General features: G+C 42.6%; 1 protein-coding gene across 1 annotated transcript; it reads right to left on the minus strand.

Moving 5' to 3' along the window:
• Nucleotides 1–14033: 14033 nt before the first annotated feature.
• On the minus strand, nucleotides 14034–53977 carry LOC149289315 (bifunctional 3'-phosphoadenosine 5'-phosphosulfate synthase 1-like). Its single transcript, XM_089490769.1, has 12 exons — nucleotides 53918–53977; nucleotides 46827–46941; nucleotides 45921–46156; nucleotides 45250–45388; nucleotides 43542–43660; nucleotides 36496–36609; nucleotides 35748–35859; nucleotides 31008–31213; nucleotides 24510–24645; nucleotides 21284–21552; nucleotides 19999–20228; nucleotides 14034–14172 (listed from the first exon to the last, which is right to left on the minus strand). Exons 1-12 carry the CDS (start codon nucleotides 53975–53977, stop codon nucleotides 14034–14036), a joined length of 1875 nt encoding a protein of 624 aa, XP_089346895.1.
• Between the last annotated feature and the right edge of the window lie 18112 nt (nucleotides 53978–72089).

Here is a 72089-nt window from a genome sequence, read left to right on the forward strand (position 1 = left end):
GCTTTTCACTGGAGGTATTCATAAATATTTATGTGATATTTAAGTCGTAGGAGGTGGCAAAGAAAATTGAGGGTAAGTGAGGGAGTATTTTGAATGTATGTTAGAATGAGAATGTCTGTGTAAGTGCATGTGAACATGAATGTGTATGTGTACTTGTGTAGGCGTTTAAGTGTGTGAGTATGGATATGTAAGCATTTGGAGGGCAAAGTTGGCGCAGGCATGCTGTTTGGGGGACAATTTGTTTGGGAGCACTGACAAGATGTTTGGGGACAAAGATGACAGAAAAGCTGTTTGGGGCACTGACAAGCTGTTTGATGCAAAGATGGCACAGATAGACTGTTTTGGAGCTATAATTGCACAGGCAGGGTCTTTGGGAGCAAGGGTGGCACATACAAGCTGTTTGGGGTAAATATGGCACAGACAGGCTCTTTGGAGGCAAAGATGGCACAGGCAGGCTATTTGGGAGCAAGGATGGCAAAGGCAAGCTGTTTGTGGACAAATATGCCACATGCAAGCTGTTTTGGGACAAATATGGCACAGACAAGCTGTTTTCAGGACACATTTGGCACACACAATTGCTTGGGGACAAAGGTGACAGTGTGGGGATTTCCACACCTGGGCCTTTTGTGTTTGGGAAATAAAAGAGATGGGTATAGAGATGATGAGACATTATGTTAGGGAGCATGAAGATGGAGAAGGATGATTGTTGTGCAATATGGGTTGATAATGGTAGGGGATGAAAATAATGGTGGGGAGGAATATAATGATGGGGTATATATATGTTGGTTGGGGGCTGATTGTGATTTGATATGAAAAATAATTAAGATGTTGGGGGTATAATGATACACACATACATGCACACATGAACACACCCTCTGACACCGTGCACTTAAACATACATGCACTCTTACATTTATTTAAATTTGAAAACGGTTAATGTCATATGTTCTTTTCGCATTATATGAACTATACCAGTGTATAGTTCACAGTTGGTCCCAGACCATCATTACATGATGTCATGGGCCACAGTGAAATTAAGAACTATGTGTTTTCATATGTATCTTATTTAAGACGAATGTGATTTTCAAATATACTGTAAAATACAGGGTTTGTTGCTATCCTAAACAACAAACGAGGCCAGAACCTGACATGTGCAGTATGCCCTAAAATATGGGGCTAGTATTCAATTATTTCCAAAGCTGGTTGTAATTTCCAATCAGGCCCTGCCTTAAGTTCTACCTTTCACCTCGTACATCAATGTGCAGGTATTTAGATGCAACTTTGGATTGCATCACATTACGTAGTAATACAATTGAGATAGTGTTGTACATTGCAGATTCCTTAAAAAAAAAAAAAATTTCAAAGGAACACGTAATATACTGTCTGGATTCTGCCTGCACTGTTGAGCAGTCTGCACATGATTCTCTAGCTCTAGAGATGATTTACAGCTGCCCAAGTCATGTAATTGTAATTAATATCTTAGTTAGCGGTAGCAGCTACATTTGGCACAACATACTGTATATGCTTGAATATAAGAAAATGTTCTGAAAAATACCCCTCGTCTTATAGTCGAGGCCGTTTTATAGTCCAACCTCAAATATAGGTCTGACTATAAGTGCTGTAGGGAACCTGGATCCTCCTCTCTGGCAGCAGAGCACCAGTGTGACACGACCTTCCGTCGTCCAGCGGCTGCCCCCACTAGACACCAGGGAGTCTGGAGCACGAGGTGTAAGTTGTGGGATCAGAGTGGCAATTATTATTATTTTTATTATCTTTTATTTATATAGGGCCAACAATTTACGCAACGCTTAATACAATACATATATTCAAGGGGTACAACAAGATGAGAATTGACAGACTAAGACAAACCTCTACATTAGGTAGAGTGAGCCCTGCTCGCAAGCTTACAATCTTGAGGGAATGGGGTGAGGAAAAACATAAGGAACAGAGAAAGGAGAGAGGTAGTATGGGGTTGTATCAGTGACAGGGAAGTTCTAGCAGCTAAGATGGTGCGGCTTCTCTGAAGAAGTGGGTTTTGAGATGTTTCTTGAATGTTGCGTGGGTGAATGCTGAAAGTTCGATGGAAGCAGACTCCAGAGACACGGAGCAGCCAGAGTGAAATCTTGTAGACGGGAAAAGGAAGAGGTTATAAAAGAGGAGGAGAGCCTTAGCCCATGGGAAGAACGTATGGATCGAGTAGGGGAGTGAAATGTATGGAGAAGCAGTGATATGGAGGACCTTATATGTTAGTAGCAGGATTTTACATTTAATTATAAAGGTAATAGGGAACCAGTGAAAGATTGCACAGAGTGGGGAAGCAGAAGAGGAGCGGCGCGCAACGAAGATAAGCCAAGCAACAGCATTTAGGACAGACTGCACAGGAGAGAGTCGAGACAATGGAATGCCAACCAGAAGTGTTGCAGTGGTCAAGACGAATGAGTGACTTAACAAGAGTTTTTGTGGATTCTTGGTTAAGGAATAGGCAGATGCAAGAGATTTTTTTAATGTGCAAGCGGCAGGATCTGGCGAGGGACTGAATGTGAGGGATGAAGGAGAGGTTTGAGTCAAGGATCACCCCAAGACATTGGGCCTGGTTAGTAGGAGAGATAGTCGTGTTGTTAATGGTAATAGGGAATTCAGCCTTGTGACATCCATGAAGAAATAGCAGACAAGCAGTTGGTAATATGGGCCATGAGAGACGGAGAGAGAGAGAGATCAGGAGAAGATAGGATAGAGGATACTGGAGGCCAAATGCTGTTCAAAAGAGAGAACAGCAGAGGGCCAAAGACTGAACCTTGGGGGATGCAAACCAATATTGGAAGGGGTGATGATGTCTTGCCAGAGAAGCTGACAGAGATGGAACGGTTAGACAAATAGGAGATCCGGGAGAGAGCTGTATCTTGAATGCCTGTAGAAGCAAGTGAGTCAAGAAGAAGGTAGTGATCAACAGCATCAGAAGCAGCAGAGAGATCCAAGAGTATTAGAATAGAGAAGTGACATTTTGCTTTGGCAGAGAGCAAGTCATTGGAGGCTTTTGTTGGAGACGTTTCAGTAGAGTGAAAGGGTTTAAAACCAGACTGTAGAGGGTCAAGAAGGGAATTAAAGGAGTGGAAATTAGTAAGGCGATTGTACACAATCTGTTCAAGCAACTTATAAGTAAAAGGAAGCAGAGACATAGGGCGGTAGTTAGTCAGTCGGATCTAAGGAAGGATTTTTTTTAGAATGGGTGTGATTAGCGCATGCTTGAAGGCTGCTGGTACCGTTCCAAATTAAAGAAAAAGATTGAATAGGTTGGTAAGTAATGGACCAAGGGATGGACATAGAGACTTTGTGAGGTGTGATGGGATGGGGTCAAGAGGACAGGTTGTTGGCTGAGAAGAATGGCAATTTGTAGGGAAAAGGCAGTTAGTATGGGGGTTATAGAGCATTTAGGGGGTATAAAGTATATCTGTGGGGCAGAGTGGAAAGCCTGGGATTAGATGTGTATAACTGGGGGGCAGGTTGGCAAATAAAAGGAATGCATTTTTCTCACTCAGTCCCCCTCTAAATATTCAAATTTTGGGGGTCGTTTTATAAGCCAGTTTCGGATCAGGACCAGATAAATTACCATTTTGCTATGTTTGTCTTCAAACAGCAAGGCTTACCCCTGACAATAAGTTCCCTCTTTTTTATTTAATTAACCAATACATTTCATGTGTTAAATTTTTTATTACTTTTTGGGTCAAATATATTTTTGAGTTTTACATAGCAAGTAACATGACAAGTAATTCTTCATTAATAAAATGCGCTTGACAGATACAATAAAAGTACAAGGAAACAATTGCACTAATTACAGTTCTGCAAAAATGTTGTACAATTCTTCCTGCTGTCACTGTTTTTATCTCAATGAAAGTATTTCTGCTTGTCAATGCCCAGGAGGCACATTATTCCCAACAAGTAGTACATCAGTCATTCTGCATAACTGTGCAATATTGCTGATCCGACTTGAAATTCCCCCAGTGGAACCAAATACTAGTATGTTGACCTCTGCCCCGAGAGACTCCCTCCACCATATTGTGGATATTGTCAACTGCGAATTGAGGGGGTACTTGTTGTTTTCCAATGCAGTATTATCATGGCCATTGGATGCCAAGAGCATTATTTTTAATTAATGAATAGTACCTTTTGGTTGCTGGCAACAGCAACTAATTTCATACTTGTACTGGAAGTGATAACTGGTGATGTACTGGAAGGTAACTGGTAAATAAGTAGCAAAGGGATTCATGTATCAGACTATTAAGCTTCACGGGGGTTCCTGCACCCTCCTGCACATATTTAAAAAAATCACCCCTGGGGGCGGGGCGAGCCACGACCCAAGATGGACGCGTAGAGCTTTTGCTCCTCCACTCAGCCCTAACAAATGCTGTAAATTGGCGCACATCCTCACCCTACATCGCCCCTTTGCAGCTGTCTGTGACGGGAGAATGTCCGGGAGGCCCCGCAAGTCCTCCAAGCAGAAGTCAGTACAGGATTTGTTTCCCAAAAAGCCCACGACTCCTGAACCTCCCGTGTCTCCTCAAGAAGACGACCCGAGGCCTCTACCCAATATGGCGACGCAGGCCTGCACTAAGCAGGACATTGCCGACATCAAAGACCTTGTGCGCTCGGTAAAGAGGGATCTGATGGACCACATTCACGCTGAACTCGGCGACCTGAAGCGCGACATCCAGGACATCGGCGCTCGCACTGACACGCTGGAGCGGTCCCACGCCACCCTACAGCGCGACAAACGCAAGATGGCTGGCGACATCGACTCCCTGCAGCAAGAGGTTCTTGCACTCCAGGACGCTCAGGAGGATCTGGAGAATAGATCACGGCGCTCCAACTTTCGGCTGCGGGGGATACCTGAGACCTACCTGGATCTGAACGAGGTGCTCCGTTTGCTGCTCCGCCAACTCCTTCCGCAGTCTGCCCAGGAGGTGTTCCTGGTGGACAGGATCCATAGGGCCTTGCGCCCTCGACCAGGCCCTGCTGAAAAACCCAGGGATGTTATCGTGAGGCTGCACGACTACAACATCAAGGAAGAAGTTATGAAGGCGGCGAGATCGACTACGCTCACGCTCGACAATTTTGAGATCCAGGTGTATGCTGACCTCTCTCCCAGGACCCTGCAGCGCCGCAAGCTTCTCAAACCCCTCACGGATCATCTTCGGGCGCATTCCGTTGCGTATCGCTGGAGGTTCCCGTTCGCCTTACAAGTCCACGCTGGGGACAGGCAAGGATCTTTGCGGTCCCTTTCGGAGGCCGAGGACTTTCTCAAGGCCCTGGCTCTACCTCCGTTATGTTTGGGCCGGAAACGCAGCAGACGGAGCCCGGATGCCCCCGACCCGGGGGATTGGCAGGAGGTTCCAGCGGGTACCCCTCCGTGAGGACTCTCTTCATTTGACGCCACCGTGAGATGTCTCGTCTCAGACTTTTTATTTCTCCTGTTCTGATTTATTTTGCCTGTTTTTACCCTGCCTGTTGCCCGTTAGGCCGTGCCTCTGGTACCCGTACTGCGAGGTTTACGGTGGATGTGGTGTGATATTATTGTTATTTTTTTTATTTTTTTATTTTTTTTTTGTTGTTTTTTTACTTTTTTCTTTTTCTCCCCCACTTCCGGGCCCTGTCAGCCGGGGGACGCCATCTCGCGCCAGGCCGTCCCTGCTGGGCCTGAGCTGCTAAGCGGGCAGTCTACTTGCCCTTTCCTCATGGCACACGCACACTACACAAGCGCCCTCTTTTCCGGCAGCCTATTGCACGATGGGGGTGTCATTTTTGGTTTATTTATTTGCTTCTCTTATTTGCCCTTCTCTATCCGTTCTCACACACACGGCCCCCCCACTCTGCCCACCACTGGGCACCGGTACGCGGCGCTGTCTGCCGCCTGGGCCTCGTCTGCTCTCCTGCGCCTTCTGTGCCCTTCCCATGGCTCATATACGCCACATACATGGCCGTCTCACGCTGCACACGCACCCTCTTATTAGTAGGCGGCCTACTGCAAGCTGGGGGTGTCATTACTTATTTATTTGTTTTCTTATTTGCCCCTTTCTGTCCCGCACACACGGCTCCCCTACTATGCCCACCGCTGCACACGGCGATGCTTGCCGCCTGGGCCTCGTCTGCTCTTCTGAGCCGTCTATGCCCATCCCGTGGCTTTTTTTTCACCCAGTCCACTGGGGGGCTCCTGTACACCACACACATAGCTTTTTTCCCCTTTTTTTAAATTTTTTTTTATTTTTTTTAATTTATTTTTTTTTTTATTTCCCCCCACTTCCGTGCCCTGCCAGCCGGGGGCCGCCGGCTCGTTCCGGGCCGTCTCACGCTGCACAAGTGCCCTCTTATCCGGCAGCCCATTGCAAGCTGGGGGTGTCGTTATTTATTTATTTATTTGTTTTCTTATTTGCCCTCTCCGTCCGTTCCCGCACACTCGGCTCCCCCACTCTGCCCACGGCGAGGCTTGCCGCCTGGGCCCCGTCTGCTCTCCCAAGCCTTCTATGCCCATCCCATGGCATTTTTCACCCAGTCCACTGGGGAGCTCCTGTACACCACACACATAGGCTTTTTTTTTTTTTTTTTTCTGCGTTCCACTTGGTGCCTGGGCAGCAGGCTGTTTACACTTGTATTATTGTTTTATCTGTTGATAGTTTCTGTTTTAGCATATATGGGTGAATGTCCACCGCTGGGGCGGAGTATCCACCTTGATGGTAGTGCTATCTTCTACCCCCGTGCGACCGTTACTGGTCGAGTTACAGCCTGATGGCTCTTCCCCCGGGAAGTTCCTGGTGGGAGGTTTAGGCAGGGTTCAGAGCTGTAGTTTCCATGGACCTTGTGTCCATAATGTGATCATCTATCTCACTCGTGCCTTATTTTGTACGTTTCTATGCCTATGCTGTTACGCGTCTGTGTATCATTACATGATTTTGGCATATTTCCTTGGTGTTTTTCCCTTTGTCCTTCTGTCCGTCCCTCCCCTTTCTTTTTTTTCTTTTTTTTTTGTGTTCCCTTGGACACTCGTCGCCTTCGCTTTCCGGTCCCGACTGCTTTTTTCTGTGAGTGCCCATGCCGCCGGATCAACTTAAGATAATTACCCACAATGTACGGGGCCTCAACTCCCCTCAGAAGCGGCGACAAGCTATGCGATACTATCAGAAGCTGCATGCCGATGTTGTCCTGCTACAGGAGACGCATCTTCGTAAGGCCTCCTTGCCCACATACTGGAACAGATCCTTTGGTGTCCACTACCATGCTACACATCCTACTAAGCGTAAAAACGGCGTTAGTACATTCCTGAGAACCTCACTGGGTTTCCACTGTGAGGACGTTTTGCGTGACAAGTGGGGTCGTTACCTCCTTTTGTCGGGACTTTTACATACTACACCTGCAGTCATTCTCAATGTTTACGCCCCGTCGACTCAGTCAGCCTCCTTTTTTCATCGGCTCTCGGATCTACTCCTCCCGTTTCGTAACCACATGATTATAGTAGGGGGCGATTTTAACACTTATTGGGATGCCTTCGTTGACCGGAAAGGTCCGACTTTGCGGCAGAGCTCTTCTCCGGCCTCCAAACAACTCAGAGACTTTGCTAAAACAGCGGCGATCGTGGATATTTGGCGGCTTCATCACCCCAAGGCTCTGGACTTCACCTTCTTCTCTCACCCTCACAACTCCTACTCGAGGATAGATTACATTTTCCTGGGTCAGACCCTGGCCCCAGCGGCACATGCTTCGCGGATTCACCCTATCTCCTGGTCCGATCACGGCGCGGTGGAGTGTTCCTTCTGCCCTAGGGACTGGACGCCGGGCACGCGCACCTGGCGTCTCGACGAATTCCTGCTTACGGACCCGGGGGTGCTGGCCGAGGTTGTCTCCGACATCACTGAGTTTCATCGCTTCAATGACATTCCGGGCACCGACCCGCAGCTCCTTTGGGTTACCCATAAGGCCTTTGTTCGTGGCTCGTTCCTCCGAATTGCGGCTAGAAAGAAGAAGTTGCGACGCCAAGCCATAGACTCCCTCACCGCTAAACTCTCCTCACTAGAACAGGTCCACAAGCGGACGCTAGACCCCAGTGTTCTCCGGGAAATTGTCCAACTGCGGGGCGAGCTAAATGTCCTTTTTAGCAATGACGTTCTACACTCCTTGAACCATACCAAGCAAAAATTCTTTGAGTCCGCTAATAAGCCCGATGCCATGTTGGCGCGCCGGGTTACGTGCCCAAAGGGAGTCGCAGAATATCCATAGGATCATTGACTCTAGCAACACTCCGTGGGTGTCTCCTAAAGACATTGCTCAACAATTTGCTCTATTTTACGGCACTCTGTATGACGGCAACAAGGCCCCCAGAAACCGCTCCGGGAGCGCTTCCATTCGCCGATTCCTTGACTCGCTGCCCGCCACGAAACTCTCTGACCAGCAAGTTGACTTTTTGAATCAAGAGATCTCGGAGGATGAGCTGCTCGCTGCCATCTCAAGTGTCAAGCCGGCCAAGGCGCCAGGGCCGGATGGACTCCCGGGCTCCTACTATAAGAAGTTTAAAGATCAACTTCTGCCGCAGCTGCTACGACTCTTCAATTCCTTCCTGGGGGGCTCTGTTCCCAAGCCTGAACTGTTGCAAGCTAAAATTATTGTTATCCACAAAGATGGAAAAGACCCCTCTAGCTGCGGTAGTTACAGGCCCATCTCGCTCATTAACGCGGATATCAAGCTCTACGCTAAGGTTCTGGCCACTCGCCTGGGCAAAGTCATCGCCTCCATCGTCCACCCTGACCAAGTCGGCTTTATTCCACACCGGGAAGCACCTGATAATATCCGGCGCACGGTCGACCTGATTGAACTGGCAACGCTCACCCACCAACCGGCCATGCTGTTGGCCCTCGACGCCGAAAAGGCGTTCGACAGAATAGACTGGGCTTACATGTGGGAGACCCTGAGCTGGTTCGGCTTCCGCGGTAATATTTTGCAAGGTATCCGTGCTCTCTATGCTGGTCCGACGGCCTCGGTTGCGCTGATGGGCTGTGAATCTCGAACTTTCGACATACTCAATGGCACGAGACAGGGGTGCCCACTTTCTCCCCTCTTGTTCGCCCTCTGCTTGGAGCCTTTGGCGTTGGCTATCCGCCAGCACCCCGATATCACCGGTGTTGAGGTTCATGGTCAGCAATATAAACTGGGACTCTTCGCGGATGATATACTCCTGACCCTATCTCGTCCACTTGTCTCTCTGCCAAACCTGTACTCGGTCTTGACCGAGTTCTCTCAGATTTCGGGTTACAAGATCAACGCTGCAAAATGTGAGGCCTTAAACATCAATTTAGCTGCTGAGACACAACTGACTATTGCCGCAACCTTCCCGTTCCAGTGGCAACCGTCGTCGCTTAAATATTTGGGCATTCACCTTACCAACAGCCCCCAGACGCTATACGCTGCGAACTACCCTCCGCTCCTGTCGCTGCTACGCCAGGACCTTCGGCAGTGGTCGCAGTACCGCATTTCCTGGCTGGGCCGGATCTATGCGGTCAAAATGAATGCACTGCCACGTCTATTGTATTTATTTCGCGCCCTGCCGATTGCTGTCAACACCAGCGACATTGACTCGTTCCAGTCGTGCATCTTCCAGTACATTTGGAATGGCAGGCGGGCTAGGATCAACCGGCACACGATGTACCTACCTAAGGAGCGGGGCGGTTTGGCAGTTCCATGCCTTCACCTTTATTATCTGTCCGCCAGACTCTCGCAGCTGGAATCCTGGTCTTTTCCGGCTGGCACGCTGCCCTGGATTGACATCGAACGCGCCTGCCTACCTGACCGTCAGCTCCAGTTATGCCTATGGCTTGACCATGATCGGTTGCCGGGCTCTCCGCTTCTTTCTACTATGCAGACGTCCTACTCTCTCTGGAGGAAGGCTAGATTTAAATATCAGCTGCGGGGCCGTGTATCCCAACTGACCCCTCTGTTCTTTAACCCCCTCTTCCCGGAGGGTGTGGATACACGACGATTTCGGTGGTGGATTGAGGTGGGCCTGTGTAGGTTGGGGGCCTTGGTGCGACGGGGGCGCATGCTTTCGTTTGAGGAGCTGCTCAACCACAACCGCATCCCCCAATCCGAGAGGTTTCGATACCTACAACTCAGACATTTTGTGCTCACTCTCCTGCGTGACGCCGGGGTCTCCGAGCTGACCCCCTTTGAACAAAGATTTCTCACCCGCCGCAGACTACGGGGCTCTGTCTCCTTTCATTACTCCTGCCTCCTGACCAGGACATACGCTCATCCCCCGTCGTATCAGGCACGCTGGCATGAGGCCCTGCAACAAACCTTTGAGGACGATGATTGGTGTAGAGCGGCGACTAACACACATCGCATTACTGTTAACACCGTTATCCGGGAGCGGTCATATAAGGTTATTGCTCACTGGTATCTCTCACCGGTGCGGCTTTCCAAGCTCTGCCCTGCATCTGACGCCAACTGTTTTCGCCACTGTGGAGAGGTGGGCACCTATCTTCACGCCTGGTGGTCCTGTCCGCTTGTCCTGTCTATCTGGTCTAGGTTTTTCCGGGATATCTCGACGGCATTGGGCACTCCGGTGACTGCTTCCCCCCAGACGGCTCTGCTGAACATGGATGTGTCGACACGGCAGCTGTCTGTACCTGGGCGTAAACTGGTTCATCGGATCTGTGCCGCTATTAAACAAGCCGTGGCCAGGAGGTGGAAGGGAGTCCCTCCAACAGATGCTGAAATTCATTCCAATATTTGGCATATCATCTCTATGGAAAGGATTACGGCTAAACTTCATGATGAGATGCAGAGCTTCTCCGATATCTGGGACCCCTGGATTGCTGCCTTCTCCCAGGGGAGCTCTGTTTTGCCGCTGGTGTGCGGTCTGTCCTGTTGGGAACTTTATTTTTTTTTTTTTCTCTTTTCTTCTTCCCTGCTCCCTCCCGGTCTTTGGCCCTCCTTCCCCTCCCCCTCCCTGTGGCTGCTATTTGCTGATTATACAGTGCCTATGCCATCGCATTCGCTGTCTTTCGGCGCCGCTTGACAGCTCTGACGTTGCTCACTGGTATCTCTCACCGGTGCGGCTTTCCAAGCTCTGCCCTGCATCTGACGCCAACTGTTTTCGCCACTGTGGAGAGGTGGGCACCTATCTTCACGCCTGGTGGTCCTGTCCGCTTGTCCTGTCTATCTGGTCTAGGTTTTTCCGGGATATCTCGACGGCATTGGGCACTCCGGTGACTGCTTCCCCCCAGACGGCTCTGCTGAACATGGATGTGTCGACACGGCAGCTGTCTGTACCTGGGCGTAAACTGGTTCATCGGATCTGTGCCGCTATTAAACAAGCCGTGGCCAGGAGGTGGAAGGGAGTCCCTCCAACAGATGCTGAAATTCATTCCAATATTTGGCATATCATCTCTATGGAAAGGATTACGGCTAAACTTCATGATGAGATGCAGAGCTTCTCCGATATCTGGGACCCCTGGATTGCTGCCTTCTCCCAGGGGAGCTCTGTTTTGCCGCTGGTGTGCGGTCTGTCCTGTTGGGAACTTTTTTTTTTTTTTTTCTCTTTTCTTCTTCCCTGCTCCCTCCCGGTCTTTGGCCCTCCTTCCCCTCCCCCTCCCTGTGGCTTCTATTTGCTGATTATACAGTGCCTATGCCATCGCATTCGCTGTCTTTCGGCGCCGCTTGACAGCTCTGACGTTCTGCACGAGCGCTCACCGGATCACCAACAACCAAAAATCCGGAAAATACTGTCAACTATTGTTTATTCCGTTTTCTTTATGTTTTAGTGCTGTATACATGTTTGCCGTGCCAGTCGTATTTGTATGTACCATCTCTTAATGCTGTATCAGGAGGGCTTTCACCCTTTTTGCTGTCTTTTGTATTCTCGTATGGACCATGATGGCTATTTCATGACTGGCTGTTTGTTTCTCTTTTACGCCATTCGCTGTATTGCTGTCGACTTCAATAAACATGTTTAAAAAAAAAATAAAAAAATCACCCCTGATGGCGGAGGTAAACTGCCATTTTTTAAACATTGGTGAGGGAAATGCTGGGGAGATGACTGGCACATTCTGGCCCACCAGCTACAACTAATGTAGGCACTGGCACACATTTACACTTACACAAAGATACACTCATGCTAACACACACTAACAATAACACAAACATTCACTCACACACTAACATACTCCAACATGCACACTCATGCTTATACATGCAATCAAACATACATATTCATTCAGGTACCTGCGAGATGTACAAGTGAAGCATCCAAGCTCATCCTACACACAGTGTAACATACTTTTACACATGCAGGAACATATTTTCACATACACATGTAGTAACACCCTTACTTTTACACACGAACATACTTATTTACATATATACACACAGGAAGGAGTGGATCGATAAACGCTATTCTGCTCTCTCGCAGTCCTCAAATGCTACCGATGTCTGAGCACCGGGTGTTCGGACTCAGCGTGCTGAGCTTCAGGGACTTAATGTGGCTTAACGGTATGTCTGGCACAGGGTGGGGGTTCAGAGGAGCTGGTGTTGGGAAGCGCCCCCACTGGACCGGGGACCTCTGTTCCGCCAGTCGGTGTAAGTATTAGGCTGATGCACAATCTGGAATGTTACTACTCTCTTTATGTTTTATATACATTATGCCCAGCTAATCCAATGTTTTCTCCATCAGGGTTGAAACTTTGACTTTCAATAAGTAAAGTGGTCAGTAAAGAGCATTAATCCTTTAAGAATACAGAAACAGGCAAGGGGCACAGAAAGTACCAGAGTAGAAGAAATATGTACATTTTATTAATAGAAATATGCAACATGGGAAAAATCAAAAGCTCACAAAATATAATCATACAGGTCTACTTTAGTAGCTTACATTAATGGATATATAAAAAAAAAAAGAGAAAGAATTAAAGTAAATGTAAAGAAACTTATTTTGCACTAGCTAGCCCATAGAAGTAGAATAACGACAGGATTTTTCAGATAATTTAAAACAATAAAACATGGGGTTGCAGCACACCTTTATGTGCAAAGTTAAAAGCACCCTTAAAATTGCATGATGTATAGTTTAAATATGACCTAAAAGAAGAGGCTTTTAAAAATGTGGACCAGCAGTGGTACACAACGGAGATTATGTATAAAAGTGGTGGATGGAAGAAAAAAAGAAAAGAAAAGAAAAAAAAAAAAAAAAAGGAAAATACAGATAGTCTTCTGACAAATTGGTGTGCCATTTTCAGAATTTTGGTGAGGGACATTTTGGGTAAATAAGCAGTGATGATTCTACCCAACGTGTTGCCTTTATTGGGCCTCCAAATCACCTTTTACATTGGGAACACAAGCCAGTGAGTATTATAAAAAAAATGGAAACAAGCATTCAAATACAAGTACCTCACTACTTGACTGTAAGTTGTAGATCAGTTTAAAAGAATACAGTAAACGGGCAAAACATACTGTAAGAAAATGTAACATTTAAAAACCTTCAGCAAGTTCTCAGCGACCAGTGGTATGTAAGCCACAAAAAACAAATTCACCATCACTTATTTAACTTGTTACCCTATGTACCCATGTACACAAAAAAACCAACACATGCACACATAAAGCCCCCTTTTAAAGCAGTTATTGGAATGAATAAGGACACATTTTTTTTTCTTTGTTGTTTTCGCTTTTTTTTTTTTTCCTTCTTTTTGTACAAGCAGTATGTAGGTAGCTACCAGATTTTAACATATTAGTCGCCAGCGACACATAGCTATGCAAGAGAACTTGTGCTGTTAGAATACAAAGAGCAGAGGCAATAGTCGGCATTGAGAATGGAGGGGAACTTGTGTTAAAACCATAAAGGTTTTGATAGGGAAGCTCAATTTAAAAAAGGCAAGCATTGATTAGAGACATATTGCTGGTATTTAGAAACACACCCTGGTGGGACCCACAACCACATAAGCACAAAGAATTCTTGTGGTCCTATCAAGAGATGTCAAGAAGATTTTAAAAAAAAAAAGCATAATGAGTTAGGCGGTCTCCAAGGCTTTATAATATTCCTTCAGTACATTCCACGCTGTTGGAGCCATGAAGCCATCAGGAGGATTTTGTCCCTCTCGGGCAAGTTTGCGCATCCGAGTTCCTGAAATAAATTCATAATCTTCAGGGCTAAAAAAAAAAAAAAAAAAAAAAAAAAAATCAAACAAGGGGGAACAAAAGTTACAATTTAAATAATTCTGCTAATATTTGTCCAAACCAGAAAATCAACATTTCCAAAAGAAAACTATAAACGTTTTAAAACAAAGCTTCAAGTGCCACTTTCCTAAATCCTAGGTTTTTTAGCTTCGTTACACTAAATATATTTTCTGTAGGTCATGGTTTTGTTTCCTCATTCCCTTTTGTTAAATTGTTGCTTGCATCCGGTGGAAGCTAATCAGTGATGTAGAGTGTGGAGAACGGATAATCCATTAACTCTTTAAACCAAACTTAACCTAAACAATTAGCCACAAAAAGCTCACTCCATGATTGATGACCATATCAATTACAACATCAACTCCAGGATTATTAATACTTAGAAATCACCAATATGTTCCAAATCCTTGTACAATTTTAGGTGGCCGACATCAAGTGACTCATAAAAAGGTAGATGCTAGTAAATACGCATATTGGTATCTAGCCACGTGGGAGGGTCTTGATCTCAAGATGCCACAATGTAAAGAATAAAGGCTAATTTGAAAAATCCTATCATTGTCAGAATTACTGTCCCAAGCGACATTCCTATTCTATACTATAAACCAATTCCATAGAGCAGGGGCGTCCAACATGCGGCCCGCGCACCTGAAGCCCTGCTACTTACTTGTGGGAGGGTCTTCTGGACTGCACAGAGGAAGCGGAGTTCACGTGACATCCTACTTCCTCTGTGCTTTAGCAGAGAAGGCAGAGGGAGGCCGCGCCCCCTGCTGAAGTCTGTGAGCGGCATCGAGGAGCTGCAGTGCAGGTAAGGGGGTGGGGAGGGTGTTTGAATGGGTGTGTGTGATTGAGGGAATGAATCTGTGAATGAATGATTATGAGTGTGTGTGTGTGTGATGTGTGTGTGTTAGCATGGATGTGTAAGTGCTGGAACCTAGGCATGATGGGACTGTGATTGCTGTTAGCAATCACACTCCTATCATGACAAGTCAGCCAGTACATGCTGAAACCTGGCCAGCTGCCCCCCTTGTGTAGTGATGCTGCCAGCAGTATGGGGTCTGCACTTACAGCCACCCTGTACCAGCATGTACTGGCTGACTTGGCATGATAGGAGTGTGATTGCTGGCTGACTTGGCATGATAGGAGTGTGATTGCTAACAGCAATCACAGTCCCATAATGCCTAGGTTCCAGGATTTACTGGATGGATGTGTAAGTGCTGGAACCTAGGCATGATGGGACTGTGATTGCTGTTAGCAATCACACTCCTATCATGCCAAGTCAGCCAGTACATGCTGAAACCTGGCTAGCTGCCCCCCTTGTGTATTGATGCTGCCAGCAGTATGGGGTCTGCACATCACTTACAGCCACCCTGTACCAGCATGTACTGGCTGACTTGGCATGATAGGAGTGTGATTGCTAACAGCGAGCACAGTCCCATCATGCCTAGGTACCAGCATTTACTGGTTGCCTGGGTATGATAGGAGTGTGATTGCTGTTAGCAATCACACTCCTATCATGCCAAGTCATATTGCTAATTTTGTCCAATTGTGTGTTACCTACTTTTATTAAACATGTGAGTTTTTATTATTATTTTTAAAGGTGGGGGTCATTTTCGGTTTTGGTTAAGTGAACCCTGAATGTTTTGGTCCAGAATTTTCATTTTAGTTCATCCCTAGAATAAATCTAGGGAATCCTGAATTTGTAGTCGCAAAACTTTCAAGGCCCAGAAATCAGTGAGAGGAAGAGTAAAGGTTTTGTGTCATTTTACTTTATTTTAATCTGCATATTTTATTAAAGGCCAGATTTTTTTTGTCACAGTGAAAAATGAGTGCGGCCCGCGCACGTATACAATTCTGATGAAGTGGCCCACTGCAGAAAAAACTTGGACACCCCTGCCATAGAGTATATTACATTCTACCCTCCCCTCTTTTTCAGTTTTGGTCTACCAATCCCCTATATCAGACTTAAGAACTTTTGCATTTCCTTGTGAATATAAAAATTGGTTGAAGATTTAGCTTCCCTACTGAACTGAATTCTTTGTTAAAAAAAATTTAAAAAGCGCCCTGAATGCCTGCATTTAGCAAGGCATATCATTTCAATTTTTTCTCTTCATGCACTAAAAGCAGGTAGCATATTAAACTACTCAAACTTAGAGTTACCAAGAATTAAAAATCAAATCTATAGATGCATAAATAGCAGAAGGAGCTTAGACCCTTTGGGCAAAGCACCGATGTTAGTGCATGAAGTGCATGAATTTAGATTAAGAACAACAATATAAAAATAGATGTTTTTGCCCTTTTATGTGCTCAACATCTACACATGTGCCTGCATATAAAACACATGCTGTGCAGAAGATACAAGCATCCTTCTAATCATTTTAATCAGACATGGGGAATGATTCGGAGTAGGGGGTGGGGTACGGTTAAAGGCAATATAAAAAGATAACATCTGATCATTTGCAAGTAAAATATAGGTCAGATTACAAATGTAAATGGCCTCATATTTTCGTATTTGCTCGATTATGAACCTTTTTTTTTTTTTTTTTTAAAGGAAAAATAATCTTGAAAAAAAAATGCGACAGCGTGCTCCACATGGACAGCCACAAGAGTGGTTTTGATGATTTTTTCCCCAATGGGGTCATCTTATATTCATGCTTTTTCTTTCTTTCTTACATCAGACCACACATGGAATACTGTGTACAGTACTGGGCACCAGTGTACAAGAAAGATATAGTGGAGCTGGAGAGGGTTCAAAGACGGGCAACCAGAGTAATAAGAGGAATGGGAGGACTACAGTACCCAGAAAGATTATCAGAATTAGGGTTATTTAGTTTGGAAAAGACGGTTTAGGGGGGATTTAATAACTATGTATAAATATATAAGGGGACAGTACAGTGATCACTCCCAGGACCTATTTATACCCAGGACTGTATCTATAACAAGGGGACATCCTCTACGGCTGGAGGAAAGAAGGTTTCTACACCAGCACAGACGGGGGTTCTTTACAGTAAGAGCGGTGAGATTATGGAACTCTCTGCCAGAGGAAGTGGTAATGGTAAACTCAATAAAAGAGTTCAAAAGGAGCCTGGACGTGTTTCTTGAAAGCAGTAATATTACAAGTTATGGATATTAGATTAATAGGGACAGAACGTTGATCCAGGGATTTATTCTGATATATTTGGAGTCGGGAAGGAATTTCCCCCCTGGTATGGGGCAATTGGCATCTGCTTCATAAGGGTTTGTTTTGCCTTCCTCTGGATCAACACAGTAGGGACACAATATGAATACGTTGAACTTGATGGACTTTGGTGTTTTTTCAACCTTATGAACTATGTTACTATGTTACTAAGATCCAAAGTTTGGGGGTTGTATTATAACCTAGCAAATACAGTATATACATGAAACACAAATCAATTTTGTAGAAAAATCTGACTTGGGCAAAATGATGTAATTGACACTTCAATGTTCTCTAAAAAATAAAAAAGCTGAGTTTTTGATTAACAAAACATCCATGTGGAAATGAATTATTGTGCAAAAGTTTTTTAAGAAAAAAATAATCAATGAGGGTTAGAAGAATCGGGGACACTGTTTTCTGGTTACAGCCACCATAATTAAAAAGATAGAAACTAGCTGCCCATTTTTACCTAAACAGAGAAAGGGAAACACAAATAGAGTGTACATAAAATATTTACTATACGACGTGTGTCATACTTGGCTTTCATGTGCTAGCATCAGCCCACATTTATTCACTTACCTAGATTTTGTGATCAATGGTCAATCCATTCTCAAATAATAGAAGATCACAAAAAAAAAAAAATAATCGAAAGAAAAACTACTACTACATTAATGCTTTCTCTGGAGCCCAACAGATTAAAAAGGTACCTGTTGTACGGGAGAGCTGAAAATTCCAGACACAGAACCAGTTCAAATTGAAATAAACAAGGAAAGTAACATGGAAGATTCCCCTCCAAACCTCACTAGTGGTGGTCTGACCACATGAACTGAAAAAGTGCAGTATACCACATGAAAGGCTGTGTGGCTGGATGACTCTGCAGAGACTTTAGATTAATGAAAATAAAAGCCAGATCAGTTACTTCCTTACCTCATTCCGCCCTGCAATAATGAGTCTGTCACCACGCTACATGTTTGAAATGTCTTCTCTAACTGTAGACCATATTCTAAGAGATGGATGTGGGATGGTTTCCACGCTACTCAATTTGCTCATATTAATTCCTTATTCTCAAGGAATATGGCAAGGTGGAAAAGCGGTTCATCTGGGTCAGAAAATGTAAACCATACATTTAAACTGGTTACATATTCCTCTGTTTTGAAAATATATCAATGTATTAACAGAAGATGAAAAAGATGGTTGGAACAGGATGACTCAACCAAGAGGTCATCTACCAACACAATGTTATGACTCGGACAACGTCTTTATAGAACAGGTGGTGAATGCGTGGAGATGCTTGCTTGAGCAAAAGACAAGCTGGGTATCACTCAATCCTGAGCATAATCTACAAGCAAACTTTTACTCCTCAATGCCCATGGCCTATTCTGTGTGGAACTACACCTCTAGAGTACTTTTTGGGGGGCAACAGATACATAAGTACACAATGCCCCTCACATGAAACTGGCCTGAGCTATAATGCTACTTTACACCCGAATGTTACACATTTTGCTATATTTTGTACATACATAAAATACGCAAACTCTGAGTCACCACATAAAAAAACTGACATTGTATGCGAAATTTTAGTTTAAATTAAAATTCCGATTATGTCCTATTTTGAGGTTTTTGTTTTTGTTTTGTTTTTTATTTAGAGAGGGAATTGGATACACTTTCATTTGCTTTTAAACTCTAGGTATCTAAGATGTAAGTATGTAGTACATGAACCATACTAAGTGGAATGCTACATCTGGATCTACAATTCTATTGGCTGTAACTTTTTTGCACACTATTGGCTGCTTAGGCATTTATAAAAGCGGTTTAGGGATAGGCAACATCCGACTCTTTTGCTGCAGTATGCCATAGTACCCACTTTGTGTACTTTTGTAGGAATGCTTGTGTTACGCACTACAAAATCTCAGGAAAAATAACCCTAAATACGTGCTACTTAAAAGATGCACAAATGAGTGGAATTATGAGGTCATCTAACACCGTATGGTGCATATTTTGCTTTGCAGAGATACACTCCATAAAAAAATAACATTTGGTTCAGAACAACTAGTTTGATCTCCCAGTATGATGTATTTGTATTGAATGGAAATTTGGCATTGCCACAATACTTTTGATGAGAAAGAATAACACAATACTAGACGAACAAAGTACGAGAATCATTTTAATGTTGTGAGAGGCCATTTGGTTTTGGCTACAATAATTATGGACTTTCATTGCCTGACAATACTAAGAATTCAACGATTTTCCTAATAAAATATTTTTTGCGTATCAAAACCAGATCCATATAATCACAAATGACATCTGTTTTCATATGTGCTCATAGTGTTCTGATGAAGTGTCACCACACACCTCACCCCCTCGCCTACATGATCAATACATAAACGTTTAGCTGCATTGTAGCCAAACCTGGTTAAAATTAACTAAAAAATCAATAGAGGACGTCAAAGACATCCAATGTGAAATCATCTTTGATATCATGAATTAGATGCCATTAGTTATGTCGGAGCTGCAGGTAAGCTCTCCTGTATTTTGTCTAGTTTTAATCCTAAAGTGCAGTTTCAATACTGTTAATATATATATTATACACCAACAATTTTACTATGGATTTATGATTTTAGCAAACTTACTGTGCGGAGTCAAAATAATCCATGCATTGCTTTTTCTTGTTATAGGCAGCCACCCGGAATGGAACAATTTCTAGTGAAATAAGACCAGGAGCCATGGTGAGCACTTTGGCCCCATGTGTGGGTTCATACAGATCTTTCCCAGTAGCTGGGTGCGGCATTCCTGCAGGATCTCGCCCCACAATGTAGAAGTTGGCCCCAGCCACCATGCGAGCCCTGCAGTGCCACTGGACCTGTGGGGTATAAAGAGCAATTAAATAGGGTTCACACAAAAAGGTAAAAACTCATAAAAAGGGAGAAAAAAGGGTTACATTTTTGCTATTCATTTTTCTAGAACATTAGCGAAGAACAAAAAATACAATAAAAATCAAACCTACAATTTTTTATTGAAATACAGAACACCATTTTTAAAGTTAGATAGCAACATGTATATCCAATTAATATCCATATACATCTTTGATCCCAAAAATGTACGGGAAGCGAACAGAATATAACAGAACGCTAGGTAAGCAGAACAGATGGAACAACTAGCTGAACGCTGATCTGTAAATAATTTCCTTTATAGAAAAACAGTATAACATTATCATTGACCCAAAGAAAATGATTAAAGCATGGGATGAATTTTCTATTATTGTTATTATTTGGCAAAAAAAGGCATCGTTGGCAGGTCACATCTGAAGTCAATGAAAAAAAAAACAGCTTGCATTGAAAGATACAGTTTATCATTACTTTTTTCCCCCCCAATAGATAATGTAGAGGCGCTAACAATTCTTAGTATTTTAGATTCACTTTTAATGGGTTTACTAGATCAAAATTTAAAAGGTTGTATGCTATACACATAGATGCAATCATTATACCGGTATATTAGTCTCACATATCTAGACAAACATTTTCAATGGGGACTGAACTCACATTTGGAAGGAAATGTGACACCCAAAAGTAGCCGAGAAAAACACTACATGCATTCTAAAGGGACAAGGGTCTGAGCTGCCTAAAGACCCTTTCCACTTTCCCTTTACCAAAAAAGAACTGCCAAAAAGACCCTTTAAAGCTCCCACGCTGTAGATCATGCCTTTTACAAAACTGGCTGAAGTTCAAATGGGGAGTGGGTGTATAATATGTGCAGTCTTCATACAAATATTATGATCACGGTCCAGGAGGTACGCTGTCAGATATATTTTGTCAGTTGCCGAGTTCTAGATACTGTATTAATGACACAACCTCAAAATGCTAAGGTTCAAATGTGCATTTAATTGTACTAGACTGCTGCCCTTTGGACTGTATCTACCTCAGTTGGGCCAGCATACATCATGGGTGATGGGAAGATGGCAACCACAGTTGTCTCTGGATCAAGCACCCCCTCTTCTAGCACCGCTGCATGCTGTTTCATGCGCCACATCAGGGGGACATCGTCGTCCTTTGTCCAGCCGCCCAGCGGGTGGAGGAGCAGCACCGGACGTCGGTAGCCTCTCTCCAGCAGCTGTTTGTGTGTGTCCTGCATCAAGAGGGCATGGCCATTGTGTACCGGGTTGCGTAGCTGAAATGCGAAAACAGCATCTGGTGACAGAAAACCAAGAGTCAAATGTCAAACAGGTCACAAGTAGGTTCAGTCTCCCTTTATATTTAAGATACTGTGTGTTACAGGGTCACCGTACCCAAGGCTGGGTACCCCTGTTTGAGGGCTGAGGAATCACCAGTCAGTCCCTCATACGGATAGCACTCAGCTATCCACGGATCATCCAGACCACCATTCGTAGTAAACCAAGAAGAACTTCTTTATTACAAAAACACAGAACTTATATACAAGCTCAATGCAATGTGTACCGAACCCAACCCCCAATCCCATCAACCACATCCCATCACAAATCCCATCAGTATACAGGGGATGTATCAGGTGAGGGGATTAAGGGATACAATGGGTTCCCCCACCTGTGTTATCCCCCCTGTAGTGCGGGTGCCGTCTGGGCAGATAGGGCTGTGCTGGCTGATTAAGAGCCCCAGCCAGATTATAGGATCGTCTCTTTGAAGGCTGGGGCTGAATCCACATCAGTCTCTGGGCCGGTTACACAATAAACACAATATAATATATTACCGGGTCACGGTATACAGAACCGGACACAAAAGTGCTCCGTGACCCGGCTAAACTTCATATGACACATGAGCCAGCTAGCCTGGCCCTGTCACAGATCTCCCCCTTGACCAACGGTCCGGCAGACCAGGCAGATCCACACGGGTCTGCTGCAGGCTGTCCGAGTGGACAAAGTTCAAAGGTGCAGGCCTTAGTTCATGGCCCCCTTTGTCAGAAGCATCCATTGAAGGTGGGCCAGGGCCCTGGTCGCCCAAAAGGATAGTCAATAGTCCTCTGTGAATTGGAGGACGGTCCCAGCTCAGCCGGGGACCCCTGTTTGAGGGCTGAGGAATCACCAGTCAGTCCCTCATACGGATAGCACTCACCTATCCACGGATCATCCAGACCACCATTCGTAGTAAACCAAGAAGAACTTCTTTATTACAAAAACACAGAACTTATATACAAGCTCAATGCAATGTGTACCGAACCCAACCCCCAATCCCATCAGCCACATCCCATCACAAATCCCATCAGTATACAGGGGATGTATCAAGTGAGGGGATTAAGGGATACAATGGGTTCCCCCACCTGTGTTATCCCCCCTGTAGTGCGGGTGCCGTCTGGGCAGATAGGGCTGTGCTGGCTGATTAAGAGCCCCAGCCAGATTATAGGATCGTCTCTTTGAAGGCTGGGGCTGAATCCACATCAGTCTCTGGGCCGGTTACACAATAAACACAATATAATATATTACCGGGTCACGGTATACAGAACCGGACACAAAAGTGCTCCGTGACCCGGCTAAACTTCATATGACACATGAGCCAGCTAGCCTGGCCCTGTCACACTGTGCTTCACGATTAACCAGATCTTTCACTTGTAACCATATCAAATGCTTACCAGAATCGTCCCAGAAGGCATTCCCCCACCCCCACTCTCTGTCTCTCTCTCTTTTTCGGCTATTGGGCTGCTCAAGCACGCAAAAGGGCACAAAAAGCTACGGCGGACATACAGATAAACAGCCAACTTTATATTTAAATATCATAACTCTGGGGATACTCCGCATTTGTAAGAAAGATACCAACACAAAATATTTTAAAAAAAACATTTTATAGACTATTAATGTACCTGTAATTCAAAAAAGATGCCTTGTCCATACTCCAAGGAATCTTGTACTAAACTCCAGCTTTTTTATTCAATTTAAAATAATTGTATTGTGGCGTAACTTCACAACCTCAAGTCTTTCTTGGAACAGCAGTATTTTGTTGATGACAAACAATACAATTTTTATCCATCAAATATATCCCCTGCTCTCCATCAAAGGCATAAAGGGTTGCTAAAGTGTTCACCAGAGTGCATAACCCATGTACATTGTGCCATTTATAAACAAGCAGGACTACTCCAAAAAGCTGTCCCGCGCTGACCACTGTGGTCGTCAAATCATCCTAGGTTAGCTGGACTGTAGAGCATAAAAGCCTTGTGTATGAAAGCCAAAAACCTTCAGGCACTCCTGAACAGGAAAATCCAATGCATTATTGTAGGCCATCCAAATCCTCACCCTAGAGGATGCTCGCTTTTGTTTTGCAAACCATTATGTGCTCACGCGGATTGCCAAACTGCAATTCACTGAAATAGGGCGGATTATTTACTCATGTGAAAAGCTTTGATATGCTGTGACTCATGTCCAAGAGACATGAGAAAAATATGTTTCTTTGCACTGTATTTTGACTGTCAGCCAACATTAAAGATCACCAGAACCATGTAAGAGCAACCCAACTTTTCTTTTCTCTTGATGCTGAACAGGTAAAGAAAACAAAAACAAAAAAAAAACCCTTTTAGTCTTAATTTCCTGAACAAATACTACATAATTCAAGTTTTGAAACCTTTCTGTAGTGTGTGCTTTTTCTGCAACCAGTGTAATTGTTACGGCATTCTAAAAGTAAGGGACTAATTTACCCAAGAGAAGCTTAAACATGTGCCAAAAACTGTCAAAGCTAGCAAAATGAGTTTTGTAGTCTTAAATCCCCTTTTATTTGTTCTCTTCTCACCTCTACAAAGTTGATGAATAATTAGGATAATTTGTAGAATGAGAAGAACACTGTGACAAACCAGATTTTCAGTGGATTAATGCCATATTTTATAAACATCATATAAATTAATGACTGAAGAGAAGCTACTACAACAGAAGGTGGGTATTCAAAGTGAACAAAATTCCTCAACTTGAGAATGGCACATACAACACAACAGGCTGTGACATTTGGGGGAAAACAAATGACTGGAAAAGGGATAAATCATGTTTGTGGAGGGAGAATCAAAAGTGGTAGAATGGAAGGACATGTTAATCTTATTTTTATTAACTATTAATTAGGATGAGGGAAGCAATCTTAACACAAAGAAGAACTTTTGGATGGCAGATTTACTTAAAAAAACTAGAGTGACTGCTCACCAGCATTCAAGTCTTTGAATTTTTGCTTCAGTTCTGCTGGTGTCAGCCTATACTGGTCAAGTCCATCACGCCAGTAAATGCGATCAAGCACTTGCAGATCTCCACCGACCAGCCATTCTCCACTCTCCATCACCATCTGCAGCAATGAAAAGTAGCAATCGGTAACGATATTTGATATTTACTTGGATATATTGGAAATGTGTGAGATATACATTTGAATAATTGCATATTAACCAGGAATATGGTTCTATGAATTTTATAGCGTGACAGGAGGCTCATATTTTGCATATCTTCCTTTACTTAGACCTCACAGCAGCAAAGGAGAAAAAACAATGTAAACAAATAACCAATCAGAGACAGTCCTAGCATATATAAGTCCCATTCAGCAAGACTGCCTCCTCTTCCTTTGCTGCTCCTCACGCAGGTCAGTCACATTTCTTTTATTTGTCTAGTGGGTGATCTTTGTGTGCTGTTTTGTCTTCTGAGACATTTGCTACCCACTTTTTCATGCACTGCTATTTAAATTTTATTACCAAATTATTGTTATTTATAGATATACATCTGTGCCTAAACATATGTTTTATTTAGAACTTTCTCCCTCCCCCTGGTAGTTTTTTTCCCCTAGTTTACCTTCATTTTTTTTTTTTTTCCCTCTGACTTCCCTGCTTCTGTCCAGGGCTCTCACCTCCATCTCTGTGTTCTTTAACAGTCATTTTCTCTGTCTCTGGTCTCCATCTTGGATCTCGCGGCCGCCATCTTTAATCTCGCGATATTTCGGCGGCCATCTTGGATGCCCTGAGTTGTAAAAAACGGACCTTTTGGTCCGTTTTTTACAGGTTTTCAATTTAGTTTTTTTTTTTTTTTTCGTTTTTAGTATAGCGTTTGGGGTTGGGAGAGCACTAGCTTTCTCATCATGTTAATGGTTTCCACCTAGCTTGTTCCTTTGTTAATTTCGGAACTTGCGGCGGCCATCTTGGTGGGGGCATAGTGCCTTTTATATAATACGTTTTTCCTTCCCGCGTTTTTCTGTGGTGTTTTAGTGTTGGTGGTATTATAGCTACATTCAGTCTCTATTTCAGGTGAGCCCTGAGATTAATCTGTGCCATTAATTCCTATAATCCTTCTCCTGTGAGTGAGCCTCACAACTTTAACCCCTGCTTTCAGATTTGGGAATTTAGATAATTATCCCTAACACATTTATTCTTGCCTCTATATTATATTTGAGAAATCAAAAAAAAACATCATGGCTGATACAGCTTCTGGCTCTAATGCTCCCCCTGCTGATATCCAAGCCTGGATTCAGGTGGCAATTAAAGAGGCTCTGGCCAATTTAACCCCGGCCCTGCCGGCATCCACCATTCCTCAGGTCTCCTTGTCTCAACCCTCAGGCTCTGATTCAGAGAGCTCTGCAGGGTCCCCACCTCCCAAAAGACCTTGGAAAGGATCTAGCGCTCATGCCAATAAAGGCAAAGGTCCGGCTAAACGTGCCAAACGCCGCGCAGATCATGCTTCGGCAGGACCTTCCACATTAGCAAACCCTTCAGGGGATGCACCTGATTATACACCTCCCTCGGGAGATGCCTGTGATTATTCCTCTGACGAGGATTCAAATTTTCTGTTGACCCAGGAACTTGGTTCAGGTGAGCCCTTAACCAGTTCAGAGGCTGCATTACAATGCGCAGATCCTTCGGAAGCAGACCTAGTTTACACCCCTCAGGGTGAAACCCTATTTGACCCCCGTTTTATTCGCCACCCTAGGTCGGCTGAGTGGACACCTCCAGACCATATAGCCCGCTATTTGCAGGTCTGGATGCGCAAGGCCTTAGATAGATAAAGAGGTGCGCAATAAACTTAGGGCCGAATGCCCTCGTCCCACTATCCCGGGCAAAGTTACGGCCACCCCAGAATTCGATTCTTTCATGGTCACGTATATGAACAAAAAGGGTAGAGACCCACGTAGGGGTTTGGAGAAGGGTTTGAAATCCGCACAGGATAAATTATTAGATGTTTCTGGTCCTATGACTCAGATTTTGGTGCTGGCTGATGAGGCAACAGCCCAAAATTCTCCCCTTGACCCAGGACTAATCAAAGATTGGGTACAGCGGGGGTTATGCCTGTTAGGCAACGCCAACGCGGCAATTTCAGCCAAACGTCGCAAGGCAGCGCTGCTTAGAATTGACCCCCGGCTGGCCGATATGGCTGATAAAGAACTTGGTCCCAAAGCCGATGGCAAATTATTTGGGGATCCCTTTATTTCTGAGTTACGCAAACATGCGGGTAATTACACCACAATCAATAAGGTCGAGGCTTCTCTTAAGAAAGTATTTCAAGCACAAGGTGTTTTTCACCGGGCTGGCAGACAGCGGGGCCGTGCTGCCAGCCGTGGAACCTTCACTGGCCCTAGATACAGCTACAGTCCGGTTTCCACACCCCAATATAATCCCACCTTTCGGACTCCGTTTCCCGCTTCCAGAGGGTTCCAGAGAGGTCGTGGCAGAGGTGGACGTGGACGAACAAGATTTTCATCTGCTAAGTCCTCCAATACTATCTTCTTTCCTTCCTCCCGTGCTCCCTGCGGCTCGTCTCGCATTCTTTTCCCACTGTTGGCACCTCATTACCTCAGACAATTGGGTCCTCCAGACGATACAGGGTTTTTCCATAGACTTTGTGTCCACCCCGTCTCAGGCCCACCCCCCCGCCCCCTTAGTTGTCAATCGAGAGACACAAAAGTCTCATCGACCAAGAAATAGCACTTCTCAAAGTCAAAGGTGCAATCCAGAGGTCATCTGGCCCCCAGGGTTTTATCAGCAACATATTCCTTGTTCGCAAAAAATCAGGGGAAAATCGTCCAGTCATAAATTTGAAATTCCTAAACGAATATGTGGTTTACCGTCACTTCAAAATGGAAGGGATTCATATGCTTCGAGACCTTCTAAGAGAAGGCGATTGGTTTACCAGACTGGACCTAAAGGATGCGTACCTTACAGTACCGATCCACCCAGACTGCCGACAGTTTCTTCAGTTCATATGGAATTCCCAACTGTGGCAATTCACTTGCCTTCCGTTCGGTTTGAGCTCAGCTCCGTGGTGCTTCACGAAGCTAATGAAGCCTGTCATGGCCTTCTTTCGAGCTCGGGGTGTTCGTTCGATCATCTACCTCGACGACATCTTGCTCTTCCACTCAGACCCGAGACGACTGCGGTTTCAAACAACCTGGGTTATCGGCTGGCTTCAGGCTTTGGGGTTCATTGTGAACCTCCAGAAGTCGGTCATCGCCCCGACACAGTTGATTACTTTTCTGGGCTTCGAGATAGATTCCATCAATTCCCTTCTCAAGCTCCCTTCTTCCAAAATAGCGAACATCAAAAAAGAGATCAGGAAAGTTATTCGCCTGGAATACATCTCCTTGAGACATCTTGCAAGAATAGTAGGCCTTTTATCTTCTTCTATTCAAGCAATTTTTCCGGGCCCCCTTTACTATCGGGCCATGCAACGCCTGAAAGCCAGACATCTTCGGGCTCTCCAATCTTACGATCAATTGGTTCCCCTCCAGTCAGATGTACGTCTGGAACTCAATTGGTGGCTCAAGCACATGGAAGCATGGAATGGCACAGCCATTTTCGGAACCAGACCAGACTTTGTCTTGGAATCAGACGCCAGTCTGTGGGGCTGGGGCGCCTCTTGCGCAGATTCCGCAACCGGAGGCCGCTGGTCACGGGACGAGCGTCACTTACACATCAATTGCTTGGAACTTATAGCCGGATCTTTTGCGGTCCGCAGTTTTTCCAAGGACCTTTCTCATTGTTCCATTTTACTGCGCATGGACAATGTGTCCGCGGTGCGCTATATCAACCGTCTCGGTGGAGCTCGGTCGAAACGTCTATCCAATCTGACCAGGGACCTCTTTCAGTTCTGTCTTCACAGGCAAATCTCTCTGTCAGCGGAGTACCTTCCGGGAGCGAGCAACTTGACAGCAGATTGGTTCTCCCGATCCTGGAGAGATGCCAGCGACTGGATGCTAGACAGGCATGTTTTCTCGAGAATCGCTCTTCGTCGGGGTCCACTCTCAGTGGATCTCTTCGCGTCCAGATGGAACTTCCAACTTCCATCCTTCTTCAGTTGGCTTCCGGATCCGGAAGCAACAGCGACGGACGCTTTCTCTCAGACCTGGCCTCAGACGGGTTCTTATGCGTTCCCTCCTTTTTCAATGCTCTCTCGCGTGATCCACCAAGTGCGACGACAGGTGATTTCCCTTGTGTTAGTTTCGCCCCTGTGGCCAGCTCAACCCTGGTTCCCGGCTCTCTTGGAAATGTCCTACAGGGATCCCCTCATCCTTCCGTGGAGTACTTTTCTCCTTCGAGACCCGGAGGACTCCCCACACCCTCTGGTGGTCGATCATCGTCTTTCTCTGGTGGCATGGTCGATTTCAGGGGTTCCTGGAATCTACCAGGCCTATCAGACTCAGCTAGAGACCTACTCCGCGAATCCTGGGCTCCCGGTACTAGACGCGCCTACTCCTCCGCTTGGAACAAGTGGAGTAGCTGGTGTATGGCTCAACAAGGTGATCCCTTTACAGCCCCTGTGACGGACGTTATCAACTTTTTGTCGGCACTTTTTTCCCAAGGAAAATCGTACCGTACCATCAACGTGACCCGCTCTGCCATCTCGGCTGCTCACGTTCCCATATCAGGTCTTCCGATCGGTAGGGACCCCTTGATTTGCCGTCTTTTGCGAGGGATGCGTCTTTCTAGACCCCCTGCTCCTCGGTATTCCCATTTCTGGGACGTCTCCCTGGTGCTAAACTTGTTCAAGTCCTGGGCGGATAATTCGGAACTTTCGATGCGGCACTTATCCGCTAAACTTACCACTTTTGTGTTTGGTTTCATTTCGCAGAGTTTCCGATGTCCGGGCGTTGGATTTTAATTCGTTGACTTTTTCTCCGGATGGCGTTTGTTTTCAAATTTCGCGTCGTACTAAGTCACTTTCGAGTTCCGTCTCTTACCCTTTTTTCCCTTCGGAACCCCTTCTCTGTGTTGTTCGTTGTCTTCAAGCTTATCTTGATAGAACTGCAGTTCACAGAGTTTTTAGGGCACCCCAACTGTTAATTTCTTATGCAAGCCCGTATCGCCCGGTCTCTTCGCCCACCTTAGCACGGTGGATCCGTTGGGTTCTCTCTCTTGCAGGAGTGGACCCTCTGTTTGGTGCTCATTCGGTTAGAGGTGCCGCAGCCGCTCAAGCTTTCCAGATGGGCAGTTCGTTGCAAGATATCATGCGTGCGGCCGATTGGTCCAGGGAATCTACCTTTCGTCGTTTCTATTGTCACCCAGTTGATCATGCGGCGGATTCTCTTTTTTCTAAGCGTTAAAAATGCAAAATATGAGCCTCCTGTCACGCTATAAAATTGGGGATTATTCTAGCTCTGTGCCCGAATAATCTGAATTTTATTAAAGACAGGAGGCGAATATTTTTCCCACCCATCTTTCCCTGACCCGGAATGTTTTATCTTAGAACTCCTTTTCTGGTGTTTTTTTGTCTATTATTATGTGTAGAATTTATATTTAATTTATTTTTAGAGATTTTAAGATTGTACCGCGCTTATGATTGTATATTTTACATGCGGTCCCATCTCCAGATACTGTTATGGTTTTTCTCTCTGTTTCAGCGTAATCCGTTCTCTGCTGCGGTGCGTCCGGAAGACCTGTGTCCAGGAATTCCAGTTGTGGATGGTCAGGCTTGGACTGAAGTTTCCTCTGTGGTTTTTTCTCTATGATCTCCTCGTTCCAGTTTTCAAGTTTCGTCTTCTGCGTTCGGTTCCATACCAAAGGAAGAGGAGGCAGTCTTGCCGAATGGGACTTATATATGCTAGGACTGTCTCTGATTGGTTATTTGTTTACATTGTTTTTTCTCCTTTGCTGCTGTGAGGTCTAAGTAAAGGAAGATATGCAAAATATTCGCCTCCTGTCTTTAATAAAATTCAGATTATTCGGGCACAGAGCTAGAATAATCCCCAATTAAGACTTAGTCCGTGTTGGGGATTTTAGACTTTGCTATTTAAAGACATAGCATGCAGTATACGTAGTGTAAAAGGAAACCAAAAACTGAAATTTCTATCAATGGAAGTATCTGTGTGGTATAGGTAACCATTACAGTAAAGGTTATACTTGGTGCCATTTTATTCTTTTGGATAAATCACACTGTGTTGCTGAGTTTACAACGCTCATCTGCCCAATATCCTTGAGTGGATGAGCTGTGCTAGTGGAATGTTTATAAAATACAAATGTACTACCATAATATCATATGAACTATTATAACTTTTATTATAACAATTTTTTCTTTTAATTGTTAAACTGCGATCTTAAAAAAAAAATAAAAAAAAATCACTATAGAGTTGCTTAAGGAGATACTTATTTCAATCATACCGCAACTCAAAGTCCATAGTTTGTGAGACGTAGGACCATTGGCCAATGCAGATGGCTGATTAAGTGTGTATGAGCTTACTTTGATATATGGGTGTTCCTTGCAGGTAGTTCCCCACTGTCTGGCACAACGCTCCTCTTTCCTGTGCTCATAGAATTCAGGATGGCGAAGAATGGCCACTCGTTTCCCTTCATAAACCAAGGCAAATGCAGTGCATCCATCAAGTCTTAGCTTGTCGTCGTTGCTGGCAGTCAGGACAATAGGCACAGACAAGTTGATAACACCCCCTGCATAATAAATACAAAAGTTTAGAAATACAAAAGCCATTTCAAATACATTAGAACCATCCTAAAAAAATGGACTGAATTAATCTAAGTAGAATTTAGAATCAAGCAAAGAATTTATCCATGGAGGAAAAAGGGCATCACAAAACATTGGCTGTAAAACTTTAGAAAACATGGATACCGGACTATCGAGATTTGCCCATATTTAAACATTATTTCTCATGATTGTTTAATGGAGGATCCGATCATTAAAAGCTGAGGTTGTCTTTGGAGATTCAAAAAAGGTGAAGTTCCCTGGCTCCCAAATCTGAGCCCTTGCCAAGTTCAGCAGGAAGTCTATGAAAAAATGGTGATCGCCTAGGTTTGGGAAAGACCTGCATAAACAGACTGTTCTCCACAATCCAAATATTGCGGAGATTCACAGGCTATGGGATGGTCCATATGATGTAATATAAACACTATAGAAGCAGTTCCAAACTGCAGGGTGGAGAAGGGGGGAGGAAAAAGCCTGCAAGTAGCTGGTGGGTCTCCAGTAAAACTCTTCAAATGTCACAAGGACTGCCCTTTTGCAGTCATACAACTCTTTCATTAGAGCTCCATTTACCAAAAGGCTAAGCGACTTTTAAAATTAATGAAACACAGCATCCACAGACAGCCTTCAGTCTAGCTAAACATTAAACTGTATGTCATAGTAGCTGCCGGGTGGGTGAAGGAGGGGGAATATATTTCCTGAGAAAACATGAGTGAAGAGAGATGAAGTGCTGGCTGAGTTTTACTGCCCGTTGAGGAAAAGATCAATATGATGGCAAACCAACAACATCTGAACTCATTCTACTTTACTGTAAAATGGCTTTTATATGGATTACAGCATTCTTTTTGATCCGATGATATAGAGGAACAATAAGACTGAAGAAGAAATGACTTATTCTGTAGGCAGTACAATGTATAAGAGTTCCTCAGAACATTCTGTATTTTTGCCCTGTATGCGCAAAAATATCGGTGAACAGGATGACATGTCACTATATCTTATGATATGGATGAAGTGGATTTACCTTGATTTTGAAAACAAAAAAGGCATGCCTATGTAGTTTTTGTTTTTTTTACCGATAAATTTTTTTTTTTCGCCCTCAAATTATTTTGCAATAATTTTTAGGAATTAGAAGCACATAAAACTACTACTATAATGCTTTACATACACCATAACATTATGATCCTGGCTCCTCTAGACCTCTGAAGGTGAGCTGTGGTACCTGGCACCAAGACATTAGCAGCAGATCCTTTAAGTTCTGTAAGTTGCGAGGTGGGACCTCCATAGATGCATCCTGGTGCCATGTTTTCTCCATGTAAGAGATGCACCCTGACTGGTCTCCTACGAAGCCCCATATGTAACAAACTGCGATGCACTGTGTGTTCTGAAACCTACCAGAATCAGCATTAACTTTTTTCAACAATTTCAGCTCCAGTAGCTTGTCTGTTGGATTTGACCACACCGGTGTTGCCGGTTCTCTGCTTTTCCTTCCTTGGATAACTTTTGATAGGTACTGACCACTGCAGACCAGGAATACCCCACAAGAGCTGCCGTTTTGGAGAGGCTCTGAACCAGTCATCTAGCCATCGCAATTTGGCCCTTGCTGAGATCCTTATGCTTGCCCATTTTTCCTCCACATCAACTTTGAGGATGAAATGTTCACTTGCTTCCTAATATTTCCCACCCACTGACAGATGCCATGATAACAAGATTATCGGTGTTATTCACTTCACCTGTCAGTGCTCATAATGTTATGGCTGATCAGTGTATGCAAGACTCGGGCTTAAAATATTAAATCAGGGACAAATAATTGTTATATTAACAGTAAGTGTCGTGTCATTTTGTTCCAGAAATCACATGAAAAATGAAATATTTAATTCATATGGCAAAAACATAAATTATTAATGCTCTCCATTTGTGTCACATGGGTTAAAAGCCACAATGAAATATTTCTTGAAAACAATTTGAATGATATAAAATTTGACAAGACTAAAAAAAAATATTTCTCAGCAAGGTTTGGACATTTAACGGTAGTAAAATTGGTTATTTCTGGTAATTTAGTTATAAAAGTGTTCTATTGATTGGAATAGGTGGAACATCAAGAGAGACTCAATCAAAGTGAGTTATTTATATGCTATTACATACGCTTGTAAGTCTAGCAAATGCCAGGAGGGAGGTTTATTGAAGCAAGAAAAAGGTTAAAACAAGAGGCCATAATCTAAAAACTAGAGGGTCAGAGGCTCAGAGGTAATGAAATAAGTTTCACTTTATAGAGAAGGAGGTAGTTAAGTTGAAAAGCCTCCCAGGAGAAGCAATAGAAGTTAACCTGTTAAAAGTTTGACTTATGCTGTTTTGAAGGCAAAAAAGTGGTCCCGCCAAATATGAATTTGATTTTTATTCTGTTCACTGTTTGCATTTGGTTAAATGAAAAAAAAACAAAAAAACTATTAACATCTATTTTTGAAAGCATTCTTACACATCTGAATAAAAATATAGAATAAAATAGAATAGAATAAAAATAAATAGACTGCATTTATATTGTATTATGTAGAAACATGGCAATACAGTTTTATTAGCCATGCGAGAGAGAGAGAGGCTGTGGCAAAATTATCGTTTACAAAAAAAAACAAAACACATACGGTTTCTGTACACACCAACTACTAAAATTTAGAGGGAACATTGGCTAGAGGTATTTTTTATTATTAATTTAACTATGCTGTGACAATTCTCCTTTAAACCTGATCTTATCTTTCTCCCCAGTCCAGCTCTGTATTAAATGTATTTAACATAATCCTGGTTACAAGGAAAATCTTTATAATGCAGGTTAGGCACAACCCTTACGAAAAATTACTGCATTTTTTCTGAAGTAATACTGCAGTTTTTTGGACATGAAAAAACTGCAATACTGCATTTGTACTTCACTGTACTGCAGTTTTACTGCACATTTACCGCACTTTTTTTTATATTGCAAATCTACAGTTGTACTTCAATGTACTGCAGCTTTATTGCATTTGTACTTCCGTACAAAAATAACTGCAGTAAAACTGCAGTACAGTGAAGTACAACTGCAGTAAATGTGCAGTAATACTGCAGTAAAAGTGCAGTATTGCAGTTTTTTCATGTCCAAAAAACTGTAGTATTACTTCAGAAAAACTGCAGTAATTTTTTCGTAAGGGAAGTATTAACACGGTTATCCAAGCTGAGGGAGATGCAGTATTCCTGAAAGATACTGAAAAGGGGTCAACTGTCTGCAAAACTAAATAATGGCGCCTTTTCTCTGAATGTAGGAGATGAATGTACAGTAACACCTCCAGGAGCATACACCATTTATCCGGTATACTGCGAAGACAGATAAAGTAAATAAAAAGCACGAGCTATATGCGCTTCCAAATGTCAAAGGAAATGTCATACATCGGGTAATTTATCATGGCTGTCTGACCATTGACTAGACCCTCACACCTCACAACTTCAAAGGAAATAAAACAAAGTAACTTTCATCCGCTTCCTGCTTCAGAGCTACTTACAAACCACCTCATGGATCAATCATTGAAGGCTAGGTTTACAGAGACAAGACGACCAACATGGATATGTTCTGATTAACTGAGTGACAAGGGCTACTATTCACTGGCGGCTAACAAACTCTGGGTGTCTTTTCAAAGAGCTTTCGAGAATGAAGACCAGCTTGACCAGTCCTGGAGCTGAACTCGATATATATGAAAGATGGACTAAAGTATTGCATTGCTTACAGAGCAATTTATTTCTTCCACCTGTGCATTACAGAACATATAAATCATTTTGCGTTATATAAATTCAGATGTCAGATTAAGTGTTGGGCTCAAATTGATTTCTGATACCTACATAAATGTCTTGCGTTGCTTCCGATGCTCAATATTTTTATCCAGCGGAAGTTGTAGAGGCCAATACAGAGAGGGTATTTAAACATGCATGGGATAGGCGTAACGCTATCCTGAATCCAAGACAAGGCCAACGACTGATTAAGGTCAGAGTCTTCCCATAATGAAAACGGACAGATTAGATGGGTTCTTATCTGCCGTCAAATTCTGTGTACCCTTATCTCCACCAGTGGAATGTTCAAAACAATGCTATGCTTCTCCTAAATGCAGCCGTTTTTTCCACCTTGTTTTCTTTCATGTGTTTATTGGGATTAACTTCCAACACCATCATTATTAGTTAACCTTGTCAAATTTTGTCCAACGTATAACTTTGCCTAGAATGCTTTTCTTCTTTCATGAAAAAGAAGCACCGGTAGGTTGTCGTCATACAGTAGAGGTTAAAACGACTTAACAGTTTAATTTGCTTTTATATGACTGAAGAGTCTGAGGGAGGAAGGGTATTAATGGGGGCTGCCTAACCATTTATTATAAGGGTTACCAATAGTAAAAACGAAAAAAAATGGACTAGTTCCTCCCTCACCCTGGTATTTTGCCAAGATGTAATTTAGAACATTATGGATTATGAAAGCCTGTGTAGAAAGTGCTATGGACTTACCATCCAACAGACAGTCAAAATGAAGGCACTGCAAGTACTCTCTCTCTCTCATGAAGCCATTTAATGGTGTTGCCCAGCCTTCTGCCAGGACCTGTACCCACTGCATGTCGACCTGTAAGATAAGAAGACTTTCAGTAAATTGTTTAGCTGTTTAACTGTGCATAATGTAAAGGATGTATTTAATTTAGCAGCAGAAATCTGCATTTTGGGTTGCGTTTATCGGTTTTATCAAATGTTTCATCATTCCCTCTGCATCTGAGGAGAGTAAGGAAAACATAATGGCTTGTTAATGGCATGTCTGTTTTGAAATTACTTTAGGGGTCTGACCAAAGGGTCAAGTTGGTCAGAGAAAAATCACAATGTAAAATTTTCATAACGTCTGCGGTGTATTTAAAAGAGATGGTTTGGCCATCTCAGAAAGGCAGTGAGGTATCAAGGTCTCACTAAGACACATTTCAGATCCCACAATCAAACTCTTGTGTAGCACAATGAAATCTAAGGGAACAAACTGTGGAAAACTAGATGGTACAAGTTACCCCAAAATGACGGAGGGTAGGGGAGCCTGGAATGTTTGAGACTTGGTATAAAACCAGACACGTTCGATTAATAACCAGCTAGACAGATGTGCAGAAATACCCAGAAGTAGTGGGCGGTATAGGCTGTATAAAAAGGTCAAGCATCAGTAAAACATGTCATAGAACTGGTCGGGTTCCACGGATACAGGATGCCAATATACAACGTATATTACCTTGTTTATTTCCAAAGTGGGCAATGTTTCAGCATCAGTCTTTGCCAGTTGGAGTTTGTTTTCTAGCACATACAGTTCCTTGACTTCATAGGATGCATCTACAGGTACAATATCCTAAAATGACAGAGCAGAGGTGGTGGTGGGGGTTTGGGTTTAAGCTCCGAAACAGATGTGTATAACTTAACAAGTGGGGGAAAAAAAATAAAAAGAGAAACATTCACCATCACAAAAGTTCATATTTTTTGTCTCTAGAGTTTAATAATTCTTATCATTTCTTTAAAGAACAATATTAACAAGTGGAGCAATGTGGGTTTAGGTGATAATGTTTTAAGGACAAAGTCAATGGCTGGGATCATGGGAAGTCTTGCTGTGCCCGGGAAATGAACTCAAGGATGAGTCATAAGGGAGATTCATAAAGCATTGGACAGAAAGAATATTTCTGGTCCATGGAGAGCAGTGTACGAATTTATGCACCATCCTGACTAATATTTGTACACAAAACACAAAATAAACCCAGTCAAGATCTTCAGAGCCAAAACCTTACTGGGCGTCTGACCCATGTTATATGCGTAATCGTTGGACTCCGAATGAACCTTTTCAGTGAACCATGAGGTCATTTTGGAGTTTTAAATCGTATAAATAAGAAGGATACTTCAAATGTCCCAGTATCTAAAAATCCCTTCCAGCTGGTGGGGGACAGACCTAATCTACAGGAGAGCCCACAAACCTGCATTTAAAAAGCTAGGAGTCGTATAGTTGAATTAAAAAATCTGTTTATACATTAGAGGAACCCTGTGAAGCTCATGACTAGAATCTCAACTTCTAGTCCCTCATTCCTGTGATCCAAAAGTGTGTTTTATTTGGAATTTCTTACTATGGCTTAACGTTAACAGAGTTGAGTTGCAGGTTAGAGATGGAACCACAGGTCAGATTTTATCCTTTATATAATAAATGGATCAAAATGACGGCTCAAATTTCAAAGATGTTCTTACAATCCCACTTCCAAAATAAAAAGCTGCATCTGGAATGAACAGTTTTTATGTACACGCACGTCCCCATGTAGATTGGAAGCTTGGGAACATCTTTACCTAATTGTGTTGGTTTGTAGTTTTGTTTTACCCTTTACATGTTGGTACTGTAAGAAGCGCTGCGTAAATTGTTGGTGCTATAGAAAAGACAATAATTAGCATAAAATCCCTTTTATTTCAAATTTATCACCCTGGTGACCCCAAAGAAAGGTCGAAAGGAGACAAGCAGTGATTCACGGTTTGAGAACAAATTTGCAACAATCTTGTGGTCTTGGTACAACAAGCTCGACATCACTGTATTAGCACTGACTGTTGCAGTCTGCTGTGATGTAAGCTTCTACCTCTTTTTGTATTAGAGTACGGCCGATAAAAAGTAAATAGTATCGCATGTGACAAAAAAAAACAAGCAAAAAAACCATATTTATACGTTATCCAGAATGTTGGACAGAGACGCAGCTCGAACTATACAATTTACAGTTTATAAGTCACTTCATAGGCATTGCCATAACAAAAGTCAATTCTTATTGAGATTATTATTGAAGAAAATATTAGGATGTGCCGATGTGGCAATTTGTATAAGGACTTATTGCGGGCGGCAGGAATGACAACTTAAAGGGAATTGTTTTTCCTTCCATTTTCTTTAAAATGCACCTGCACAACTTGGCTCCACTGTATGGAAGAGGTCGTTACTAGCCGATGTAACGTTCCCATGTGTATTTCCCTAGTTTTTTTTCACAATTATGCTATATATTTAAGATCTGGTTTGAGTACCGGTGTTTTATGAACTAGTTGTAATTCAGTATATGCACTACAGGTATGTCATGTAAGAACTACAAAACACACACTAATTATATATTATTATTATTATACACACAATAAGGAAGAAAAACAACAACAAAAAAAAACACTCTGGCCCCAATGATGTATATTGTATACATCTAATTCAGCCAGAAACAAAAAGAATGTGTAATTGGAAACTGAAAAAAGAAGGGTATAAAGGGATGAGTTAAACTTTCCAGACACAACACGGCTCTACCACCATACATCAAACGTTAATAGAATGGTTTTCTTTTAGTAGGTTTGCTGCAAATGATAAAGAACAGAGTCATTCTGGAGATCTCCATGAGATACACTTATATCCTTTAACACACCGATATGTCAAAACTCTGTAAGCGCTTAATAAAGCAATGAGATCCAACAAGCTCTGCAACTGTGCTGCAACATTCAAGATTCCAACCAAACCATTTTAAAAGACCTTTGTCTCAGATTACCCCAAGTCGCTCATCAACCACCATTACTTGACCAGATTTCAAGTACAGACCTTATAAAGCAAAGCATAAATACCTAATGGAAAATCTATACATCTAGATGTGCTGAAGGACGAACACATTGCAAAATAATAAAAACATACCACAGCCGCTTCTGAGGACAAACCTTGGAACCACAATTCCATATTAACAAATCTACATTCATGAGGATAGACATTTTAATATATAATATGCCAATATCTATGGTTATTAAGGGAGCTGATTTTTAAAGGGAAAGTCACATGAAAAAAAAATTTCTTTCTTTCTTGTTGAGTATAAAATACAGCGATGTAAACAGTAAATCACGTTGACAAAGTCTTCTTGGTTTTAAACAGCTGTTATCTGCAGACCTGGTGGCTGTTATTGTTGTCAGTCGAGTGATATTTTGGGTGATTTTCCCTGCTTAAACACCAAAGGATGCAGATTCTTTATGGCAACACTAGTAAAGTCCTGCCTTTTCATGAAAATGTAGTTCCTCAGAGTGTCAGGCTGAGTGATTAAGATTAAGCCATTCTACTGTTTACCACAGGCAGTGTGGTAAGGAGCCAGAGTGCTTGGGTAACCGAGCAGCCCAAGATACCAGAGCTAGAACACAGTTGAAAATAAATTTTGAAAACGTATAAATTGAAAGTGGAAATAAAAATGCGGTGGGAATTTCCCTTTTAACAATAGCGTGAATTATTAAAAATATACAACCAATAGAACGGAGAATCACTTAACACTAAGTAGGATATTAGCACCTCAACCTATAGGTTAGAAATATGGTGACCCTTTCACTAGGTTTGCTCGTAAGTTGCTCATTGTCAGGTTTAAGTGTAACAATTAGCAGCTTGTATGACATCTCTATATTCACAATATTGCAGGTGCACTAAACATGGCAAGATTTGGCCTCCCAACCTGTAGAGTTTGAATCACAGAAGAATGAACTTCAAGTTTTAGGTACGACCAATGAGCAGAACCCTCAAGCTCGCAACAAAGTCACTGCAGTACTTATGTCCTACTCTGACCAACTAAGCAAAGACGGATTTTCTTCTTTCCTCGCTCCGGGGAAAAGCACCCAATTCCATAAGCGTTTTCCTATCAGGTGCTAATTCTCTCAATACACGGTTTACGTTTTATGAACTTGTCACGGTGTCACAGGTATAATAGAGTTCAGCAACAGAACAGTGAACATTCCATTAAAGGAACAATAAAAGGGATTTTTTTTTTTTGGGTAAAATCTTCTACCCTACACAAACATAACACAGTAAAACCCAACAGCACAAATGACACTTTCTTTGTAGAGATTACCTATCCTTAGACTGCCACCTACTGGTAGAAACATTTATTTCGAGACCATAAGATCAGAACACAAGTCCAGGAACACGATTATCACATTTAATTTTAATGCGTTCAAGGGAAGGACGCCAGAATGAAAGACGGAGAAGCCACCGTTTATAAATGATGGGTGTACACAAAATGAACTTGCCACATTGTAAATCTCTTGTAAACCTTCTAGAACACAGCTTCTTGCTCATGCAATCTTTCAAAATCAGATGCATTCTAACATTTCTAAATAAAAAGAACCACATGTTGAAAGCCATACAAAAATAAAAAAAAACATAACATGGAACTGTGGAAGGTTAGTTATGTCTTATTAAACTGATAAAAGTCCTCTTTTTCTAGAGGGACAATGCTTAAGACGTATGTATACATCGGCTAGACCTTCACCAGGGTAAAGACTAATGTAATATTAGTTCAAGAATGGAAGGAATAGACAACTGTACTAAGCAAGAAATAATCAAGAATTACGAGAATTGTTTGCTATAAGAAAACAGACGTTTTCCAATTAGTTACCATCAAAATGTTTGTTGCCGGGTGTCTGCTCGAATGTTCAATATCCTCGATTTAGTGCGCCAACAAGAACCTACTTTTTATTTTATGAACTACAAAAAAAAAAAAGAGACACTAGACACACTATGTGTTCCTATAATCTTTGAATTTGACTCAGAAATTGCTGCAATTTATATTGCTTTAAATTTAGGGATTGGTTAACCATCATAGACCATAGAATTTCCAGCGGTTACAAGGATTATGGTGAAGAACAAAACCAAAATGTGTGGGATTCTTCAAACTGGGCTGGCCATTTCTATCTAAATTAAAAGCCAGAGACTGATCATTGTTTTTAATGTATATTTAATATTCTATTACTACTTAAGATGATATTTCTGGAAGTTACGGTGTTAGCATGTGTTTTGGATAAAGGAGAAAAATACATTTTTGGTATTTATTAGGTTGATCCTTAGATTACCTTGCATCGTTTACTAAATGCACGGCTGACATTTTCCCATCACTACCGGCCAACATTATATTGGGAAAAGCCACGTACCGGGTAAAAGAATAGGCAGCCACGTGATTTTTTTTCTCCGATTTCCTAAAGGCACACCAAAAGGCGATGATTTTACTAGATTCTATGGCAACAGAGACAATCCGAAAAACCTAGAGCTCTGGGTTGGAGACCACTTCTCTATAGTTCGGGACTATTCAGTCACACCAGAAGAAAAATATATAGTGAATTTGTAGGCAGTGGAAATAAAAACCCATATGTGAAATACTGTGCAGTGTTAACATATGGTTTTCTTTTTTTTAGATGGACACGTAAAACTTCAAAAAGTCCTTTGATAGCCAAGTTTGCAAGCACTTTACATGTTTATGATATGAAGCTTTTGCCTGAAAAAGAAAATGTTTATATACAAATATAAAGAAAGTCGGAGTGAATCGGATCTTTATTGCCTCTGCTAGGCATGTGGTGATGAGGTGTAACCGAGCAGAGCTGACAGTTTTACGATTCATCAATTATTTGCAGTAGAAGTATCTTTACGGCAATGCATTAAAACAGCTTTCTTTAAAAGAGTTAAGCGTGTGGACTATAACATGTGATCATTCGGTAACAAGCATCATACTCGTTTCCATTCTAGCACAACTAGAAATCAATAACACATTATAATTTAAATGAGAAATTTCTTTAAAAAAAATTTACACAAGAAAATGTATTGGGTTTTTTTGTTTTTGTTTTTATAGCAAGTTTTATTCTGGGTGACGGGTTTACTAAATATTCCACCCAAGATAAGGAAAATATTTAATCGAGGAGATTAACATCAAAACGGATCGAAGAAACTCCTAAAGCAGGTGTCGAAAAATTTGGTTTGGATCTAGGAGCCAGCAAAAAAAAAAAAAAAAAAAAAACATTTAGGAGCCAATTTTTTTTCTTCCCCAATAATGTTTTGTTTTTTCCCATTTATTACCCTTTGGTCTGCAGTGAAACGATATTTATTGGGACAATATGACATAAAACACATTCTTTCTTCAGTGCTGCACCATTTTTTACAGGTTAAGAGGTTAACCTCTTCATGACAAGGGGTATTTTTCACCATATAGACTCAGGTTTGTATGTTTAACCATTTTTCTTACACACGCCAATTTCTTATGTTCACAAATACTAACATTCCGCACACGTGTACAAACATACCATACACTAATACACACTAACACTATATGCCGACATACACACTCATGCTAATGCCATATGCACACACTATCCAACAACATATCCTCACACATGCACTGGTTAACAATACACATTCTAACACTATGCACACATACACACAGAATCTGACACTATACATTTACACACACAGACTCTAGTGCTATACAGATACACTGAACCCGATATTACAGTATACAAAAAAAGACATCGTGAATCCAGGACTCTATGCTTCCCTGTGGGGTTGCGGTGAAGTGGGTGCAGGTGAGGCGCCAAGTGGGGTCACATAACATGCATTACATGATTCTGTTGGGCGCCTCACGGCACCCACTTCACAGCGCCCCCGCAGGAAAGCATAAAGGTGCCAGATTGGCCAGGGCTGCCATTGTCAGTTTTTATCCCCAAAACCATGGGAATTTTTTAAGCCGTGAGTTTAAAGGGTCCTTTAAAAATGGCATATGTAACCTAAATGTACACATGGATTCAAATGATTCAAATGTAGTCACGTACATTCATTTTAAGGGAACGTTGACGCGTACCATACCAAAGTTTGAGTAAAGACAAGAACTAATAATGAAGCCGGTGCCTCAATCATATTGGTGGGTCACAGTGGATACATAATACATTGACTAGGCGAATGAAGACTTTAAGCTTTGTAAAGAATTGTTGTAATTAAACATTTCAACAACGTGTATTGATGAAGCCTTCTTAGCATGCGCTAGTCAAAATTAACAATGTAAAAGACAATGTATTATGATGATTGTTATGAGCAAAATCTCTCTTCTGCCTATGAATCCCATGCCCCTGAATGCATTGAAGTATGCCTGCAATTCACTTTAAAATTCATTAATCGGACACAGCTACTGATTTTTTACTTTTACTTTGTTTTATTATTATTTACAGCATTAAGAATAATTTGCTCTCCAGTTGTTATCATAGTGGTTCCAACTCTGTCACTTCATTATTCATTATGAGGAGCGAACTGTAGTGAGTTTTTCTAGCATAAAGGGCTAACCCTGTATAATGCATAATTCAATGAGCAAGAAAGATTTTACCGATTTAACTATGCACTGCACAGGGCCAGCCAGCTCTTGCAGCAGAAATATTGGACTTACAAAAATAATTATCTGCAGTAAATGTGATGGATAATTAAAACAGGACAATTATAAGCTTTTGAATTGTTCTTACCATTTCCTGCAAAAGCTCGACAACTTGTTGTATACAATCATTTACATCACAGGAGTCTGTTTTCAGCACTAGTTCTGGGGCTTCAGGCTTTTCATACTCTGCGTCAATCCCCGTGAAGCCTACAGAGAAATTTTCAACAGGCGTGAGAAACGAGTCTCCAATGTAAAAAGTAAATACAAAGATAACTACATAAAATGTGGGTATGTGTGTGTGTATGTATAATTTAAAATAAAAGAATAAGATTTCCATCCAAAATGTGTCTCGGCTATTTCCCTGAAGGACTTGAACACGTCCTTTACTCAAAAATATAACAATTATAACAAGCAGATTTTTTGAAAATAAATATACCTAACTGCAGAAACTCTAGAGATCTAGATTTCTCTTAAAATTCTTCATTAAATATAATCCAACTCTCTCTTTTTCAGGAGATCCATAGCTACAGAGCTGACTTATGCCAAGCAAGGGGTAAGTGGTTTAACTAAACCAAGAGTGCCGTCCAGTGGTGCTTTATAGTACTGCATGAAGCAATATATACCGTATTTGCTCGATTATAAGACGGGGTTTTTTTCAGAGCAAATGCTCTGAAAAATACCCCTCGTCTTCTAATCGGGGTCGTCTTCTAATCAGACCTCAAATAGAGGTCCGATTATGAGACTAAGATCCAGAACCCCTGCACCGCTGCAGGGGACCTGGATCCTCCCGGTGCGGGGAACTCTGATCTCTGACAGCCGGGGAAGGTATGCGCGACGGACGCAGACAAACCCCCGCTGCCAACTCCACCTATTCCGGCTGCAGCAGAAGGAGACGTCAACCCATTCTGGCACTTAGGGGGTTAAAAGGCATATTATGGGGCAGAGTGGCATATATGGAGGTATAAGGCATTTCAGGAGGCAGAGTGGCGTTAAGGGGGCATTTAATAGAGCACTCTGCCTCCTGAAAAGCCTTATACAGCCCTATATGCCACTCTGCCCCATAATATGCCTTTTAACCCCTAAATGCCAGAGTGGCATATAGGGGTATAAGGCATTTCTGGAGGCAGAGTGCTCTATACAATGCCTTTTAACTCCCTTAATGCCACTCTGCCTCCTGGAATGCCTTATACCTCCCTATATGCCACTCTGCCCCATAATATGCATTTTAACCCCCTAAATGCCAGAATGGCATATAGAGGGTTAAAAGGCATATCATGGGCCACAGTGCCATATTGGTGTGGCAAGCCTGGGGGCAGATGTGCATAACTGGGGGACAGGTTGGAAAATACAAGGAAATAAAAACAAAAAAAATATTTTTCTCAATCATAGCTTTTATTTAAAAAAATAGTTTACATGAATTAACATTTACTGGTAAAACTTTTTTCCTTTAGGGTCGTCTTATATTCAGGCTTCTTCTTTTTTTTTCCTAAGTTAATATTCAGATTTTGGGGGGTCGTCTTATAATCAGGGTCGTCTTATAATCGAGCAAATACGGTATATATATATATACACACACACACACACACACACACACTGTACATCAGTGGATACAGCAATTCATAAGTATCGCTCATGAAACCTTTGCTTACTTACACACAGGTTTTGCCTTAAAACCATTGTAAAAACAATTTGGAGAAAAGTAAAACATTGACTAATATTTTGTGAACATGGTTCTCTGCATATTGAAGGCCACAGACAGACACAGTGAAGTCTGCGGTAGTTCAACCGCTTCTTACCTTTGATTTCCCCGGCTCTGGCCTTTTTGTACAACCCCTTAACATCGCGCTGCTCACAAACATATAAAGGGGCATCCACAAACACTTCATAAAACGGTAGCCCAGCTGCCTCATGAATTTGTCGAGCATTGTTACGATCCTAAGGAGGTACCAAGTTAAATAAGTAAAGCAGGGTAACAAATTAACCAAAAAGATGTTTTCTGACATTAAATTGTAGGTTTAAAACATCATTCTTCTAGAATTTGTAACAAATACGTACATAATCGTATATAGGTTATGTACAGTATAGTATCAAGGAGTCTTAATTTACAAAGCAGCAGCATTTTCTATAAGTCAGGACTGACTTTTAGGTGCTCTGATCTAGTTGTATACTTAATTGTCTGCTACATTTCGCTAAAGAATACTAAAATAATTCAAGTTGTTGGCTGGCTAACTAAAGGTACTTGCATTTGTGCAGCCTTGGGCCATCCTACTGGTACAATCATGAGTGTTTTGTGGGTCATGCTCCATGCACCCCGTGAGCACCATTAACCCATATCTATGTGGAAATGAACGGATGTTTACAAGCAAATTAGGCCATTTCAGCGGATCGCTATGCAGCTCCCCACCGCCAACTCCGCTGGGACAGCTGAACCGGTTTTCAAAAATCTAGGTCGGTTCCAGGAGCTCACCTTGGCATACGGAGATATGAAGCTGGCAATACACACAAGACCAGCATCTGCAAACAACTTGGCAACCTCAGCGATACGGCGAATGTTTTCCTCGCGATCTTCCTGTGTGAATCCAAGATTTTTACTGAGTCCATGACGGATGTTATCCCCATCGAGAGTATAGCAGGGAATGCCATGGCACACTAGGTATTCTTCCAGCGCCATGCTCACCGTAGTCTTTCCAGCACCGGATAGACCTAGAGATCAGAAAATGATCATAATGGGAAGGGTTAACTGAGAAACTTTTGATCGGGCTGGATAGTTGTCAACAGATTTACAAAAAAGCAGGTAGATTTTAGTCAATCAAACCCTGCCCCATAATATGTGCATGTTTTAATGACCCAAGTGCTAACCCAGACTCCAGGCAGACAACAGAACAAATTTTGTGCCCATGCATATACAATAACGTGTACAAATGGAACCTATCCCACATACACACACAATCCTGCTAAACATGCCAAGATGTCATTCGACTACAAAAAGGGCAGCCAAGCGGCACTGCAGGGCATTTAACCAAGAAGGTACGGGTTTCTAGATCTCCCTTAAAGCATCAGTTATGTGTTAAAAATAAAGCACTCCCTTCCATCATTATAGGAAACTAGTTCTTTTCTACGCACGTTGAATATAAAATTAGAGCAAGTGAATGCTTTCCGTGAGTCTTTTTCTTTAATTTCATAGTCTAATGGTCTGCAACAACGCAAAATGCATTTACCACATGTTGCAGAAGAATGAAACTCAACTGCAAAGGGTTAAGGCTACAGCAAAGGGTTAAGGCCACAAAGGCACCACCATACATACGTCCTTTGTTGCACCCTTTTTACCAGGATGGTGAATCTTTGGTTCACTGGCTCTACATGGCCATGATACCTGTTAGCCAGACTGTACAGCCACGAAATCCACTTCTTGTTCCCAGAACCTGGCCTCGCTTGTTCCTGCTGACATGATGAGCCTGATATGTAACGTTGGTCGCCCGCTGCATTCCCTGTAATACGATTTTTTGGTCAGTCTTGATACACCACATTTGCTATGGATGTTAAGAATCATTTTGCTTTGCATCGTACTCATTTGAAAGACAGCAAAGTTTCGTTCCAATATAAGAAAAATAACCTAAAAGCCCTGGACTGAACACACATGGGGCCGAAGCAAGCATTTTAATATCGCAAAACAAAGTTAAAGAATATGACTTCTCCCAAAGATGTTTTTCTTTTAATTTAGAACACCAACATAATACATTATTTGTATAGAAAAAGAGTAGTAATAGTACAAATTTGTTCAGTGAGTTTGCTGGATACAGATAGTCTCCTCGTCGGTAAGTCTGGGTACCGGCTTCATACATGGGAACTCTAAGAAATTGCCCAAGTCTCAGCGTTTTTCCTCCATTCTCAGAAAGAAGGTGCAAAATCTTAGGGTCACATAGTCTCAAGCTGACTCCTTCATAGTCAACATGACCTGATGACACCAGAGCCTCTCAATTAGTGCCTTTGCTACCAAATTGTATGCATGTTACTCAATTAAGTATATCTTTAAATAATGACAAATAAAGGTTTCCATGACAACATTCACCATATGGACAAAAGTATTTTTACACCTGACCATTACACCAACAGGAACTTTGATGACATCACATAGACATTAACATGTAGTTGGTCACCACTTTGCAGCCATAAACAGCTTCCACTCTTCTTCCCACAAGATTTTGGAGAGTTTCTGTGGGAATTATTGCCCATTCATCCAGTAGAGCATTTATGAGGTGAAGCACTGATGTTGGATGAGAAGGCCTGGCTCACAATCTACGTTCCAGTTCATCCTAAAGGTATTCAGTGGGGTTGAGGTCAGGGCTCTGTGCAAGCCAGTCAAGTTCTTCCACACCAAACACAACCAACCATGTCTTTATGGACCTTGCTTTATGCACTATTATATGGACAAAAGTATAGGAACACACCTCTTAATTAAATCAGGGTTTGTCATCAAAGTTCCTGTTGGTGTAATTGCCAGGTGTCCCAATACTTTTGTCCATATAGTATATATCATTGTACATATGAGGAGTCACTACTTAGAATCTTCATAACGGGTCATTAAAGGGTTAAAATTCAAAGAGGCTCAGGGTCAGCTCATTTACATAGTTCTCTACTTAATTCACACCTTGAAACATAGAACCTAACTGCAGTTAAGGACTATTCTGCCCATGTTTCCTGATCTAGTGACCTGAATCAGTACTTGGTCTTGTATTATGTCCCTCACTGTTAACCGCTACCACTTCTGATAAGAGGCTGGTCATTTTATTTACCACCCTCTCAGTAAAGACGTATGTAACAATGTTTAGCCCAGTGAGGAGAGATGTTAAGGTCAAGTGCCATTTATGCGTGGGTGACAGAACTTGAAGCAACCTTTTTTTTCTGGAAACGTGTAACTGAGGCATGCAAAATGCCTCTACAATGAAGGGCTGGCTTTGGGTGTTCAAGCAGACCACTGTCCCGTAGCGCCCCCTCCCCCCACGTCATCACCCCCAGAGTCTTTTTGTCCCCTTTTTAACTGGGTGGCAGCTCTCTTTTCCTCCCCCATGTAGCTCAGGTATAAATTTACAAACCCTGTATTTGTAGGTATTTATAAATAACAAATGGAAACATAGCCTTGCAGGTATAAAGAACTGAAAAATCACATGCAGGCTCAGCACTGAATGTATAGATGAAATAATGCATGGAAACCCCAAATTACAGGTCACATACCCCAGAGACCAGCCCTGGCACCCAGATTGCATACATAGGACTTGCCCAGCACCCAGATTACACACAGTCACAGGATTTACCCAGCACCCAGATTACACACAGTCACAGGATTTACCCAGCGCCCAGATTGTATCCACAGTGGGCTCCTCTCAGTCCGACTCTCACGAATCTGTGCTCACTAGAGCCCTAGGAGGTCATGCGACCCCTTACCAGGGATGACATCATATCCCGACACTCTGCATGAATAGCCAGTCGGTTACAAGGAGATCCAAAATCTTGCAAACTGGCCCTAACTTTTCAGAGGTGGACTACCTCTGAAAAAAGCGGACAGGGTGGTGGACACCTTGACGACCCCCGGGCGCTCTGACTTCTGCATACCTGCAGGGAGTGCGAGAGGCTGTCTCTCTGTCCCTGGTGAGGGGAGATCTTTTAATTGCAGCAGAGGAGGCGCCCACTGGGGTGTTGCACCCTGTACAGTCGCACATGTCACACACACACCACACTCGCACCTTACCCACTGCTCTACATATATCCCCCCCCTCCAATCAGTGGCGTATATAGGGTATGGCAGCCATGGCACGTGCCATGGGCGCCATCTCAAGGGGGGCGCCGGTGAGCGGCTTTTAAATGCCGCTCACCAGCATTTTTTATTTATTTTTTTTGATGCGGAGGAGAGAGAGGGGCGCCTAGCAACCGCTCGGCGCCCCTCATTCTCCTCCACGAGCCCTCTACCCCCGTCCCGGTGCCTGCATTTCATGCAGAGCGCCGCAATATGCCGGCATATTGCGGCGCTCTGCATGAAATACCGGCACCAGCGAGCGGCTTTTAAACACTGATGCGGAGGAGAGAGAGGGGCGCCTAGCAACCGCTCGGCGCCCCTCGTTCTCCCCCGCATCAAAAAAAAAAAGAAGACAGCGTTTAAAATCCGCTCGCTGGTGCCCGCTGCTTCACTGCTGGGCACTGAAATGTGACGTCATATTACGGCGCTCAGCAGTGAAGCAGCGGGCACCAGCGAGCGGTGCAGGAAGACAGAAGCATCGTCCTCCCGTCGCTGGACTTCAAGGTGAGAGAGGGAGTTAAAAAGTGATGAGGGAGGGAGGGAGTTAAAAAGTGATGAGGGAGGGGGTTAAAAAGTGATGAGGGAGGGGGTTAAAAAGTGATGAGGGAGGGAGGGGGTTAAAAAGTGATGAGGGAGAGGGCGTAGATATAAGTAAAGAGTGTGCATTAATGTGTGGATGCATTGAGTGAATGAGGGAGAGCATGAGTTAATGTGTGGATGAGTTGTCTGAATTAAAGTGTGAATTAGTGAGTAACTGTAAAAGTGTTTGTGTATCATAGATGTATAATTGTGGAAGGGCAAAGATGGCACTAGCAGGAGGTTTGAGCCTTGGGGACCAAGATGGCACAGGCAGGGTGTATATGGGACAAAGATGGCACTGGCCGGACTGTTTGGGGACAAAGTTGACTTGTGCTGGGCTATTTGGCGACAAAGATTGCAAATGTGTGTAATCTGGGTGCTGGCCAGGTTCTATGTGGGCATTGTGGACGCCAGGGCTGGCTTTGGGGTGTGCAACCTGTGATCTATGCCTGTAATTTAGGGGGGTTTAAATATACCTTTAAATGCCGTGTTTTTATGTGAATTCCAATTGATCTTTACCTGCAAAGCTGGGTTTTTGTGTTATTCTGTAGATCCATATCTGCTATGCTATATTTCCATACATTATTTATGTGTACCTGCAAATACAGGGTTAATATGTCTTATTCAGTTGATCTATACCTGCGATGCTAATATATTATTATTGAATACCTGCAAATACAGGACTTGTATGTCTGATTCTGTTTATTTGATATATACCTTCAGTGCTGAGATCACAAGTGAATTTCAATTGATCTGGGTTTGTGTGTTGATCTATACCCGCTATCGGCAGCAGGGACTAATATATATATATATTTATGTATATGTATATGTATATGTATATATATATATATATATATATATATATATATATATATATATATATATATATATATATATATAGGCAGCAGGGGCTAGTAAATGGGTTTTAGATATTTGGACAGGGGCGCAATTTCAGTGCTTGCCATAGGCGCTATTTTCAGTAGATACGCCTCTGCCTCCAATGTGGGTGGTAAAACAAACAGGCTTTACAAGTCATACACACCTACTCTGTCCGTCCGCTCGCTCATTATCTTGTCGTCATATACAGGTCTTCTCAATGGCTGTCTGTTGCCAAGCCAAACCACAGCTTATCAGCCTCTTCTCTTGTCTCTAGTCTTAGGGAAGCCTCTGTTAAATCTCTGTGGGAAATTGCCATTTATACAAATCCCCTCTTCCCACCCCATTTACTTATACATTTTCAAACCACTTGTGAAACTAATATATTTCAGTCGAAGGGTAACAGTTTTGACAGACGTGTGGGTTGTATGTCTTTTGATGATTAACACCTGAATAAGTAATGCTTTTTTTTGGTATGGCCCTCCTAGTGCTCTTGTAAGTACTACTGTTAGGGCCCTTTAAGAAGGACATCAGGCTAAAAGAGCTTAGTGAAACAATTCAAGGACACATTGTTCTCCTGAGCGTTGAAAAACTAAATTGAAAATCTCCAAGGGGGCAGTACCCTGAAGAGATTTTGTAGAACACACTCACAGAGTAGGATTGCAGAGTACGGAAGCAGGTGAAAAAAACAAATAAAAATATATAATCGCCTGTCGTCTGTAGCATCGGTCACCACAGAGTTCCAGACTGCCCCACAATTGGGATGCGTTGGTACTCCTATTGCAAAACCATGCTTTCTCACCCAAATTGCATGACCTCACAAAAGCTCTTTTGGCACAAGTTCCCACAGACACACTGAACCAGATAGCCAGCTTACTTTGTTGGACCCTCAAACTGTCTGAGCATGCTGGCCAAAAAGTTGCATGTTCATGACACATTAAGGAGACCCTATTCATTAAAGGGAAAGTTGACAGCTTCTTAACTTGGCTACAAATTTAATTTATGGTCAAACCAGCAGGATTCTTCACCCACTATACAGGGCCAGCTCATCCCTTGCCACTGAAGAAGGTTGCCAGGGTTGGTCCTTCATAACGATCAGTAAAGTGAGTGAGATCAACACTTTCCTGCAAACTTTACCTTTACTGAATAAACACCAAAGGAGCGCCCACTTTTCAGCTGTTCCTTGCCGACACTGACATATTACGTGGATAATTTATTGACTCGACCCACTGGAGATGACACAGAGGAAGTTAGTTAAATGGTACATGTGACGGCCCTGGGTTAATAAGTGCCGTCCATAGTAGCTATGACCATCCAGGGTTAATGAGTGCTGCTTGTATCAATTACTGTTTGAGTTCCATATTTCCTTTCTATATATGTGCTGTTTATTGTCTATGCTCTGTTCCCCTTCCCGTCCTACCCTATCCATGTACCACATGCCCTGCCCATGGACTTTGGCCCCTCGTAGCCCGGACAACCCTGCGGATACTGGAGATCCCTGGTCGCTGGGACCGCTAGAGAAGCGGAGATCAGCCGTCTGTCCCCGGAAACTTTGAACTGCTGCCACTCGGGGTCGCTTTTTATACCGGTTACCCGAGTTATCCACCGGCACCCTGAGATCGCCGCCGCTCCTCCGGTATCACTTATCTATCACCATCTCAGGAAAGTATCTCCCGTAGGCAGCTGCCAGACATAACTATGGAAACCTGTTGGCTCTGCAGCATTCAAACAGTTAACGTTTGCTAAAGTCATACAGACATTGCGGGGCTCGGTGGTCTAAACGTGGCGCCGGACTGCCTGGGCAGGGCGGGAAGATGTGGGCATGATTTATGGTGTATTTCTCACCTAACCTGTATATAACCCTGTGTGCAATAAAGTCTGTTACTTCCCTGGACATTAGTCCTGTCTAATGCTTCATGGGCTCCCCGGATCACTAATTGTCCTTTTGAGGACAATTACGGCACTGTACTCAGCTACGCCTCGGCGAGCTGCGGTGCCGCGAAGCTAAAGACACCTGACCAGTTCTTGAGCCCTTCCTTGTTGGTGTCGGCTAGCGCTAGTGGCAGTTAACCATTTCTGTCCCGGCATCGCAGAACCGATGGGCGTCCCCTGCCGGGGTACAAGCCGTGCCCGTCACAGTACATTTGTGGGGACTTTTATTACAGGTGTCCACAGTGGCCCCTGATATAAATGTATAAATCCACTTGACGCCTCATTCCGATGTCCCTTTTTTTTTTTTTTTTTTTTTTTTTTTGTTTGCCCAAGCCAGTCTCTCTCAACTGTATGGCAACGTTAGAATTCTTTACCCCCATCAGGGTATATTTATTCATTATATGGACTCACCTATTTGTTATTATGGATTGTGTCATTTATTTGTGATAGTTGGGCTTCTTAACAACACGGCAAATAAGCAGATATGTTACATGCCGATACATTTATCATCCGGATAAACCATAACCATCTCACCAGGTATGAGAGCAGAACCTTGCACTCTTCGGTAGAGGAAATAAATTCTAATAGATTCTAAAATACAGATCTATGCCAATCTGGCACTATATGGACTTTTCCTCGTCTAGTTTGGAAGAAGTAGTATATTGTATGAATGATGTGAGAAATCTGTATCTGGCTTCCTGTAGGATAATCCTACTACAAGGTACTCATTCATATATATATATATATATATAAACAGGGTCTTGGATGCCATCCACTAGTGAGTTCATTTAATTTATGCATGAAGTGCCACAGACAGGGCTGGGGAGCGAATGAAGCTGGTCATTACCTGCCCTGCTAACCCTGTTCTCCTGCTGCACACCATCAACCCACCCCATCTACAGCAGAGCTGGATCCAGTCCTTGTGTAAGTGACATACTGGCATGTACTTTAATAACATCAACTTCCCCATAGTGCCTGGAAGCAGAGACCAGCCCTGCAGCCGGTGATCGCACTAGTCAGCCCTGCAACCAGCGATCGCACAACTAGCCAGCCCTGCAACCAGCGATCGCACAACTAGCCAGCCCTGCAACCAGCGATCGCACAACTAGCCAGCCCTGCAACCAGCGATCGCACAACTAGCCAGCCCTGCAACCAGCGATCGCACAACTAGCCAACCCTTCTCAGTTTAGGGAAGGATGAAGGATGCCTCCCTCTTACATCTCATCAGCCGGGCCAACCTTCCATGCACAGAAGCCATTTAAATCCGGCTCATTTCCAGCACTCACCCAGTTCTGGAGCTTGCCGATCAGCTTCACCTTCTTGTTCCTGCTCTCCGAAGTGTCCATGTTAGCCGTATGACCGCTGCCGGCCGGGTAAATGGCTGCGATGATGCGTTCCGACGATTTGTTCCCGTTAAGGAGACAGGGGAGTGTCTGATCGCACGCCGCCTCCAGTCTCGCAGGCAGATCTCCTGCGATGTGACGCAATGATGCTGCGCAGGGCCTCGGAAGTGAGGCAAGCATCGAGCTCAGCAGCTGCAGGAAAAGGAGGATCACATAGTCTCCTGCCGAGAGGGTCTGCTTTAACGAGACGGGTTTCAAGGGGTTAAATGGGGCGTGGTCTTCTATAGGTACTCTCACAGATAGATACCTGCAGGCAGTCGTGGGTTTCAGTCTTGAGTTAATATTATCTGAGTGGGTTATATATCCTCCCCAGTGTCCCCTTATTGATTCCGTCTGAAGAAGAGCCCTCTGAGGTCCTCAAAGCTTAGATATCTTTAAATATATCTCTATGGCCGTAAAACAAAAAGTATGGCCTTACACCAGACTCCATGTCTGTTGTCCCTCGAATTCTGCCCTTTTTTTCCTGGTTTAAAGACAAAACACAGCGCTTGGTCTCGGTTTATAATCTGGATAGCCATAGCCTATCCCTTACCTGTTTAAATCCATTTACTGTAGTAGCCTCTACTGCTTCTTCTGCAAGGAGGCTGTTCCACTTATCTACCACCATCTCAGGAAAGTGACGTGATAAATAACACTGGAAAGCATTTCTCTTGGGCATAGAAATATCATACTTTAAATATTAAACGTGTTGGCTCTGCAGCACTTAAACAGTTAACGTTCAGTACCAGGCGGCTTAAGGAATACAAATAAATTTTAAAAACAGATTTTTTATTAAAACAAATTCACTGTATCAAATGTAAATACCCAATCAATAATATCTAATATTTACATAGGTTACAAAGCACTGCGACGCACGCTCTATCTAGTTACATTTCCAGACAAAGCGCATACAACGTGCTTGACATGGAAGGAACGGATCTGTAGTGACAAGTAACTGAGGGTGTTGAAGCGGTGAGTGGCCTCTAGACTGTCGATGAGAGAGCAGTGCCTTAGCAGGCTCCACGTGAGTCCTGTACTGAAACCTGCTCCCTCCTTTACAACAGGTGGTTCCTGGCAAACCATAAAGCATCCTTCACGCTGGGTGCTGGGCATCCTCAATGCCATCATCTGGAAAGATTCTGGAAAGTACTTGAGTCTAATCTCCACGGTTCCCAACAGATGCTGTGCAATCGGGCACTACCAGGACAAGGGAAGAGATGTCTCCTCTATGGTAGGCTGTGATGAGCTTGTGGGGAGTTCGCAGCTCCTTCACAAATTTGCCACTTGAACCAAGGCATAGTCCGGATATGAGGGATAGCAATGTCCTAGTTATCCCACCTCACTTGCCTCACATGGGAAGTAGGAAAAATCAGGACATTTATTTTCCTGCAGAGCCTTTCCTAAAGTCTGTGAGTCCTATATACACAGTTACCAACACGGATGAAGCAATGGATGAAGCCATATTAGCCCCAGGACCGTATTAGATTTCAGGACCTCAGAGGTCTCATCTCAAGAAGAAGTCTGAATTTTTAGTTTAATAAAACGACCGATAAGTGGTAGAAATTTTAAGAGCTATCTGATCCAAAATTGTGCATATTTGTCACCTATATTGCAAATAAGTCTCAACACTAGACTTTAGATTTTTGTGTTGGTGCAGTTGTTGAAACCTGTCTGTGACAGAATGACCTGTCATACAAGTCCCCAAGGTACTCAGAGTTGGCTCCAGCCTGGCTGCCAAACAAAGATTGCACAGGCAGGAACTCCATTGTGTAAACTAATCACATTAACAGGATTGGGTTGGGTTGTCTACATGCACCTGTTTATTCATGTTATTTATGTTAATGAAGTTCTGTGGATATACGAGTCTATGTTTTACATCAATAAACTGTTCATTCCTGCTGTACTCAATTCAAAGTAGTCGTGTCTACTTATTGGGTACACATAGCAGGGTTCCAGGGTGTGCATGCTGGCTGGTGCTGGAAGTTATTCCAGGGACAACAGGAGGATACTGGGTGATCTCTGGGAGTTACTACAGCTCTCTTGGTGAACCCGTAACACTGTCATTTTTAGGTGCTAATCATTTTAGGTGTAGTTGTGTGTCGCAACTGCATGGTTCTTGGTTCCGGGGACTGCCATGTTAGCGATGCAGTCCTCCGAGAACAAAATACTTCCTGCTAAGGTCATGTGACTGCTGTGACAGCCAATTGGGATTCATCCAAGAGACGAGCAGGATGTTACATTGTGTTCCTTGTGGCCTGGCATCACAAACCCTATTGATGCCAGTGAGCCACTTAATTTCATAAATTTCATAACTTTTCTTATTTACTAATTCTTTTTTTGAAAATTTGCACACCAAACTTGCCTAGGTTCCTCCAAACTTGGTGGTTCCTGACCCCCCCCCCCCCCCCTGCCTGGCATCACAAATTCTATTGATGCCAGTGAGTGACTAAATTTCATAAATTTTCTTATTTACTAATTATTTTTTCGAAAATTTGTTTACACAAATGTTTACACTGACCAATATTTAGCAGCCCTCCCAGGCTCACCCAACTTTTCACCATAATGGTGGGTATTGTAAAAAGCCCTCTGTTAGGTCATGTTTGAGCACAAACCACATATTATGAACCCCTCTCCTTTTCCCCAATTCATGTGCAGATTGAGATATGAGGACATGCTCAGATTTCTTTATTTCAATAATAATGCCCACCAGGTGACCCACAATTTGAGTTCACATAAAATAAGACCCCTTCTTACATTTTTTGTTCAAAAAGGTTTAGTAGCATCTATACCCCTGAACATATTGTCTCCATTGATGAGTGCCTTTTGCTTTTCAAGGGCAGACTTCAGGCAATATAACCGCTCATGGTGACCCCTCGGTGATCATGTTACAGGGTTAACATTTACAAATCATGTGATAGCTATACACGGTATATGTTGTACTTTAGGATTTTAGAGGGGAAGGACCACAAGCTAAATCCTCCTGGAAGCCCGGACTATTTTGGTACAAGCAGCAAAACTGTATGGGACCTACCATTGCCCTCTCTAAATAAAGGCCACCACCGCTCGGCACACAATTATTATACAAACCCAGAATTATTTAATTTAGATTTTTATTTAACACCCCGGCTTGTGGCATAGCAACTGGTGGACCCCATGCACAAGTGCTTTACGTAATCAGGGACTACACAAGTGCTTTGCGTGATCTGGGACTACTTGTCCTAAGGTACACCGACAAAATGGACGAGTATGTCCTGTCAACCAAACACGATGAAAACATGGTGCCAGTGTGTGTGTGTCAAAGGAGTGAGCCCTGTACTGGTCAGAAAGCCCCAGTGCATCATAGACTATAATAAAATCTTTAGAAAAACAGTGAGGAGGAATTAATCACTGGTCTTCCTGTCCCTTTTTACCAGGACTCAACATGACTCAACATGAATACCACACAGAAGCAGATTATTTGTTTTCTTATTTTGCAACCAAATCGTGGGCCTAGTAAAATAATGAGATGCAGAGCTGAACGAGATGGAAGCAAGTGAAGGAAATTATTGCTACGGCAAACTTTGGCTATGATTAGTGGGCAAAGGGCTGCATTACAAGTGGCCAAATTCTCCTAGCATCATAGCCTGGGTTGTCTGCTTTACGGAAGTAAACACTTCTGTGAGTGTTTTATGAGTTCTTTGTTCAATATTTCAGTTAAAGCCCCAGCATGTTAATTGCAAAAAAAACCCAGCTTTGCAACAGTGATGTACACCTTCTAATGTTTGCCCTATAATTGTCAGACATGCGTAGGAATTGTACACAAAAAAAATGTATTTCCTAAATCAAAACACTTAAATTATAAATTTTTAGAGGTATCTCTGTCAATTTAACTAGTTTAACGATGCTTTAATTTGGAGACTCTACAGGAACGAAGCAATTTTTTTGTGTTTTTGCTATGTCTCCGTAATGTCCGTCTTAATTAATGTACCCACACAAATTATATATTGTGTTTTTTAAGCACTATAGTAAGTCTTTCTTTTGAAGACATGTTTATAGATAGTAGACATTATTGTAAAGAACAAAAAAGAAATCTCCCATTTTTGGCAGTTTTACCCATATAAATTAATTGTCAGGATCCACTCACTGCTGCCTGAACCATGGCTGAATTATACTTCAGGCTAATACATCTGCTACCACTAGTGGCCACCCTCCTCCCTCTGGAGTGATCTGAACCTGATTATCAGGTACAGCTGCACCTCATGAATTGAGTGAAGCCCTGCCTTTAAAAGACCGGCCCTGCCTTTCAGTCAGGGCCTTGGCATTGTAGTTGTAGGACTGCCTTCGCTCTGAGCCGCTACCCGTGCCCGTGCCCGTGCCCGTGCCCGTGCCCGTGCCCGTGCCTGAGCCCGTTCCTGTACCCGTGCCTGAGCCGGTACTCATGCATGATCCAGTACCCGAGCATAAGTCCGTACCCGTGCATGAACCTGTACACGTGCCTGGCCTGGTGGTACTCCGTTCCCGTCCGCCCTGCCAGTGGGCCTCCGATCCCGTCCGCCCTGCCAGTGGGCCTCCGATGCCGTCCGCCCTGCCAGTGGGCCTCCGTTCCCGTCCGCCCTGCCAGTGGGCCTCCGTTCCCGTCCGCCCTGCCAGTGGGCCTCCGTTCCCGTCCGCCCTGCCAGTGGGCCTCACCTGTACCTGGACCTGTACCTGAACCTGTCTGTGGGCTTACCTGCCAGTGGGCCCGCACCCGAGCCTGTGCCTGAACCTGCCTGTGGGCTTACCTGCCAGTGGGCCCGCACCCGAGCCTGTACCTGTGCCTGAACCTGCCTGTGGGCTTACCTGCCAGTGGGCCCGCACCCGAGCCTGTGCCTGCGCCTGCGCCCGCGCCCGAGCCCGCACCCGAGCCGGTGCCTGCGCCTGCACCCGAGCCGGTGCCTGCGCCTGCGCCTGCACCCGAGCCGGTGCCTGCGCCTGCGCCTGCACCCGAGCCGGTGCCTGCGCCTGCACCCGAGCCGGTGCCTGCGCCTGCACCCGAGCCGGTGCCTGCGCCTGCACCCGAGCCGGTGCCTGCGCCTGCACCCGAGCCGGTGCCTGCGCCTGCACCCGAGCCGGTGCCTGCCTCTGCTCCCGTCTCTCTGCCTCAGCTCCCGTCCTTTCCAGTTCTGCTACTCTGTCTGTACCTATCTCTCTGTCACCATGCATAAAGGAGTACAGACAGAGTCCCCCGTATCCCCTGCACATGGACTCCTACCAGACCTGCTTGCCCGGGTCCTGACATTAATATTAATTAAATTGTTCTAATTTGGAAACTACCCTATATGGTCAGGATCTATTTTGTCCAGTATAGGGCAAATATTACAAGTTGCATATTGCTTTTTTCAAATATTTTTTTCCCCATCAAATTTAGCATGGTGGGACTCTTAACTTCAATATTAGTCACAGATATCAAAACCACTTCATAAAGGTATAAGTCACTGAAACTGGAGAGTACTGTAGCGAGTGTGAAGGGTATTTTTACATTTATAGATCTAGATATATTTTTTTAAATTTGTTATTTTGTATTACATTTATTTAGTGCACATTGTGTGATCAGTCATTGAGTAACAGTGACACGAGATGCTAATGGAGTCTCTACAGACCCCTAGAGTCTGTCTTTTGGGCATTTAAATCCCTATTGATTGTAATGGTTTTCACATTTGATCTGACAGCTCTGGGTCACAAATTTTGGACCGAGCTGTCAGGGGGAGGGGGGAGTAGGCTTCCAATACCCCATAGGGAATATGTTCTTGGTCTTCAAGGACCATTTTTTTTTAAATGTATAGCTTACGTCACTGGTCCTCAAGGGGTTAAAGAACAATGTCTAGGTTGTGTGGGCACACTATTCATGGTAAAGGTGAATTGTGGTTGAATCAACATATGGTAAAAAGGGCAAAAAAGTTCCTGTCATTAGGGTATGAAAGCCCCCTGGCCATAAAGGGATTAAAATGCCTTCTCCTGCCCCAAAATAGTGTAGAATATAACAGAGCCTTTTGCTCCCTTATAATAGTAATACATATTTTAATATCAGTGGCACCTAACTTGTAGAAGAAATCATAAGTAAAATTGCAAAATTGGTTGATTTTTATTTTTTGTTTCTGTTTTTTACATATTATCCATACTAAGACTATACAAACAAGTATTATAACGTAAAAACCCTATCTGTCCTTGAAAAAAGAGTATATGTGTAGTACACCAAACACGAAAAAATAGGAGAATCACAATTGAACAAATATATAGCCTAATTGCAAAAAAGCTCTGGTCACAAAAGAGACTAAAACCCATGATCATGAAGGGGTTAATGACTCTCTCATATGTAGTAATGTACACTACCTCCAGGGGTCTCAGAAAAAACTCATATCACAGGCTGTTGTAACTTATGCAAGCCACCAGAGGTCACAAAAAGCTGTCAAATAATGTGTCATGGGTCCAAGATTAAATGTAATTAAAGAGTAACAAAATCACATCTCAATAGAAAATACATTAACAATTATTGCATGAAACAATATATTAAAAATTACTGAGATATACTATGTATGTAATAATTTCACAAATGCTTCCTTCAGGTGTAAGGATATTAATATTTATTAATCTATATTGTAAGCTCGTTTGAGCAGGTCCCTCCTCATCTGTTGTCTCTGTAAGTCAAACTGTTATGTTACATACTACTTGTTGTGTCCTGTCCACCCATTGTACAGCGCTACGGAATTTGATGGCGCTCTATAAAAAAAAAAAAAAATAATAATTTATGACAAGAAATACAATAAACAATCATAATGTTTAGCCTAGGTTTAGGCTGAAGTCTGTCATCAATGATAATGATATGTTGAGGTCCAATCTCAGTTCCATGAATAGGTTCTTCACCTTATTTTTGGCAGTAAACGGTATTTGGTATGAGGTCCACCTTTAAGGGCTCGAGTTGGACAATTTTCCTGGGAACTGCTGTCATGCTACCTATTGCTTGTCCTTTCTGTTTGTCAATCAGTGTGATCCTTTTAGAGATATTTAGCATAAAACTTAATTCTCATGAAAACTGGGATCAGGGACAGTCTGTGGCACAGCCAGCATTATCATCAAGGTCTTGTATTGAACTTCTCTCCTTTGTCCACAGCCCACCCTTACATAGGCTGCCTGAACATAATGGGGAATAAAAATCATGCAGATCCAGAAAACAGCTCTTATGGTGAATTTAAATAAATGTAATAAATAAATACATTTAACATATTTCACTTATTTAAATCTGTAAGCAACTTAGGTGCACCTTGTAAATGGAAATGTGTAAATAGCTATGTTTTAAGTTTGACGATCAATGAACACAAATACAGTATAGATCAATAAAAAAGGCTAAAATTATGTTATATACGTTTGATGCACTAGTGACTAGACCATGTAAAGAAATAATACTGCAGTAAACTAATACATCATACATAAGTAAGTAACGTGACTGAGAGGGGTTTTAGTTAGTATAATTAAAAGGTGTCAAGCTTAATTTATCATGTCTCAACTGGAACGTCCAGTATAACTTTAACGTGACGCACTAGTTAGACATGTGTACAGAATAATTTTTCAGTTCGTTTTTGGACAACAAATTCGGTTTCCTGTCCGTTTGTTTTGGATGGAATTTTAGGGCCCATTTTAATTACAGGAATGAAATTCGTTGTCCCACACCCATATTTACTCTCACACTCACACTCTGCGTTTTGTTCACTCTCTCTCTCTGTCTCATGCTCTCTGAAAGTCTCTGCCTAGTCTCTTTTCTTTCTTTGTCTGCGTGGACATACCTTCCCGGCGAACTTCCACAAAAATGGCGGAGATTCTGGTGCTCCAATCAGGGAAGAGGACGTCACCAGAAGCTCTGCCTTTTTGGTGGAAATTCACACGTGTTTATCGAAAAAGAAAAAAAAAAATGTTGGAAATTAGTTGCTTTTAGGATGGCTTCCTATGACACCATTTCAAATGTGACAGCAGCTGGTCACAATCTGTTTCTCCCTGACACCCTCATTGAAGAAGAATGCATATAAAAGTACTCTGTAAGAATTATTCAAAACACAAAACACTTACCTGACCTAGAAGCTGCTCCTCAGTTGCTGCAGCTGCCTTCCTCTTCCGTGGTCCAATATTTCTTGCCACTGACGCTGGAGCTGACTGGAGGTAAGTACGGTATATCACATGCAAGGAGATGTGTTCAGCACCGGCCCTGGCGCTCCCTTGACCGTGGGTGTCCTGTAACACTTGTCCAATCAGTAGCGTACCTAGGGGCGGGAAGGGGGGCGTTCCGCACCGGCTGCAGCTCGTCAGGTAGGCGCCACCACACCTCCAGAGACAGACAGTAATGTCTGCAGCAGGAGGAGCAGGCTCGGTTGGGGAGATCAAAGATCTCACTGCAACCGGCTTAAAGTCAATTAAGGGAGCAGGAGGTCTGTTAATGCAGACCTCCGATCCTGCTCCCTTGTGATTCGCGCGGCAACTGATGCTGTGCGTCGGGACTTGTCATATCCCGGCGCACAACACTGAAGCCACACCTTTCGCAGTCACTGCACCGGAAGGACAGGACAAAGAAGAAGAGGAAGAACGAAGAGAAGGAGGAAAAGTGACAGTGACAGAGGAAAGGTAGGAAACCATTTAGTGAGAGTGGATTAGTAAGTGTGTGAGAGTGATGGGTGTTATGCTGTAGTGTATGCTGAATGTTTTTGAGTTAATGTTTGTGAATGAGTGTGTGTGTGGTAGCATGGATGTGTAAGTGTGTGTGGGGGGTGGCATGGCATAGCGAGGCTGTAATCACATTCCTATCATGCCCAGGTTACAGCATGCACTGGCTGCCTGGGCATGATAGGAGTGTGATTGCTGTTAGCAATCATATATATATATATATATATATGTGTGTTCATTTTTTTTTGTTGTTGATTTTTTTCTCCAATTTTGGTCCAACCGCATGTTTATTGAAAGTAAGTAACACACCAAAATTAGACAGAAAAAAAATCAATAACAATATTAATATATATATAATTGCTAACCGCAATCACACTCCTATCATGCCCAGGCAGCCAGTACATGCTAGAACCTGGGCATGATAGGAGTGGGATTGCTGTTAGCTAAGTGAGTGCTGAATTTTTGGTTTCGGTCCAGAATTTACATTTCGGTGCACCCCTATACTAAGCCAGACACTGAAGTGGTAGGCCTACACCACATCAATATTTGGCTTAGTATATAGTGATAGGGTTATGCTGCATTATTGTCAATGTCTGGTTCAATGTATAGTGATAGGGATTATGCTGTACCACCGTCAATGTGTGCCTCAGTATATAGTGATAGGTGTTATGCTGTACCGCTGTCAATGTCTGCCTAATACTCTAGGTATGCCCCTGTGTCCGATGGCCCTCCTGGACGACTGCCATGAATACCTATTTGGCAATTAAGATGATTACATGTCACAGAAAACAATTTAAGGTGGTCGAATACTAAAGTCAAATGCTTTGATTACTATGCTAGAGGTGCATGGCTTCACTGCCTGGTGAAGAGGTGTAACTAGTAGACTGGGGCATAGGCCTTGCTGTAAAATTCTGAGCCCCTGTAAATGCATGTCTGTCCCAAATACCTAGTAGTGTTTATGGTTGTAGAAGACTATGATAGACTATGTCCGGCAACTGCTTTGAGGGCAACTAGGGTCTAAAAGAGGGACATTTCCATGTCCCAGATATGTTGATGGGCCTTCCTCCTATGTCTTAATTGCCATCTATGAGTATTAATAAGCACTGTATTACTGTATTTGCTCGAGTATAAGACCACCCTCCCAAAATCTGAATATTAATTTTGGACGCAGACAACCCCCGCTGCTAACGGCACCTCCTTCCGGCTGCAGCGGAAGTTGCCTACGCGAATTGCGTAGACGTCTACCCGCTGCTCCGACTACACACCAGGAAGTCAGAAGCACTGGTAAGTTTGGGGGGGTAAATGGGGGGCATAAGACAGGAGGATCCAGGTCCCCTGCAGCGCTGCAGGGGATCTGGATTTTAGTCTCATAGTCATTTGCTCTGAAAAAAACCTCGTCTTATAATCAAGCAAGTATGGTATTTGCATTCTATGACCCACACCAAATTTGTATTTCAGGTTTCCATACTGGTTTAAAAAAGTCGGTCCTCATTTGGGAATCGACATGAAAAAAATCGATTTTGTATCGCATATCAGGAAGTTGCATTCTCTTCTGGACCGAACAGATGACTCTACGTGGTCCTTGTTATGGACACGATCTAACTTTTAAAGTGCCAGAGGAATGTTCAATCTCCTTATGCTACACATAGAGTTAAAAATGCATTTTCTTTGACCTTCTGTCCAAAAGGAACTAGTAATCACAAGCGTTAAAAAAAAAAGAGTCACGTCAGTTTGTAAATGACCATAAACTGGACCAGCTGCAACGGCCTTGACCACAAAGCAGACTGGATTTGGGTGCGCCATGTCATCTGTGTGTTCTGGGATAAACATAGTTCTTTGGAAAATAAAATGTAAAATTAAATGAATGGCTTCTTTCAGTATAAAGTATAGTGAGCAAGAAACCAAGTCATTTTAAATACAATTTATATAAACATCTTACTAACCATGCCTGTACTTTACTTTCCAGTCTTTGGCTTAGGCAGGGCGTATATGCAAACAGTTTTCACTTTGATCTGGGTATTTTTCTCTCTCTCTCTATGGACAAGCTGAATATGTTTCATATAAATATCTAGTATATAGTTTAGAACAGTGGTTGGAAAGCGCCCCTGGCTTTACTTTCCATGTGACTTTGCAATGGGTTTGCTTATTTTGCCTGTTAATATATTGGTTGTTTAGAAAGCCTAGGGACAGCTTATCATTAAACAAAATATGATTCAGTTTAACCCCCTCATGACAAAGCCCGGGCTCACAATGCATTGTCATTAATGGGTTTAAGGACAACATGTTTTTAAGAGGTTAATGATTCAGTGAAGAAAAATTATAATGTGTTTGCTCTGTTTGTATTGGCAAAATTAATTTGGATGATATTTTTTTCATAGAAAACTCTTGCTATGTCTATAGATGGCTTTGTCCATACAACACTTTTAAAGGAATCTCCCGGCGTGTGGACATAACATTAGAGCGCCACATTTTTGAACATTGGGGTGGCTCACCAAACGTTGAGACACACAATAAAGGATCATGTTCTTAGTTCATTATTCTGTATACAGTATATTATTTACCTGCTCCCCGTAGTTTGCTCAGTGGGCTACTTAGGTTGGCAGAAGGAAGTTAGATTTAAGTTCTACTGTTTTCTAATGAGATTGCTGCAGTACTTGTTCTCTGGTATGCAGATCTCCTAGGTAGTCTAAACCCTTACTGTATATTACATAGTGGCCATGGTGAATTTGCGCATGCTTGCTTCAGGACATTAAATGAGCAATGTTAGCTATGTTGAGGCCAGGCAAACGCCCTGTGGCCCCATACTCAGTGTATAATGAATACGCACTGCTGTACACTGGGTGAATATAAAAACATAATGTGCTGGTTTATAGGACAAAAACCCTGTCAACGCTTTTTCTACTCCGTCATTCATCTGTTGGAAATACCCATTACATGATTAAACAGCTGGCCAATGTAGGCTGTGCAGTGTCATTTTTCCATACTGCATACTGTCCCCCTTTTGTGTGTTGTCTAGATTTATACAGTGCTGTGGAATATGATGGTGCTATATAAAACAATAAATAATAATAATGAGGTTAGGTCTTAAAACTGGAGAGAAGTCTCACATGCAGAGAACGATACACACTGTAAATGTTAGAGTGCTCCATTGTGTATCCAAAATGAGATTACTTGGACAATCATATTATGCCTATTGCAGATTGAACGCAACTAAGAAAAACTGAGCAAATTCCTTGGCTAAGGGTCCCAGATCCCTTGTAAGGCAGTGAACATGGCAAAAGAAAATAACAATTTGATTGACCCAAATGATTAGTGGCACAAGGCGCAATGTTGTCTGTTCCTTTACTGCCACAGATATCTCTACTGGGGTTCTTTCAGTGGAATACTAGGCCAACTAGGCTTAGGGCAGCAGGTCCAGAGAAGCTGTAGCTCCTCTCCCATATACCGTTGCCCCCTGGGTTACTTAAAAGGTAGATGACTGATCTCCTCAATGGGCTCATTAACACTATGGAGGACAGTGCAGTTGTGCATCCTTAAAAGGTGTCACTTTGGGATATGACATCATAGCACTCAGCTCTGCAGTGCTGAAGGGGTGCTGGTGGCACTGTCCAGGATTAGGCCTAGCATCAAATGTAGATACAGCACTGGGTTCCTTCATAGAACTTAGGGTGACTGCTGAAGAAGAACACCTGGATAAAACATTATTGTAAATGCACAGATATTGGTAAATTCAGTTAGTTACATTTTGCAATATAAAATATAACTAACTGTTGCATATTGGGTGCAAAGACTTGGGTTAATGATGCCTAAGAGTCATTTTGAGAAATCCTACATTGTAGTGGGAGAGTATAGTCAGTCCCAGAATTACATTAGAAATTAGAAACCCATCTTTTGTGTATCATAGGACCAGCTAAGTTACTTTCCAAGATCTGCATGATTATTCCACTACATTAAGTAGTTCTGCCACATTTTGCTAATTATTTTGCAAGTATACTAATGGGAAAAAAAGAGCAAATTCTAAGCAGATTTAATAAATTGTCTAAAATTCTATTCTAAACGCTGAGGAGGCAGCACAAGCTGTAAAAAGATTTGAGTGGCTTTTTTATGCACATTACTTCTTACACGAAATCCTTGCCAAAATTATTACATCAAGTGGCGTGTGGGAAGAAATATTACTGCCAGACCATCAATGCACGTTGTGTTATTGAGAAAAATAAGCTACAATTTAGAAACACCTCCTGTCATTTTCCAAAATATTTGCCCTTGAGCGTGCTTTTCAGTATCATATTAGTTCCACACACCATAAGCATTCTAAAAAAAATGTTTCTAATTAAATGTTTCCAATTCTGTCTGTGTGTATCATCATAAAAGCATCCTTTGGCATTATAATTCTTCTGCATTACAAATAAAGTTTTGTGTTACACGCATTTATATTTAAAATTGGGTGGTTTTTTTCTGTTTCTTCATGAGACGCATTTCTGAAGGACACAATAAGCAACCGTCCAAAGGGAAGTCTTTCTGGCTACAATTTTCAATAGCTATATTGTAAACATAACAGATATTGTGTATCACGTTTGTGCAACAGTTTGACGTAGTTTTGAATTAATCTAGAATGTTTATCAGTCAAGAGATTACACTAAAAGGTAAAGTCATAAGAGGTCCGGGCGACATTGCAGGGTCTGCATCTAGAGCAGCGGTTTTTCAAACATGCTCGGGGACCTCCTTAGATCCATAGACCAACTAGACCAAATAGACAAACTTTGAATTTTTCATAATAAATATCATACAAAGCACAACGATAATGCAATTTCAATAACTTGTTCCCTGCACCTACTTTCTGTCCTGGGCATACCAACAAAACCAGATGACCTCCATGAAAGGCCCTAAGTATGCATAGTGTTGTAAGGACCATAGTCTGAGAACTATTGTTCTAATCTAGAGTATCAGAAAGGGATGAATTGAAACCATCAGGAAGTCCAGGGGGGGGGGGCAAGTGTTTGATGTTAAATGTAAAACAAACATGCATGGTTTTAAGAAGAGAATTAGTAACCTTTTAACTAAGATAGATTTATCTAAGGTATGTGATTTCAACCCTAAATTTGCATTATGTTGCCAACTGGTCAAATGATAAAAATAAGAGGGGTTTACTGTGTATGATCACTCAATAAAAAGAAATTAGACTCACTATAAAACATTTGACTGGAATAAAAGGTTTGTGAACTGCTCAAGACTATAGGCAGTGTTACTGTTAGCTAGAACTTGGAACTGAGATAAGTGTTTGATAACTTCTGTGCACTTAAGAGACTAGAAAGGTACTAGTATTTTTCCAGTCTCAAAACTAAAAGGCTTAAAGCTGGTGACGAATGGGACATGATTAGGTTAAGATGTCCCTGTTTTCATAGGACAGCCCTTTTATTGAGAGCTGTGTCTTTGGTATTTGTTCCCAGAAGTGTCATCTAAACATCTAGTAAACCCAAAGGTAAAGTAAGCTATGACCAAAATTATGTGAACACCTCTCCTCAATGGCAGTAGAATATGTTGTACCGAAGACCTCAATTACTTTAATCATGGCGCTTTCATAGGATTCTACCTTTGCTACAAGTCAGTTAGATCTGCCATTGTCCACTGTGAAGTGGAAGTCTAGGTGGAACAACAGTTCAGCCATGAAGCAGTAGACCACATATTCTGACAGAAGAGGGCAGCTAAGTGCTGAAGTGCATACAGCGTAAAAATCACCTGCATCCCTCAGTACAGAGTTCCAAACCCCCTCTGGAAGCAATATCACCACAAAGCACTGTACGTGGGGAGCTTCATGAAATGGGTTTCCATGGCCAGGGGCAGGCTGGGCCGGGGAGCAATTGCCCCCCAGGCCGCCCTGAATCCGGCCACAAAGTTAAGAAGTAAGTGGCCGCGAACGGGATTTAGAGAGGCCGTCATGCCAGTAGCGTACCTAGCAGGGGGAGGGGGAGGCGGTCCGTCCCGGGTGCCGATCATCTCAGGGGTGCCACCACGTCGGCAAGCCTCCAGAGAGGATGTGCACGGCAACTGTTGCTGTGCGTCGGGATTTAATGTCAAATCCCGTCACACAACAATAAAGCCACGTCCCCACCTTCCGCGCTAACTGCACAGAAGAAGAAGAGGAAGAACGAAGAGGAGGAGGAAAAGTGACAGTGACAGAGGAAAGTTAGGAAAATATTCAGGGAGAGTGGATTAGTAAGTGTGTGAGAGTGATGGGTGTTATGCTGTAGTTTATGCTGAATGTTTGTGAATGAGGGTTTGAGATTGGACGGATGTGTAAGTGTGGGGAGGCAATCACACTCCTATCATGTCCAGGTAACCAGTACATGCTAGAACCTGGGCATGATAGGATTGTGATTGCTGTTAACAATTATATATATGTATACATTTATTTATTTTTTAGTTTTTGAATGTAGAATTTTCAGTTTCGGTGCATCCCTACTATATACTAAGCCAGTCACTGAAGTGGTAGGCCTACACCACATCAATGTTTGGCTTAGTATATAGTGATAGGGGTTTACTGCAGTATTGTCAGTGTCTGGCTCAATGTATAGTGATAGGGATTACGCTGTACCACTGTCGGTGCGTGCCTAAGTATATAATGATAACAGTTATCCTATACCACCATCAATGTTTGTCTCAGTGTATAATGATAGGTGTTATGCTGTACCACAGTCAATGTTTGCCTCAGTATATCATGATAGCAATTATGCTGTACCACCATCTATGTCTGCCTCAGTATATGGCGATAGGTGTTATGCTGTAACACCGTCAATGTCTTCCTCAGTATATAATAACTGTTATGCTGTACCACTGTCAATGTCTGCCTCAGTATATAATGATAACAGTTATGCTGTACCCCTGTCAATGTTTGCCTAATCATAGAAACTATGCAGTTTTAAAGTGTGTGGGGGGGTGTCACATACAGGATCCACCGCAGGTGCCAAATAGTTTAGGTACGCCCCTGCGTCGTGCGGCAGTCAGGCCCAATGGCCGTGCCTCAGCTCTTCAACCCACGTCTTAAAAGGGGTTGGACAAAAAGCTGAGGCACGGCCATTGGGCGGCGCGGTGCGTGCAGGCCAGCTGCTTTCAATGTCGCTCGCAGCCACTTTGGTGGCGCAATGTGCCACTTGACTAGACTTGCCCCCCAGGCCTTAGGCTGCCAGCCCTCCCCTGTCCATGGCCAAGCATTTGAATAAAAGGTCAGTATGCACAACTCCAAGTGATGGCTGGAGTGGTTTAAAGCACACTGCCATTAAACACGGAAGCAGAAGAAAAGTGGAGGAATCTGGGTTTGGCAGATGTCAGGAGAATGCTACCTACTGTAATACATAATGCAAAGTTTGCTGAAGGAGGGATAATAGTCTGGGGCTGTTTTTTAGGGTGTGGGCCCCTTAGTTCCAGTAAAGTGTAATGTTAATGCAACATCACAGAAAGACATTTACATAGAAACATAGAGGAATTCAGAGATTGGAACAGAGATTGCGAGCCAGGCCTTCTCGTCCTACATCAGTTCCTGACCTCACAAATGCCCTACTGGATGAATGGGCACAAATCCAGACAGACATTCTGTGTGAGGCTGTTATAACCTAAAAGGGGCCCAACTCCATAACAATCCAGTGGTTTTTGGAATGGGATGTCCAACAAGCTTATATAGGTGTAATAGTCAGGTATTTACATAGTGTATATTGCCTTTGGTTGATATTAACAAGCACTACACATGTGCAAATGAAGGTACTTACAAACTTCTTCAATATGTACTATATGTTGAATGTCCCTTTTAGCGTGTCAGTCAGATTTGCAACACTGTTTCTTTTCCCCTGTTTTTATAGTAAAAAATGCAAAATATCATGGGTGAGAAATCTTCAGGCCCTTTTAACAAAAGCTTTCCCTAATGTATGGTTGCTTGGTTGTATGGTTGCATTAAACTAATGTATGGTTTTTTAAAACTGGATGTTCATTATTTAAATATTTAAATATGGAATGAATTTACTTGAGATAAATGTATTTCAGGTAATGAAATCCTTCAGTGGAAGTCAATTACAAACGGTTAACTAATGTAATAAGGATTCTAATTAGTTACTAGTAGAGGCATTTTTCGCTTTCTACCTTTAAAATTAACCCCTTAATGACAAAGCCCGTACATGTACAGGCCCAAAATGCATTGTTTTCAATGGGTTTAAGGACCGCCCATTGTCCTTAAGGGGTTAAAAACCCTCCCAAAGTGGCTCTACATCTTTAGAAATATGTGGAGCACTGCCCTGAAAAGACCTCTGGCAGCTCCTCAAGCTTAACTATGGAAACCATTATCAACAAAGCTGTTTACTGGTTTTTTTCTCAGCAGAGCAATAAAAATTATTAATTAAAAAGTTCAGTCTGCCATAACGAAGCCAAAACAAAATAAACGTTTGGTTATCAAAAATAGTACAAGTTGTATCTCGCAATAGTAGTTTTGCAATTTTTGCAATGCAATGCATATACCTGAAAATTAATCTATAAGTTACACTGAAGATCATTTAAGAAATGTTCTGAAATTTAGATTTGTTCTATGACATAACACTTGAAAGGTGTCTAAATGTTATAAAAATAAGAAATTCATTGAACATGTACATGTTTTTAATGCACAGAATGGGCAAATGATGTGCTGATATACAAATTATCATATTTGTTATGGAAACCTCAGCTCCATAATATAATGATAGGATGTTATATCATCTCCACTGCATTATGTATTAGGCAGCTCACTGGACCTCACCATGGGCCATCATGAGGGTTCCTCCACATTCAAATAGAAAAATATAATATAAATATTTAATATATAAAAGAAAAATAAGTAAATTAAAATATAAAAAGGAAACAACAAATACATAAACATAAATAATAATAAAACAATAATAATGTTTAAACATATACTCAATGGTATTGCTGGAGCTGATCAGTTTTTGCAGAAGAAAGAACTTCATGCCAAGATGGAATTTGTCATTTTACAGCAATTGTATAGTATATGATCCTATTTACTACACCATAATTTTTCTCTATGTCCTTTGTTTTATAGTAATTATATACTCTTTGCCTCAGAATTAAAAGAGAACAATGATTTGGATATAAACCATCTGCAGCCTGGACTACTGGACAGCTATAGTTATAATTACATATAGTATATGTAATTATGTCTGTCTCTGATTATTTATGATTATTTACAAAGATTTTTTCCCCCCAGAAAGAAATGGGGAAAAAAATGAATTTAATTTATATTTTTGTACTGATTTATGTATCTTTGCCATACCCAGGGGATGTTGTGACATGATCTACTTGCTGTCTCGATTATCTAGACAACTTCCAGTAATTAAAAACAATTTCTCATCTGTAGGCTATTCTTATCTTTGAAAAGCAT

The sequence above is a fragment of the Sceloporus occidentalis genome, unplaced genomic scaffold, assembly GCF_023333645.1.
Source record: "Sceloporus occidentalis isolate IW3139 unplaced genomic scaffold, rSceOcc1.0.p SCAF_46, whole genome shotgun sequence".
NCBI lineage: Eukaryota > Metazoa > Chordata > Lepidosauria > Squamata > Phrynosomatidae > Sceloporus > Sceloporus occidentalis.

Coding starts and splice junctions, on each gene's coding strand:
- LOC149289315 (XM_089490769.1), bottom strand. CDS start 53,977: ATGGACACTTCGGAGAGCAGGAACAAGAAGGTGAAGCTGATCGGCAAG. Junction 20,229..21,283: donor TGTATGCTGGCCCAACTGAG/GTAGATACAGTC, acceptor TATACCCCACAG/GTCCAGTGGCACTGCAGGGC. Junction 14,173..19,998: donor GATTATTTTGACTCCGCACA/GTAAGTTTGCTA, acceptor TTTTTTTTTTAG/CCCTGAAGATTATGAATTTA.